This window comes from Lissotriton helveticus, chromosome 4_1 (genome assembly GCF_964261635.1).
Source record: "Lissotriton helveticus chromosome 4_1, aLisHel1.1, whole genome shotgun sequence".
Taxonomy (NCBI): Eukaryota; Metazoa; Chordata; class Amphibia; order Caudata; family Salamandridae; genus Lissotriton; species Lissotriton helveticus.
Genome location: NC_136063.1, coordinates 806,351,543 through 806,423,631, shown reverse-complemented (window position 1 = coordinate 806,423,631; position 72,089 = coordinate 806,351,543).

Sequence of the window (72,089 nt, the reverse complement as noted above, 5' to 3'; positions counted from 1 at the left end):
GGATCAAGCCCTGATCTTTTGACTGGGTATGAGTGTTCTGTTTAACTCAGATGCTCTGTCCATCACCACCCCCTTTTCTGAATCGTTTTGGCCACTATAGGAGTGGCAGGGTATGCTCAGACATGAGTCCCTTGCTCACTGCACCATCAGGATTCAAGCAAGCCGGGCCGAAGACGGCTGCAATGCCAGAAACCGATCCCCGGAAGCTTGTTTCCTTTCCAGTAAAGAATTGGCTTGGTAGTTTGGTCTGCCCTGTTCCCATGATGCACTGGGCTAGGGACAGACTAATTTGCATGTAGCCAGGTTCTGAACTGTGATGGTGCAGTGAGCTAAAAAACGGTGATGGATCAAGCCCTGATCTTTTGGCTGGGTATGAGTGTTCTGTTTAACTCAGATGCTCTGTCCATCACAACCCCCTTTTCTGAATCGTGTTGGCCACTATAGGAGTGGCAGGGTATGCTCAGACATGAGTCCCTTGCTCACTGCACCTTCAGGATTCAAGCAAGCCGGGCCGAAGACGGCTGCAATGCCAGAAACCGGTCCCCGGAAGCTTGTTTCCTTTCAAGTAAAGAATTGGCTTGGTAGTTTGGTCTGCCCTGTTCCCATGATGCACTGAGCCAGGGACAGACTAATTTGCATGTAGCCAGGTTCTGAACTGGGATGGTGCAGTGAGCTAAAAAATGGTGATGGATCAAGCCCTGATCTTTTGACTGGGTATGAGTGTTCTGTTTAACTCAGATGCTCTGTCCATCACCACCCCCTTTTCTCAATCATGAAGTGTGATAGACATTTATAGAGTGGAGTTATAAAGAGTGTTATACAAAGGAAAGGTGTAGAGTGGAGTGGCATAAACTGTAGCAATGCAGAGTGGATTACCGTATAGTGGAGTGGCAGGCAGTGGAATAGTGTAGAGTAGAATACTGTACAGTTGAGTGTAGAAGAGTGCAGTGGCATAGAGTGAAATAGTGTAGAGTGGAGTGGTGTATAGTAAAGAGGCATATAGTGGAGTAGGGTACAATGGATTAGTGTAGTGTGAGGTGGCATACATAGAAGTGGTGTAGTATAGAGCAAAGGAAACTGTTATAAATTGGAGTGGTATCTCATACAGAAGAGTTGAGTATCGTGTTGAAAACTGTCATTGAGTGGAGTATAGTATTGTATAATAGAGCGTAAGGGCATAGAGTTGAGAGTCAATTTGTACAGTGGAGTGTCCGGGGATAGAGTGAAGTAGAGTCTAGTAGAATGATATGGAATGTACTAGAGTTTTGTAGAGTGAAGTTATATATAGTGGAGGGAAGTATACTGGAGAGGTGTAGAGTGGAGTAGAGTGGCATAACGTGGACTAGTATAGTGTAGAGTAGCATATACTGGAGTGGCGTACAGTGAAGTGGCATAGAGTATGATATCCTATAGTGTAGTAGTTTATAGTGGGGTGGTGTAATAGCCTAATGTGTAGAACTGTACAGTGGAGAGGAGTACAGAGAAGTTGTTTAGACTGGAGTGGTGTATTGTGGGTTGGGGTAGCGCTTAATAGTATACAGTGGATTGGTGTAGAGTAGGATAGAGTGGCATACTTTACAGTAGAGGGGCAAAGATTTAAGTTGCATTTAGTGTAATAGCATAGAATGGAGTAGCTTACAGCGGAATAGCATAGAGTGGAGCACAGTTGAGGGGTGTAGAGTACAATAGCATAGAGTGGAATAGTGTAGAGTAGAATACTAAAGAGTGGAGAGGTGTACATTGGAGTGGTGTAGACTGGAGTAGTGCACAGTGGAGTGGGGTAGAGTAAATTAGCAGGTAATAGAGTAGTGTAAAGTGGAGTGGTGTCCAATGGACTAGTATAGCATGGAGTGACATAGAGTGGAATGTTGTACACTGGACTGGAATAGCATATAGTGGAGTAGCATACAGTGCAGTGGCGCACAGTGTAGTGGTGTAGACTGGAGTGGCATACACTGGAATGGGGAAGAGTGTAATAGCATACAGGAGAGTGGCGTACAGTGGAGTGGCGTACAGTGGAGTGGCGTCCAATAGAATAGCATAGGATGGAGTGGGGTAGAGTGGAGTGGCATACACTGGAGTGGCATAGAGAGTGGAGTAGCGTAGAGTGGAGGGGAATACAATGGAATAGTATAGAATGCAATGGCATACAGTGGAATGGCGCAGAGTGAAACAACAAATACTGGAGTAGCGTACAGTGGAGTGGCATATAGTGGTGTGGCATACACTAAAGAGGCATGGAGCGGGGTTGCATACAGAGTAATAGTGTAGAGTTGACTGACATAGTGGCATAGAGCGGAGTGTTGTACAGTGGAGTGGCAGAGAGTGTAATATAGTTTAGTGGAGTAGTGTTCAATAGAGTGGCGTATAAACGAGCGGGATAGACTAGAGGGGTGGTGTATAGTGGTGGCATAGGGCAGGGTGAAATAACACACAGTGGAGTGGCTAACATTGGGGTGGGGTCAAATCGAGTAGCATAGAATGAAGCAATGTAGAGTGGAGTACTATAACCTGGAGTAGCTTAGAGTATGGTAGCCTACAGTGAAGTGGCATACAGTGGAAGAGCATATAGTGGAGTGTTGTTAATTGGAGTGGCATACAGTGGAACTGAGCAGAGTGTAGTGACAAACAGTAGAATGTCTTAGAGTAGAGCAGTTTACAGTGGAGCAGTGTCAAGGGAGTGGCATACAGTGGAGTGAAATAGACTGGAGTGACGTACAGTGGCATTGCATGCAGTGTGATAGCGTAGAGTGGAGTGGCGTAGAGTGGAAAGGCATATGGTGGATTAGCTACACTGACGTAGCATATGGATGTATGTGAAATTTAGCAGCAATGTAGATTATGGTGTGCAGTGTAATGCAAAGCAGCAAATTGTGCTGCCTTGAGTTTCTCCAGATTTACAAATCAACGCAGGTCCATCCATGGTGGGAAGAGTTGTTTTGTAAATATGACTTAAGTATTGCATTGCCCATGTGACACAATAAAATACTCAACGTACTGCAATCCAATAATATAGCTAGGCCTTAGTTATAGTTTGGGCCAAGGAATACTGTGATAACTTTGTAGTATACTGTGTTGCATGGTGATGACAAGCCAGTATATAATTGGGTAATGTTTTTCTTACTACACTTGGCTGTGTTCAGTGTTAGGGCCTTAGGCATCGGTAAGTAGTGGTTGCCTACCTAGTATCACTTCATTAAAGTGGTAATAGGTAGGGAAATGTATTTATATATTTTTAAATAAGTTTATGGCCATGTACTATGGTAATTTCTCAAAAGTTTGTGTAATTCTGTGAAAGTACCACGGTGACAGATATGAGTACGTTTAAATGCCTTATAACTAAAAAATATACTTACCCTACTTAACTCAAGCACCCAAAAAGCATTGTCTCTGAACCATAATGTATAATCCTGCCAAATTGTATGTAAATCATTCAGCTCTTTTCGAGCTACATCAAATGCAATAGTTTATATAAAATGCATTGTTGGAAAAACTCGTTATGAGACCCCCTTTTATCTTTTCACCCCCTTAATGATTCACGACAAAAATGGACATCATCTCAACATTTAGAAAATGCTACAGGTCTGGAAAGTTTGTGGTGATGTGTCAAACTGCTTGAAAGTTATTACTATCTGAGTCATTCCTATCTTTGGGAATACTAATTATAATTACAGAGCGGCAATCATTTCAATGTGAATACTTTCTTTTTATCTATTGTGTTTTTCATCTATTTTGTTTATTAGTTTAAATAATCATGTGATGTCTTTTAAATGTTCATGTAGTAATTCTGAAACTTTGCATATGCAGTCTAGATAATGTTTTGGGCGTCCTTGGTCCTTTTTGTTGGATTCTACTACATAAGAATGAAAGCAAATAATTATTGATATAACACTTAAGAAAATTGTCCTTTTTTTCGAAAGGCCAATTATCATGTCCTCTTTATAGTAGTTTGTGTAGTTCTCTGGTAGGTCACTTTTTTTTATTTTGTTTCACATGAGTACATAAGGAAGATGGTTTTTGTTTGGCTTTTGGGGCACAGTTGTCTTTTGTGAGCCAGAAATTATGCAAAGAAAACATATGTAGATTAAGAAGTATTCTATTCTTTCTGAATTTACTTATACGTTTTCATGAGCATGTGAGCATACATAGGTCTTTCAGTAGTAAATCTGAAACTTTACATAAGCAGTTTAGTTTATTTTGTGTGCTTCCTTGCTACTTTCAAGTGAATTGTGCTACATACGAAGGCCAAAGCGAATGAAAGGCAAACAATGTTATTGTTATAAAAATTGAGATTATTATTTATTTCCAAGCAGAAAATGATCATGTCCTCTAAATAGTAGTTAGTGTGGCACACTGATAGGTCAATTTTTCATTTTGTGGAGCAGTGGTGCATAAGAAAGATGTTTTTTGTTTCTCTTGTTGGACCAGTTTTATTTTGGGAGCCAGGGAGCCTGCAAACAAAACTTATGTAGATTAATATGTACTCTATTTGTTGTGTATTTGTTTATAGGTTTCCAATAGCATGAGACTATAAGCAGGCCTTTCAGTTGTTCATGTTGTACATTTGAAACTTTCCATTTTCAGTCTAGTTTATTTTTTGCCATCCTTGCATTTTTTGTAATATTGTGCTACAAGATATCTGTAGGAAGCTGGCTCTCTATACAGTTTTCTAAAATAAAGTATACTATGCAGCTCGTCCAGTGGATGACCAATAGGTGTGCAAAGGTAAAAGCAGATCATATTAATGCTTTTTTTGTGGTAGTGTGAGTGGGTAGTTAGACGTATCAGAAGGTAATGCTAAGCATTTGTTGTCAAACACAGAGTGGCAATAAATGGGACACACACTCAAGAATAAATTCGAGACCATTTAGGAAAAATAAATTGTATCTTCAAATATATATTCAGAAACCATGAACTTCATTCAACAGCTAATAAATGCTTTATATGTTGATTTTATCAAATGCAGTTCAAAACACAAATGCTTACATGTTTTAAGCAATAGTGGTCGCTGCTGTCAGGCTATGACCGTCGTGGGTTAGATAGCTGAGTATCGCCAACACATTTACCCTTGTGATCCATGGAAGCAACATTCCGCCATGGAGTTTTGGGGAATAACCGTCTCTCAGAGTGCAGGGGAAGTTCAACTTTAGGGGAATCAGACTTTTGGAAGTCTCAGGGATTGGGCACAGCAGGCAGCTCTGGGTTAGCTGGTTTGGAGGTGCTGGATGTCTTGGGATGCAGAATTTGTTCATCACTGGTGGCGTTCTGCTTCAGGTGTTTTGAGGGTAGTCCGTCAGGGTGGTCATGACCAAGTTGCTGCTTTAGCGCTGTTGATGCCAACCGAAAGCGGGTACAGGCTCACAGGAGTGGGACTATTTCCAGTATCGGTCGCAGGTACTGTGAGGATCCCTCTGGCTAGTGGATGTGTTGAAGGGGTTGGTTACAAGATTGGCTATCAATACACCACAACTTTTGGTTAACAAGGTGAATTGCGTCAACACACTCTGTGCCGGTCTTCACCTTGTAGCAGTCTTTGCCAGAGGCGTGCCTGGAAGTAGTACCTCAAGTGCGAAGGGAGGTGCCAGGCAATTGGCCAAGGCTGGTAGGGCTCCGGGATTCTTAGAGGCTACACAGGTTTCAGGTAGGGTCGGCAGACCACATTTGTTGAGTCCTTTCACAGTTGGCAGTGTTTGGTGCCGGTTTCCTCTGAAGCTGGGCTCAGTTCCTGGATCAGCAGCATGCCTTCTTCCTTTGCCTTCTTTAGGTCCATGGAATCTGGAGTCAAGGTCTTGGGAGCCATCTAAATACTGAATTTAGGGCGTTTCAAAGGGGGACAGGTAGTAGCCAATGGGCTACTTACCTTTAGGGTGTCTACCCTCTCTAGTGACTACATCCTACAGAAAGAGGCACTACACTAGCCCTGATTGGAGAGTTTTTTCCTAGACTTCAAGATAGTGGAAAGTGAAAAGTGGGGTCCACCTTGCCTGCCCCGCCTTAGGGGTGGTGCAGGTTGAAGGTAGACACACCTCCTAATCTCACTAGTTTTCTTCCCTTTCCTCATGCCAAAAGTGGAGCAGGAAAGGTTTTTTTAGCCTCCCCACTATTTGGAGGTTCCTGGGTTAGGTTTCAAAGGTGGCATGGCCTTTGAAGCTTCCCGCCCAGGAAGGCTATCCTGTTCTGGAGGAGGTGTGCAACACCTCCAGCCAGGGACAGACTTTGTCTCTGTCCTCTTGAGAGCAAAGCCTCTATAGGTGGTAATAGTATATTTAATTTTCTTAGACTCCAATGGTATTCATAAAATTGGTTAAATAGATTTGATATCAATAATTGTTTACATTTTTTTTTTTAAATGATTTGCTATGTCCCGGGGAGTCCAACCCCAGGACATAGCGGTTACCGTGCCTGCACCAGCAGGGTCTGGGAAACCTGTGTTTGTTCCATCCTGGCGGTAGCATTTTTGAATCTCTGGCCATGCTGGAGCAAACACAAAATGTTTTCCCAGCAGGAGGGAGCTTTAAAAACTCTCCCGCCTGCTGGGAGCAGACTTTTGATCTGTTTGCCTGTCCGCAGTGTTGGAGGCAGGGAAACAGATGAAAATATTGCTTCTACTTGGAGGGAGCAGCATAGGTAACTGCTGCCTGCCGGGGAGAGCAATGCTGCCTCCTGCTGCATGCAAGGAGCCAGATGGCCAAGGGGGCCTGGGGCTCCCCACAGCCTCTAATGAGTGAAGGAGTGGTGGGTGCCCAGGCTGGACACCAGGGTACCCACCTATAAAAATGCAGACCCTGGGATGTGGGGCATCTGGGCATGAAAAGGCTCTCGGAAGGGTTGCACTGTCCTGCTACCATTTATTTTAAGTAGTGGTCAGGGGGAGGGGGCCCTTTTAATGGAAAAACGTCCCTGAGGCATAGGGTCCCCAGGGCCTAATGGGGTTTGTGAAGGGGGGCGCAGACCCCCTCCCTTTTAATGCAAAGTAAAGCCCTTGGAGGATGGGGTTCCAAGGGCCTAATAAGACTCTGGAAAGGAGCTGCAAGGCCCCCTCCCCTTTAATACAAACAAAAGTCCTTAGGAGGTGATCCCCAGGGAATAATAAGGCTCAAGGAGGGGGCCACAAAGACCCTTCATCTTTAAAAGCCCTTAGGAATGAAGTCCCCAGGGCCTAAAGAGACTGTGGAAGGGGGCCTTGTGGCCCCTCTCCTTTTTTGTAGTTTCAGCCCAGATTACACTGCTGCTACAGGCCCTCCATTTCTTACATGAGAAGAATCTTTTTGTACTGGGATGCCAGTTAGTGTAATTAGTTCTTATCATGTGACTGCGCACTAATTGATCTTTCTAATTGATGAAACCAGAGTACAAATGTTTTTTTCTATGTCTAGTCAACATTTCTGTAATTCTATTCTGTTATTATGATTAAGTTTTATAACATATAAGGGTCGTAGCAAGTTCTGTTTGCGAATGAAATACATTACTATCATCATAAAGCTGAAGGTGGCAGCTCAAAAAAGAAATGCCAGGAACGATCAGAAAGAGTCAAAATAAAGGTCAGGAACAAGAAGAAAGAGGGAAATTAACAGGCAGAGCGAGCAGAAAGAGGTAGGATTGAGGGCAGGAGCGAGGAGAGAAGAGGCAGAAAAGCAATCGGAAAACAAGTGGAGGAGGCACAAAACCAAAGGCAGCAGAGGGTAGCGGACTGCAGGTAAGCTGGACTGGAGGACCATCAAAGGGGAAGCTGGCATGAGGACCTGCTCCCATGTAACCCCCTCTGGTTTTTTACCATTCACCCACTGGCAGACTCACTCATACACTCACGCACCCACTCACAGACCCACTCAAAGACTCTTGCTTGCTCTCACAGACCCAATCATCCACCCACTCACAGACCCACTCAGACACTCTTGTTCCCATTCACAGACCCATAGTTTTATGCTCCCACTCACAGATGTACACAGAGAGTCACACACTTACTCACTAACAGACTCACTCAAAAAACCCACTCAGAGACTTACAGACCCACTCAGACACTCACTCGCCCACTCAGAGGTTCATCTACCCACTCACGTATGCACCGTTAAAGACACCCATGCACCTACTCAGAGACCCAATTAGAGACTCACACACCTATTCACAGGCCCACCCAGACACTCATGCACACCCTCACAGACCCACTCAGACACTCATGCATCCAGTCACGGACCCACTCAAAGAGCTCATGCACTCACTCATAGACATACTCAGAGACTCAACTACTCAAAGACCCACTTACTCACCCACTCACTGATCCACTTAGATAGTCACACACCCACTCACAGACCTACACAGGCATTCCCACACCCACTGACTGACCCACTCAGGCACTCTAATACTCGGTCACAGACTTACTGAGACAGTTAGAAGATAAAAACATTTTAAAAACCTTACAACTTCACTTAAATTTACTTAAAAAAGCCAAATGTTACAGGGACATTATAGTTACAAAATAACATTAAAACAAACTTTGAAATTTGCTTAAAAAATCCAAAGGTTATATATACGCTATAGTTTAGGAAATAAATTTTTTCTAAAACTTAGAACTTCAATGAAAAAACCAAAGGTTACAGGAATGTTATAGTTAGGCTCAGATTTCACTGATACAAAATCAGCAAAAATTCAGCAGTTACCAAACCAAAATATTGGAACTCAACACCAATGTGGTAAATTTGTCTGACTTTGTCTGACTTTCCCCTCACCCAAACCCAGGCTGATGTGCTTTGCCTTGGTCTTTCTTTTTCTCCGACCTATTAATTTAACTATAAGCAACGCCAAGTTGTTTTGTTTAATTTCTCCAAAAAATAAACACATAAAAATGGTTTGAGTTGAAAAACAACATGAGGTCCCACGTAAGTGACCCCTTCTATTAGCAATCTTCACTATGTATTGATGTTATTGATCAATTGCAGATGTGTTGTGATCGTGACGAATTCCCTGAGCACCATGATAATGCTATTCTCACTTTGAATAATTTACAAATCCCATTAGATTTGAATTGGCCCCAAATTTGTGTTCAAGCCTACCATTCCCTTTGACAGTATCAATCTCTTTGAGAAGGGAGTCATTAGGGGATTTTAAGAAATTTAGTTTTAGGCACAGCAGCCAAGATTTTAACCTGACACCTACACAAAGGAGGTCTCTTACAGGATTGCAGACCAGGGAAGACATTGCAATTCTTAACTCTGACAATGGAGGCAACATTGTTGATTCATCAAAAGACAAATCCTTAGCGGAATTATAAAGACAGCTATTCGATGATGCCTGCTACACATTATGTAGAAAATCAAACATTAGTGCCACCAAGAGGACATACTGGGACAGAATAGTGTATGTCAAGAGCAAAGGTTGCTTGAATAGGAGGAATATCAATTTCTTCTTAATAAGCATCCAAAAATCCTGCTACTAAACTTACTTCCCAAAATGCATAAGAATCCCACCAATCCACCAGGGCGCCCTATTGTGTCTTCCATGAACTGCCTTTTAGAAAACACTTCAAGGTATGTAGACTACTTCTTGCAGCCCCTAGTCAAAACGTCCTTTATATGTAAGAGGCAGTGGGGACTGTCTTAGAATCATTGAGGGCATTGCCTGGGAGAAGGAATTTCTCTTGATGGGCCTGGATTTTATCTTTTTCTACACTTGCATCCCTCATGATTTGGGTATTCAGGCATGTCGCTATTTTTCTAAAGGAAGGTCACTAGCCTTCTTATTTTATAACAAGATGATTCTCAATATGATCCGTTTTTGCCAGTGGAACAACTTTTTCATCTTTGATGGGTAATTTTACCTTCAAACGCAGGCACTGCGATGGGGACCTGTTTCCCCTGCAGTTACACGTGTTTGTAAATGGGCTGGTAGGAGGAACGGGTCATGTCTAGTCTCCATTTGTATGATCACCATATGGTGCTCTGGGCATGTGATATTGATGACATTTTTGTCATCTGGTGGGGATTAGAACAACTGGCCATGGAATGTGTTGAGAATCTCAATAATAATGATTTGAACATGAGATTCACAAGTCAGATTGACAAAGTATCTTTTGAGTTTCTAGATTTGAAATTAGAAATTGGCAAGTCACACATTAATGCCAAGTTGTTCCAGAAGGAAACCACAGGCAAAAGTGTTTTGCATTCCACCAATAGCCATGCGAAATGCATGATCCATAGTATCCCCTATGGAGAGCTTATCAGGGCTCAAAGGAATTGCAGCAGTGATGTAGCCTTTGAAGAATAAAAGAGTATGCTGTTACATAGATGTCGACAGAGGGGTTATGGTTCCAAAACACTCAGTACAGGAGTGAACAAGGTAGATGGGTTCAAGAGGGAAAACCATTTAGTGGCCCAGAGAAGGGTATCTGATGCTAGTTAACAAGCCAATTTTATTACCACCTACAGCAGACAGGCTAACAACATAAGGGATATTTTGAACAAACCTTGGCATGTGCTACATACTGAAGACACCATAATGAAGTATGTGCCAACACAACGCAGTATCGCCTTCCGAAGAAATCTGAAGGACAGGCTTTGCAGAAACATGGTTACCAAAACCTATGATGCAAGTGGCTGGATACGTACACCAGGTTTTGTGCCATGTTTTAACTGTAAAGCTTGAAAATCCAGCAAAAGTGTACAAATTTCATCATGTCAGATACCAGGAAAAGGGTCAAATTCAGAAGCGCCTGTCATGCAATTCTGATTTCTGTGTATATTCCCTGAGGTGCCCATGCTATCTGTTTGGTTTACATTGGCAGCACTATACACGTGGCCAAGAAGTGTGCACTCGAGCATATGAGGGCCATTACACATTGGTGACAGTGGGGAAACATCCTATTGACCAGTTTTAACGTACTCCCCCTGTACGGATCTCCATAAAAATGCCAAGCGGACCTAAGTTGGATAAGCTAGCGATTTGCCATATTTCGGGCAAATTCATGGGGTCAAAACTTATAGACATATCAAAAAATGCCTTTTCAACGGAAAGTGCACTAAATCATAACTTCACAGTGACGATCGACAATCAGTTAAAGACCCAGTTAAAGCAACGTTATGTTAACAATGAAAACCCCAAACCCACTGAATGGAGTATTTTGTGCTAATGTAAAGGATTCACTTTGAATAGCTACACAAGGCAAGTTTAAATTTATTCGGTTATCAGATAAAAACAACCATAAAAGTACAAATAGAATAAATCATCACATTTCAATATGTCCAAAAAATTAAGAAATAGCATGATTAAGTTAAGAGAAGTATAACATATGCCCATCTTGATACAATTCATTTAGATGATCGTTTTTCTGAATCTAAAAGCAAATTTAAAATATGCAGGCAAAGATGCAATAGCTAAAATATTATCCAATTTTTGAAGTTCTAAAACTGCAGGGTGACACTGATTGCATTCCATAATCTTCAACAGGGGCACGATCCATCTTTTCCTGGGATTTGCATAAAATCTACAGAAAAAGAGGATATGAATGTCTGACTGCTCAGACAAATCATCACTGGGGCATTTAATTAGTTGTTTGGACCACATATTCATAACAGGGCAGCTAAGGGATCTATATAACAAATTTAATCTGAAACGCGTCAATAAAAACCTTTCAAAATAACTCATTTTTAATCTGATGTAAGGTTGCATGTAATCAGATGTCAATATTAATTGATGTGCGACCACGGTTTTCCTTGACATTTCTATATTAGTTCTAAGGTCGCACAGATACCTCATGCAAACATCTTTGAAGATTTTTCTAGATATGTCACACACAGTTGTCGGATCATCATAGTATTCCCTATGGCCTATTTTTGTAAGAAACATCCTTACATAGGTTAACCATGCCACCTTACCAACATTTTCTAGGGTCATAACGTCCCTTAAAATAGAACGATTAAACGCGCATTCCTCACTTGTCCAGATCCTGTGCCACAAAAGAACCGGAGCAGCTTTGATAATATCTTCTATATAGGGCAGCCCCAACTCAGCGTGACTAACATAAGTTGAAACACTATATGGTACTGCTAAGAGGGATTTTAAGAAGTTGTTCTCCACCACCTGTAGGGGTTTTGTATTTACACACCCCAATACCACTGCACCATATGTAGCAACTGCCACGCAGGTTGCTCTACACATGGATAAAAGCTCCCCAATTGGTTTTTTGCCCATCCTTCTACTAAAGGTTTTCAAGGAGATGATAGATTTACAGAACAGTAGTCTTCTAGTTTGTGTTACATCATTCCATCGACCTGTTTGGTCAAACAGTACGCCTAGGTATGGGAAAGTGGGGGTTTGTTCAAGAGGTCTAGAGCCAACATATAATGTTTTATCCTTTTTGTGTTGGCCAAGGCCATATGTCATGCTAAAAGTTTTCGTGCAGTTGGTTTTCAGGTCTAAGTTATTCATGAAGCCTGTAAAAGTGTTAACCACTGTTTGCATGGCCAGCGGTGTCCTGGCCATCAGTACCGCATCATCAGCATATAGGAGCGCAGGAACAGACCTTTTCCCAATAAGCGGCATGTCCCTACACTCCTCTAGCAATGTTTTTTCAAGAGCATTGATATATATCGTGAACAAAAAAGGGGCGAGTACGCACCCTTGTCGCACTCCTCTCGCAATGGTGAATAAATCAGTACATTCACCATTTTTTCCATACCTAACCCGAGCTGTGGCCCCTGAGTAGAGTTCCCTAAGAAAATTGATTATATCATCCTCTACTCCTAGCTTCCGGAGGACCAGCCATAATTTAGAATGGGTGACGCAGTCAAAAGCTGACGTTAAGTCAATAAATGTTAAAAACATGTGACCACCCTTGGCTTTGGCGTATTTTTCTAAAAGTATGTGCAAATTAAGACACTGGTCAATGGTGCCAAGGCCTTTCCCAAAACCATATTGAAGATCGCTGATTATTGATCGTTCATCAGCCCAAGATTGCAATCTATTTAAAATTACTCCGCCGAAGATCTTAATGGTAGAGTCCAAAAGAGAAATGGGGCGATAGCATTGGCAGCTCGATCTATCGCCCTTTTTAAATATTGGAACAATTATTGACTCACACCATGAGGATAATAAACCATGGGAGCAGGATGCGTTGAAGAGTTGGGTAAGCAGCGGGCCCCAAAGATCCATGTTGCTCTTATAAAGATCAACTGGAACGCAGTCAGGGCCTGGGGCTTTGCCTCCAGCACTATTACTTATGCTCACAATTACTTCACTCAGAGCAATACCCAATTCCAATTTGATCCTGTTCTGAACTGTATCAGTCCTCACGGTGTCATGAGTAGCGGCTTGGTCCTGGTCACTTTTGGCACGATACAGTTCTTCATAGTGTTTAACCCACTCTGTATCGGAAATAGCTATCTCTGCCCTGGTCTTTGTTTTATCGAAAAAAAGAGGCGCATTTACTACTTTCCAAAAGACCGCCGAGTCTTTACTCTGGGATGCCTCACACAATGCCTCCCATGCTTCCTTTTTGATAGTGTCTTTCCTCGCCTTAAGATTTTTCTTATACTCCTTCCTTAACTCCTTTACGAGGTTAATATCTCTATTAGGGGCATTTAAGGCGAGCTTAAGTTTGGTATAGCTCTTAGTACAAGCTGTATCAAACCAGCTCGAAGGATTCACCTTGGAGTTTTTTGTCTCTACCCAGAGGCTGTTTTTCATATGTTCAGTTATCATTTTAAAATTTGTTACGACAACCGAATCATCCGCATTATCATCAAGGTAGGTTTTAATACTAAAATTACACTTTTTAATTAATGTAGTCAAAAAATCTTCAGGTACTATTTTGCTCCATTTCAGAGCATAGCCGTTCTGCTGACTAAGGCTATATTCCGTACATGCCTACTTGGCGCACTTATCTTGGGGAGATCTTTACTTAGGTTTACAATCTCCAGGCTTAAGGGGAAGTGATCACTTAAAGGGTTATCTAGAGTTTTTAACGCTAGAACCTCCCCGCCATATCTAGCTGAAATCAATACAAAATCTATGGTGGTATATGCACCTCTACCATTAAACGTAGAGCGAAAAGGGACATTGCTGCAACCAATTCTGTTCGCGAAACCCAGATCGCAGGTAAAGATAATCTCATTTAAGTGGTTCCTACAGGTAGCATGTTCAAAATGGCTTAAGCTGGTCGCTTTGTTCAGCATTAGGCCACAAGTACCCTTTTCCCCATGTTTGCACAAGGAGCAGTTGAAATCCCCACCCCAGATAACACAGACTGCTTTCACTCTCCCTTCCATCAGACATTTGATCTCTTGGCCCAGGCTTATAAGTGTTTGTTCCAAAGCGTCCGCCAGTACATTATTATAAAAATTAACGATGATCATATGTAGGTCTTGATCGATAACAATTCTAATAATGTGATAATATCGATTTTTAAAGACCATCTCAATCTTACGACACTTAAGCAAATTAGAGACATAGGTACACTGCCCCCCTTTGGCCCTGGCATAAAGGGAGCCAATTGCCGGGGAGTGAAAGGTCTTAAAATCACACAAATGGGAAGCTTCTATCATCCATGTTTCTTGGAGGCTTACAATGTCATAGTCTTTGATCGAATTCAGCCAGTTACAGTTTGAAAGTTTTGATTTGAGGCCCGCAATGTTCCAAAATATAATTGACCAGGTTCCCCTTATGTTTGTATCATCCTCCGCGACAGTGGATTCGGGATTACCAGCTTTGTCATCTACCAGTGCTTTCAAATTGCTATCACTGTTAACCATGCTTCCAACGGTAACCTTATCAGACATTTTAGAGTCTATTCCTAGTTCCACCCAGCTGTTTCCTCCTCCTTCAACTACCTTATCCTGTGTTAGGCTTTCATTTACTGTAACAGAATCCAGAATGGCACTATTATATCTGCACCCCAGTCAATCCACCCCTTCCAGTCCCTGAAGCAAGTCAAAGCGATTGGACAAGGGAAGGCGAAACTCTTTACTATACGCAGTATTTGGTCTTCTATATTCTCTCATATTTAAAGGGAAAATAGATGGACCAAAAGCAGTGTAAGGGTAAAAATAACTCATATCAGCGGTTTGAATTCCACCGTCCCCTCCATGCCCGGGCCAATCACAGATGTACCTTACCACCCTGAGGTCTCTGAAATTCACAATAATACAATCTCCCCCAAGCTCCTTCATTCTACGGCCTATCCAGCTCACCCTTATACCATGTAGTATTTCAGCATTATTATAACCAGGGAGTGATCTATTATTGTTGAGCCAAAAAATAACCTTATTTTTCAGTTGGCTATGGGTTTCCAATTTATCAATATGAATCTCAGGAACCCCTGTCAGTATCACCGTATAAGGTGCTGAGTCCGGCGGTAAATCAATGCGTGGGTGCTTCAATTTCCCATCCTCTGTGCCTATTCTTTCTTTCCCTTTATTAGTGATATCTCCAACCAGCTCAGAGGTTGTAATCTCCTTTCCGCCATCCCTCCCAATCTCTTTTGCTCCTTCTCTGTTATTTTGCTTTGTCGTTCCTGTCTCTGTCCTACTATTAATACAAGTTGGCTTTTGTCGCCTATTCGGTCTATTTACTCTTTCTTGAGAGGTGTCTATTATGCGAATTATCCATTACAACTCTTTCAAGCTTCCCCAGATTCTCATTTATTAGTTTTATCCTTTCAAGTAAAGGTAGCATCAATGATTTAATTAACTGCTCTACTTGTTCTAATAGGCCTTCAGGAATCTGAGTTACTAAAGAGGGGCGCTGAAATGGCTGAGTTATCGCAATATTTGTGTCGTTAGTGGGCAGTCGAGGAGGTACACTAGTAGATAACGATTGGGTTGATGTTATCGTATTTCCCCTATATTCGTAGTTTTAATAACTTTCGGTCATCTCCCCTTTTGCGGGCCTCCCCCACGCTTTCTTTTACAAGTCGTCGCCTGGCCAGTTATTCGTTTTTTAGGTCTTAAATCGGTGGGTGCAATAGGAGTAATGGGAGTACTTATTTCTACTGACCTATTTCCTGTAGGTAATGTGCTATCTTCAGTAGTGTTAGCCGAAGCACAAACAATAAGCCCATCAGACCCAACAGACTCTATACTTGCTCCTAACAGATTATCGCCATTGGATGGATGGATGGATGGATAGCTGCTCTGGTGTTACAGCCGTCATAATGGTGCCCAGTGACGAGCGCTTAGAAAATAAAGGTTCTAGTGATAATCTCTTTTCTGTTAGGGTTATTTCATGTTCTAGTACTACTGCAGCTCTAGTTATGAACTGGTCCAAAGTCCCAGTAATTGTCCCCCCTATAGTGTCTGACACTGAATAGCTACACACTTATTTGATACATGTACTGAAACTACGGCCATTGAAAAATATAAAGTGACAAGTAACAAAGAAATCCTAGAAAAACGGCTGTGCACTGAGACATCCTAGAAGAAAGAGAGCGTGCCCACTGAGAGCCATACATTCTCACTGACTTACACGTGGGGCATTTGCTGTGATGTCCACTATCCATTTCTTCATGAAAAAGCTAAAAACCTGCAAAAACAAGTGAAGAGAGAACACTGTTTAGGTTCAATGGTTTACTGTTGATGACATGCACATCAAACATTGAAAGAGGCCAATGTCTACAGCTCACAGGAGTGTCAGCATTTCTTTCGCATTTTCCATGTTTTGTGCTTCTATACAGCACAGTGTCTAGAGAAACACCCATTTATCGCTTTTAGCAGATAGTTTGTAGTAATTAAACCCGCTTACCTGATGTCAAACATGATCAATAGTCACAACCTAATAGTTTCCCTCTATCTTTCTACATCCATTCAGATAAAATTACTTATCATGTTTTAATGTCGCAAAAAGTAATTTGCAAAAATGAGTCTCCTGAAAAGATGATATTGATTTGAATCAGCAGTTAGTCTCTACTTAGCAAGGAAATAAAATAGAAAACAGTAGAAATGTTCTGAAACAGCTCGTTGTGAATAAACTGCTGCGAAATCCGTCGTAAAAGTGGCTGCTGTGAGAGAATCACAGTAGTTGCCAGCGTTTCTTTTCTAAAATCCCTAGTGTGTTCTTTCCCAAGGATGTATGATATTAATATTTTCAATGAAGATCATTCTTTTAGCCCCAAGGATGCACTCATAAGAAGAATCCATTTACACAATGCATCTTAGTGACATAATGGAGCTGCCCAGCGGCTGGAGACATGCACCTTGAGGAAAGAACAAAAGCAAAGTGGGACCAGAAAAACAACATGTTGCCCTTTCTAAGTAGCCCTAGTACATGTCAGGCTGTCTCTGAAAACCTCAAACATTTGTTAAAAATGTTTTTTTTCTATTTATAAGCCAGCATTATTCCGCTAAGTACAGCCTTCGGTTTACAAAAACAGTGAAAATGCTTCAGCATATACAGCATGCTGAATTTAAAGATTTAGGTGAAGCACAAGTATATTGATATTTTTAAGTGCAGTATTTCTACTGTCCACCCGCATGATTACCACTGCATAGAAGTAAAGTCATTATGCTTATGCCTGGTAATAATTTTAGTTATGCCTCAGTAATCAGAGTCATTTCCCTAATTCTTCATTATTCTTGGACACAGAATTACTGATAATAATATGATTACCCCTGCTCGCATACTTAAGAGTAATCTGTTGCGAAAAACTCCTGCCACAAGAGTACATTTAGAAAGTACTTGTGGATGCAAGGGTGCATTTTGTGCTCAGAAAGTAGCAATAAATGCCAAAAGGTACGTTGTGGGAAAATTCTACCCAAGTTCAAATTTAGCAAGCATGAGCGGCTGCTCGTGCCGCTATTCATATTCTGTTGCATTTAGCTTTATTTCTTAACGTAAAATGCATACTTGCATACATGTTGGAAGCGAGGGGGCACTTTTGCTTTAAGAAAATAGCTTTAAATGCAGAATTGCTCTTCTCGTTTAATTCCGCAAAACCTTGGGGAATATTTGGGCAATTCCACGAATGTTAATCTACAGGGAATTGCGTAAATTACACCTATACCTTATGCTTAGGTTTTATAATATAGCCACACAGAGGCACACAAAGTACAGGAACAGATGAACATACAGACAAAGCAAGACAGTCCCAGGCTGTGAGGGGCATGTAGACCTACTGAGTGCAGGCACCGTTGCATATAGACATGCCAGACACAAGCGTTTATGAACACAGGCAATACAGATGCACTCAAACGCACACAGGCAAGGCACAGGGACAAATGTATATTCATACCAAATCACACTCAAGTACAAGTACACACTTGAATATTTACGAACTAGCTCCATGTCATAAGTGCCACTTCAGGCAGTTATAGGGTGTTGATCAGAAGCTTTTTGTAGGCGGATATTTTTAGTCCAATACTCATAATGACTAAAGCAAAATAACAGTTCTCCCAAGACACCATAATAACAGCTACAAAGGCTTAACTGAATGAAGGTCCTTACTACTAGAAATACATTCCATCAACCTATGGGACTAAACTTACTATATTCCACATTCTGCAGAGCCATCAACAAAGTAGCTCAATTGCATTCCCTCATTGAAGACACGCATAAACTAACCTCATGGTCACATGCCTGGATGGTAGTCCAATCCTACATTCGTTTAAAACCGGCAGAATACCTCAGCACAATATATCCAACATATCTAAAGAGAAAGCGGATGGCTCTTAGATTCGGAGTTCTGCCATCCTTGGCTGACCAACCAGCATGTCGATACAAAGGCTTAGGATCGTGCATACTTTGTGATGCTCCAAAGAAAGACATATTCCACCTAGTCTGCCTTTGTCCGGCCTTGAAGCAACCCTCAACTCTATTACTGAAACATGCATTCAATAAACAGGGTATTCTAACATGCCGGATGGCAATCACTAAGAGCCTCGTTCCCCCTACTTCCTGAAATATAAAACCAACAGTGGCACAAATAGGTTATTTTAGCCAAAGGATCACTACTTGAAATTTAGGGGTATATTCACAAGGAGCCATCACTGAATTAACGGCACAATATCCCAGCCAAAGTTGTGATAAAATTACCCCACAATTCACAAGCTGGTGCTAACAGCCCACAGCACCAGTTTACCCGCTATAGCATCCGCAAAAAACATCGCCACAGAGGACCCTCACAGCTATTGCTAATGAGATGCAGAGTAGGCATTCCGGTTGCCAAAACCCGCAACAACATCACACCTCAACATTCACAACGACCAGCCAGATCGGTGATAAGAGCACAAAACACGCGATAAGGCATGTTTGCAGCAGGAATTTTACACCTGCTCTGTCCTGGTGCAAAGTCGGACCACAGCCTGCACCACAAAAGGGAGTGCAGCCCACAGCCACAATTGAGGACAAACAGATGCCATGGAGCAACTGAACATGCAGCACAGACACCAAAGAGGGCCACAACACCCACCGACACCACACCCAGGCCCGCATACCCCCCTCCTGGCTCACCCCCAACCCAGGACCAAGAAACCGCACACCTACACTATGAATCCCAAAACAAATATTCTGCCTGATGTCACACAAGCAGGAACATCAACATACATGCGTGGCCAGAAAATGGAGATTCAGTCATACAGCAATGCAATCACCAACACAAAACACCATACAAACAAATGCCAAAACAACCATTTGGATGAGACCTAGCGGATCCTCACTGGACGATCTGTAGGACACAGCCTGATCACTAAAGCCAAGAGAAGAAGGTGTGCCATACGCCCAACAAAGGAAAGAGAGGGAGAGAGCGAGGGAGAGAGACGGAGTGAAATTGCACAAGCAGCGCAAGGCCTTGTAGGGCACCTCGCTCCTCATGCCAACATGTGTGTGTGCATCGCCATTCGTACACCATGGGCCCAAGGCCGTGTCCCAATCTCAGCGCCAAAGCTACATCACATTCCGAAAACGCAAGTAGAAGACAGACAAACATCAGGGATGAAAGCTCCATTGTCCCAATGCAGAAGGCCGGGAGGACATCTGCACCTCTGACCTTGGTCCTTAACGTGCCTGGAACACCCTGAGAGTGATGCCCTGGCAGATGTGGACGAGTCCCACACCACGCGTAGCACAAATAAACTATCCCACTCATCCACACCCTACACACAGAAGCCCCTGCCGGAGGTACCCCCGCATGGGATGCCCTTGACACTCACAGAAACAGCAACCCATTCAGCCCAACGTTGCACACACATTCGAATCATTGCCCAGAGTTGTGGCATATCCTCCACACAACTGCCACAGTTCTGAAGAGTTCTGGTTCCACGAGACGCATCAAGGCAATGGCAGGCCATACCGGGCACATGCACAACCCCCCTCACGTGGAACACTACCATGCACATATGCTGCATTTACTGGGCGCAGTGCCACTGGCAGTGCTGCGGGTCATTTAGTGGCTCAGCTTCCGCATTGCCTACATCACCTGCGTCTAGCCCTGGTTCCACTGCCAATAATGCTCATTCGAGGGCTCCATGGATGAATGCCTATCCAACACAACCATAGATGAATTGGACTATGACATGAGTGTGTGTCGCCTACTGGAAAACTAACAAGAGTGTAACCGAGACAGCCGTGCATGGGATGCCTTGACGTACTGCATATGTATTGGCAGTTGTGCATGGGAGATTGCACATGTCCTCGTGTGCAGTGACCACATAGAGGCACTCCCCTATTGGGCTGTATTGCGGATTGGTGAAAAGTTGTTGGTTGAGCACACCTGCCCGGACCAGTTAATGGATTGGCTCACCCTGGGGTTCCTTGAACAGGACAACAAAGTACTATTGGAACACATTGCACATAAAGCAGCACGGGCATTCATGGTTGAGTAACTACGTCCCTGCAGCCACATCTGAACGTTACCCACAGCACATGTCCCAACAACTTGTTGCATCATGGGCATTGCTCACATATCAGACCAAAACAGGGAACGCGTCTGCCATCGTCCAGACTCTGGATGCATGTACGTGGCACAACACGCGCAAAGTTCTGCAGTTCCATGGTCAAAGCAACACATCGTCCTTTGGCAACATTTCCAATTCAGACACACTGCTGGGGGAGAGAATACACATGGCAATGTAGCATGGCATGTGAACCTGTTGGACCCTTTCCCCTGAACACTGTCAGCAGAGCAGACGATCAGAGCACTCCAGTGGCAGAGCAATATGCAGATCCCATGGGAAGTGATTCGTGCCTCCTCACACGAGGCAATGGGCAGACCCCACACAACACATGACACATCTAGCAAGGCAAAGGTGGGCTAGGAGCATTGCCATCCGTGATGATTGTTGTACATTTTTGCACCACAATTTCCTGAACCTCAACATGTACCCAAGCTGTGTGTATGTGTCTTAAGTATGTCCCTACCTGTTGTGGCCGTTGCCTCGTTCACACTGACACGCACATCCCAATAAAGTCTATGCCACACCACTGGTGTCTAACTGTGAGGTGTGTTGATTTGATTGTCCACTCGTGTGCCACAATGAGCATCGTCCCTACACAGGGAGGAACTGACTGAAGCATGTGCAATGGGGGTGGGTCCCTTTTGCAAGCTCAACCTCTGTGAGCCAGACATTGTATTGGGATCGGTGCTGGCCGACATGTGTAGTGACGTGACTTCAGCAATGTGAGTATGGTGTCCAACCTCTGACCATGTGGAGCAATGTCATACATCATAACAGAATGTGTCCACACAGATGTGTGTAAGTAGGTATGCGTCGTGAAGTTCTGTTGTCACATGTGAAGTAGACACCATTCCTGGCCTGCTACCAATTTGGAAACTTCTACACATAGCCCAATTCAACAAATGGACGTGTGCCTATGTTGGGGGTTCGTGAGATTGCTGTTGATGTGCAATAGGGCCACAGCTAGTACTCACCTTCACAGTCATCCAATTTGCCATGTGTCTCAGGGATACACATGCGCATAGATGTCAGTTACCATGGTGTACCTTCATGTGCAATCATTGTCCCTACATCCAGCCATACATCCATACGTTAGTGAACATAGTAATGACATATCCGTGTGATTCTAAATGTTTAATTCACATACAGGTGTTTAACGGAGCTGGAGCTGTACATGGCCATCCAAGCCCACATCACATGGAAGCCCAGTGGTGGGCGAACCACAGTCCTTTGGGGATTGAGAAGTGATTAGGAAGTGGGAGGGTGTAGTCGGCAGCAGGATTGCTGTGTAATTGGCCAGCAGTGATGAAATTGGTGTGCGTGTTGGGGTCCGGGTGGATGTCGCTGAGTGTCTGGGGGTCAGTAGAAGGCGATTCCCAGGGCATGATGCATAGGTCATCACCAGGCAAGGATAGGGCATATGGTGGTGATGGATGGTACTGCCTCCTTCCTCACACAGCAATTCCATCCCCTTCTTGCTCCCCTGATACAGGTTCTGTGTCCGGTGTGCCCAATGTGTGTAGCGGGGTGATGGCTGCATCACTGTGTGCAACTAACACAACAAACTGCGAGGGTGATGCAGCAGCATCACTGTGTGCCAAGCACACATGAGGGGTCAGAGCTGTGTGTGTCGATGCTCCCGCTGCAGTCTTCTGGGAGTGGCTCAGTGGCAGCAATGGCAAGATGAAGCACTGCAGGGCCATGAGTTTAAAACCCACCCACAGATGTTCAGCCAAATCCAGCTGCCAAATCCACACATGTTGTTGGAACTCCATGTATTGGTCGGGGGATGCTGGGAGACAGTCGTGATGGTATGTGTTTCCTGCTGTGTGGTCTGTGCAGGTGGTGGAGGGTGTATTGACATATGTGCAGGTTGTCCTCTTCATCATCAATGATGTAAAGTGTGGTGTGCCCTGCATGAGGTGTTGTATGTCCCTCTGCAATGTGAAAGGTGAGATGCTGGTTAACAGAGTCGCACATGTATTTTGGACTTTTGCAGGTGTTTACATTAAGACTGCATGCCAATGTACATTGTCACAGTTTTGGTGGAGCTGGCTGTTTAATGGCAGTCAGTGTGTTTTTCGACTACATGATGGATGTGTGGTAGTACACATGCATTTTCATCACACAGTGCCAGACAAACCAGAGTGAGTTGACAGTTACTACACACGTGCGGGACCTGTTGTGGGCCGTGGCTTATGCTGTTGGTGTTCTACTTTGTACCACATTTCAGTCATTGCTGATGTTCTGTGATTGCTATGTGTGTGTGCTGCATTGTGGGGGAGTTGCCCCTGCAGCTCTGATTTCATGTAGCCTTCTCCCTTTGAGACTGTGTGCCTTTGAATTGTGTGCTTTTCTGGCCCTGATTTGTTTTTGACTTGGGTCATATGTGCTCTTGGTTAGATTTTGTGGCCTGGTGCATTGCTCGTCTGCTGCGTGTATTGTACGGCATGGGTTGTGTGTTCGTGGACATGTCAGAGTGTGACGTGCTCCTTTACGGATGTGATCCACACTGGGCTACCTCCATGTCGATCCGTGGGCCATCTCATGTTTTTGGGCTTCTGCCATCCTATCGGGCATGCAGTGTTACTTGCATAGTCAGTGTGGGTCACAGAGCCGCTGTTTTGCTGGATTCAGCACATGTGCATGGGTCGGTTGTGATATTGGTGATCTGGAGGGGGCCCCTTTGTGCACATTGTGGATGTGGGTCTGCTTGACATTTCTTTTTTTGAGTTTAAAGATCTTTATTGCAATTTATCAACTTAGTAAAACATCATTACAAGGTCAATAGTTTACAGTGAAAAATTGGATGTTAATATATTATTATACTTTCAAGATTAGTCCCAAAATTGGGAAATAAAACTATGCAAAGGAAAATGAACTTTTTAGGATGTTTTTTAAAAAAGGAAAGGAATGAAAGAAAGAAAGAAAGAAAGAAAGAAAGAAAGAAATAAAGAAAGAAAGAAAGAAAGAAAGAAAGAAAAAGAAAATAAAATATAGAAGGGGAAGAGGGAGGGAAAAATATAAAGCAAAAATGTCAATATAGTAGCTCTAGCATCTGTAAGATTTAAAAATAAACAATTATTAAAGAAAAAGAAAGGTACTTTAAATGAAAACATAAATAGTCAAGTAACATGCTTAGAAAGATAAGCTGTAAAGGGTGAGCATAACAAATCCTTTTTGATTAATAAAGGCATTGAAGTGACGAAAGCACGATCAAGCCAGTGGTGATGACATAACAAGTTCCACCAAGCCTGATATGAAATTTTGGAGGTGTCTTTCCAATTAGTTGTTATAATTTGGAGGGAAATAGCTATAAATAAGTCAATGAATCTTCGTATATTACAATGGTGAGGAGTCTCCTAAGAATATAGGTGTAACACCAAAAGTGAAATTTGTGGATAAGATATGCTTTAATTTGCACTAAATACGAAACCATAGGGATTTAACCAATGGACAGTGAAAAAACATATGGAGAAGGTCACTGTCCTCACATGGTCACATGGTCATGACCAGCACTTTTTAGATTCAAGTTATTTAAATTTATAAAAGTCAGACGGGGTAAAAAAAAGACGATTATAGAAAAAAAAGAGTTTGTGTAGTGCTTGCGGAACGGGATGAGGTATGTATTTTGGACTAAACAGATTCCCAAAGCTGAATTTAAAATTCCTGTAAAAAGTCTTTCTCTCATAATAGTTCTATATATGACTTTGATCTATCTGGAGAGCAATTTATAGATAGCGGCAGCTCTAAGAGGGATAGAAATATCAATTGTAAAGGATGAGGCCTGACCAGGAATGGCTGGAGAGCAAAACTGAGAACAAATTTGAGTGAGAGAGGCTGTCGAGGGAGGATATTAGAGAGAATGCGTGTCAGAGATGCAAAATTATTGTTGAGTAGCTGAGAATTCCCTCGGCAAATTATCCTTCATTAAATGATCGAAAATAATGACGCCTTTGTCTAGACATTCCTTCCAAAAGAGCGTTCTATTATTTGTCTTTAAAAAATTGTTATACCATATTGGGGTTTGAGAGAGAAAGTCCTCAGGAGAAAGATGGGATTGAAGTAGAGAAAGAGCGGGTGCTTTGGAATGTTTAAAAATAGGAGTGGAAAGACGTTTCGGTGGTTGAGTTAAATGAATAGCAGTAAGGAATGTAAATGTTAGGAGTTGAGCGAGTTCAATTGAACTCTAAGATGTTACTGGAGGATAAGAAGAATTAGAAGAATTAGATAAAAAAGGCCAAATTTGCTTTAATGTAAAGGCAGAATGATATTGGTTAATGTTCAGGAAATTGACTCCACCTAAGACTTTGTGTTTCTGAAGACGGGAGAGAGAAATCCTAGCTTTGCGATTATTCCACAAAACTTTAGTTAAGGAACGATTAATAGTACTAAAAAAGTAAAGCGGGAGGGAAATAGGCAGCATTGAGAGATAAATATTAATAATGGGGAGAAGCATAATTTTAATAGTGGCTAATCTACCTCACCAAGATAAGAAAAGAGGATTCCATTCAAAACCAGAGCCATGAAACATGTGGGATTGACAACATTTGTTTAAGGGTAGAACTTCAGATTTATCAATATTCAGTTTATAGCCAGAAACTGATGAGTATTCTTGTAATAAAGAGAGGAGAAGTAGAAGGATTGGAGATGTAAGGAAGAATATCATCTGCATATGCAGTAAACTTAATGTCAATATTCCAAAATTGGAAGCCTGTATATGAGGGAGAGCACCTGATTTTCTCCAGAAAAGGCTCTAAAGCTAGAAAATAAGAAGTGGGGAAAGGGGGCACCCTTGTCTTGTTCCTCTATGTAGAGAAAAATATTTAGATTGACAACCGTTAACCCATATGGAAGTAGAAGGGTCAGAATAAAGCAGTTGAATGTATCGAATAAAAGGGGGACTAAAACCATGCCATCTCAATGCTCCAAACATAAAGTCCCCTGCTTGGCATTTCTATGTGTGCTGCAGTGTGCCAAGGCTATCAGTGACATGTTCCACGATCATTGAGGGTGTGCAGTGTGCTACACATAATTATGGATGTGTGCCATTGTGTCCATCTCCCCTCCCCTGTCCCTGGTCGTTACTCACCTTGTTGCTGTTGGGTCAGGTCGTATTGTGCTGTGTCCAGGCCCTCAATTCTTTCTACCAACTCCACACTGCTGACTGTGGCCACCATTTCCTCCAGCTCATCCAGCTCCTCCTGTGTAGCAGGACTCCCACCTCCAGTCGCCCTTGCTGCCCTCCTGTTGGCGGAGTGTTTCTTCTTGGTCTGGCTGTGCACTTCATGCTAGTGCCTCTCAACCTCCTCCAGTGACCTCCTCGACACTCCGACTGCATTGACATTGGTGACGATGGTCTGCCTTATTTCCGTTTGGGTTGCCAGTGTTGCAGTGGAGGTGCCGAACAGTTGTTGGTGTCCTATGACCTCCGTGACCATGATCCAGTCTTCCTCTTCTCCTTGCTCTTCCCCTAACACGGGGTTCCTTGGTTGTCCTCCATTGGGCTTGTGGGGTTTGGCTTGTCCTCTGCACTCTGTCCAGGAATCCATGGTGCTACACTATTAGAATTGGTTCTTTTTGTTTTTTCTTTCTTTTATAGTGCATTTTCCTGCATGACGCGTGGTATTTACAGGCCTGTGGCAGGTTTTCTCTGATTTGTGTCCTACGGTTGGCCTCATTGCATGTTTTTTTGTATTCGTATATTGCATTTTTGCAGCGTGGCGTTGATTATCACGCGGACATTTGCCGCGTTTTCTGGTGTCTGTTGCATGCTACCGCCACGTTGTGAATTCCACGTTGCCACTGGGTTATTTTTCCGCGATAGGCTGCGATGTTGAAAGTTGCATTACGCTATTCTTCTGGTAGCTATCACACGTTCTTGTGAATATACCCCATAGTGTTCATTTTATTAATTGTTTTATATGTTTAACGAAATTACCACATGTAATTTTATTGTGATTGTTTTTATTAACTTATAACAATAAAAAGATTGATTGACTGAACCTGTCCCACATAATTTAGGCAATTTTTCAGTGGTGCACCTGCACCAATTATAGGTGGGCGAAGTCGTTATTTCTATAAAATGCTGAGACATTGCGTGAACTTACACCAAATTTATTTTCATGTGTCTTGAGTGAAAACTGATCACCAGGACATGCCAGAGTGCCATTAGGAGACTAATTAATTAGAACATTTCTCCCGTTTTACTGTCGCCGTGACACCCCGACCTGTTGGTAAAAATCACGTAAAATGTAGCATCTGTGGATGCTTGCGAAATTCACATAAAAGAAATGTTGTACACATAAAAAAATTCTGGTCCTAGCACAAAAGCTCACATGGACTGATTATGCTACTGATCAGTTGAAATGTTTTGCACTTGAATTGTTAAGGTGCTTCAATTGGATTTCATGTAATGATTATGCTGACAATGTTTGGTGAACGCAGACATAAAGCACAGTTCTCTCAGAATATTCAATGCATCACATTGTGAATAGAATGTGTCTTAAACATCAAAACAGTGTTTTAATGTGAACTACCAGGATTATCTAGCTCGCAGCCCAGCGTAGAAAAAAACAATCCTACTACATATATTCCCTACAACTCTTTTGCTTAGCTGCCTATAAAAGGCCTGTATTTTAACACATCTCTGTATAAGGGCCTGAGAGTTTCTTGTTTACAACTGAACGTGTGAAGCAATAGTACTGAAACATGCCCAGTTCATTACAGGAAATGTCTACCTCAATAGTTGTCTGTGAAGGTGGGCTTTCAGGCAGATGATACAGGCAGTGCCGTCTTAACACATGGGCATGCTGGGCAGTTACCCGGGAGCCCCACAAGCATAGGGGCCCCAGCTAATCTATGCATAGACCAGAATCCAACAATCGCCCACCTCTACATTCATATCTCCCGCTAACTCAGTATTTTATCGATAATTTACATTTTTATTCCTTTGAGTGGTTGTGTAGGCAGGGCCCAGTGAACTGCTTTGCCTAAGGGCTTATTTTGCTTTTAAGATGGCCATGGATAGAAGATGCTGCATCAGCACAATGAAACTGCTATGCCTTATTTCCAAAGCATGATGCTGTTCTGTACTTCACATTCTAAACAAATAAATGTGGTTCAAGAATCACAAGCATGGTTTAATGACAACTAGTAGGATTATGTAACTTTATGATACTGCCAATTTCATATATATTTTTTCCGGCTTTAAAAGAAAATCATGGTACATTTGTTAATGTCTTTCTAGTAGTGCCACCAATTAATATTTAGCTCCCACATTGTGCAGAAGCTAAAATCTATTCGTGAAGCATAAAGCATTGATACCTCCCTTATTCAACCAATTAGAAACTGTCATTTTTTGGTAGCGAAAAGCCTGTCTTTTTCTAAAATCTCCGAAAACCTTGACAAGGAAAAAGTGACACTCATTAATCCAAACATTGGAGGGGCCAATTAATTATGCCTTTTATACCTTATAATTACAGTACATGGCTTGTGATTCTTGGGTGCCCCCAGCTTAAGACAGTCAACAACATTTTGTTATCAAGTACACACACTCGCCTCATATCACCAGCACATATCAGTTGCTTCAGAGAACCATCTTTGGATTTCATTTGGAATCAGATAAAGCCTAAATAAAGTGAAATAGGTAGTGTGTTTTAAATTGGAGCATCAAAAATTATGTGCAATTTGTCTCATAATTGTACACGTTCCTCCTATTTAACCTATAGGCAGGTATTACCCCATAAATGGAGGCGATTAACTATATGTCTGAATGTGTTCTGTTTTTTTCGTGGCAGCTTGTCCTTTAGTAACAGTTCTTTGAGGCTCCACACACTGCCAATCTGCAGACTTCATCTATTATAGCGTAGGCCCAGCCTCACAATGAATATTCTTAAAGAAATCTCTGAAGGCCAGCCAAAACTGTTGCTGAAGTTGGATATATTTCTTCACCTGGCCATCAGCAATGAACCACCCTCGCTATGCCACCCCTGTAATTTTCACTTCCTTAACTGTGCAGCTTCCACAACAACAAGTTGTCTCCATGGAATACATGAAGCTTAAGATTCCGACTAACTAAAAATAATAATGTGACCATTTGGCCCCTAGTATGAGACCTTTTTTTTGTTTTGTTTTTTATAACTTAGGAAGGTTCAAGTTTATACACAAGTCCTTTTAGGCCAAAGGTAAATATGGCCTAGCCAAACGTAAAAAGATGGAGCCAAAACTATGCAACTCCAGGCCCAACCTTGGCCCCCTGCATCTTTACAGAGCAACTCTGCCTGTTCCACTGAAGTTCTCATGCCTTAACCAATGCAATTACAACCCCTCATTTGGGACTCCCTCACAATGTCTCTAACTTAATTACCAGCCCATCCTTGTTTTATACTTGCATCCTTTTTAATTTCTCTATTTTGTGCCTGCTTTCAGATTTCACTCTCAGGCTCTGACAGATTCAAGTCCTGATGATCATCCGTTGGTATTTGATTGTGGACCCGTTCTGATATTAATTCATGACATATGGGCTGTATTTATGAAAAATAATTATGATACACAGACACATTTTTCTTTTACCACATGTGTATCACACCTGGTTGAGCACAGAGTATGTTTTTTATCTCACTGGCACTTCTAGTTAACATTGTTTGCTACAAGTTATCTAATTCTCATTTTTGATTACACTTGTTATATTTGTATTACCTATCATTTTCTTGCTATGGAGACCATTTTTTTGTGAAACTTTAATGAGACCCCAGATCTTTAAGAGATTTCCTTGCATCTTAACCGTAGATTGTTGCTGTGACACAAGTGTGAGAAGAGTATACATCTGGTGTTACATTAAGTGGGTGTGTGAGACAGTTACGTTCAGATGCGTGGTCCATATATTCTCATTGTGGCTTGATATGAAGATTGGTGGGTATATTTATCAACTGTTCATGCAACACAGTGCAGCAAGCCACCTTGCTGCGCTGCATGAAAGGGAGACGGCAGGAATACGCCATATTTAACATTGTATGGCATATTACTGCTCTCTGGCTGCGCTGACACACAAAATGCTGCCAAGCGCCAATGCACAAACCGGTGGTCCATGGTGCAAAGGTGCCTGCATTGTAGGCAGGATTGTTTTTTGCAGGAAAGGGTACCTTCCTGCACAAAAGCAACCTTCAGAGGTATTTTCCTTCTTCTAAGTGAGCTGAAGAATGCAGCACACTTAGAAAGAGAAAACAAGAAGGAAAAATAAAGATATTTCTCCTTGCTTCACCTCTGGTGGGGAGGCATTCAATTCTGGTAGATTTTCATGTCTACTGGCGTTGGTAAAACACCCATGCTCCACCAATGGCACACCTCCCTGCTGCAGAATAATAATGCAGGGCAGTGATATGAGCTGCCTTGCGGTAATCTAGATTTATAAAGCCACGCAGGGCCACAATAAGTGGGCTTCCATTGCTTCATAAATCTCATTTAGGTTTTGCGCCGTCTTTGCATCCTCTTGTGTGACTTAAGGGCAATGCAAAACCTTGATAAAATGGGCCTCAATTTACATGAAAGAACAGGTGCAGACATGCACACTGAAATGAGATTGCTGACTACGAGATGAGTGATGCCAAATAATTCTCTGATTTGACCAGTACTGGTAAAACCTACCGGAGGACAATTTGTTGTGGAGAATCCTCTGGAAGAATTACTTCCAATACTCCATAACTATGGTAGGTGTATATCCGTCTCAACCAATGAAGTTCCATTCTAGGTCAGGATTTACACTTCATCCACAAATCAGAAGTGTTCCCGCACTCCCCAACTCTACATCAGGCCCTAGAAACACAACACAGACATCTCTAGGATTTCAAAGAAACATATTTGCAATAAGTAAAAATATAGAAATCACCAGTGGATTAAACACTCTGATCAATCTACAGACCATATGAAAATGTTGAAAGATATCATATATTGGTTAACTTTACCGAGCTTGGTGCAAGCTTGGGAATTGTATAGATTATCACCTATAAAAAAATGGATGTTTTTTGTAAACATATTGGTAGCATATAGACCCCCTAAAGACATCAAGGGCCTCATTTATGAGGCTGTGCGTCACTTTTACGCCGCCGGTGCGTCACTTTTCGTGACGCACCAGCAGCGTAAAAAATGTGCCTTGTTGCACCATATTTATAAAGTGACGTATCTAGGTGGCAACCGCCCTTCCAACCGCACTTCCAACCCCCACCCTTCCAACAAAACCAATTCCGTCCTCCTTTTTTAGGCAGAGGCAGGCGGGGAAAAGGGAGGAGAAGACAATTGAATCAAGTACATTGGGAAGAGGACGAGCCAGTGAGCGGCCAGACCAGGAGCAAGGCAGGAACAAGCAATGCGAGGACCTAGTTACCAACTTATCTTCTAGGGAACTATCACAAACAGAAATGAATATGTTAAATAAAGGCCTGGGTTTTGTACCAACAGCACGTCTTGACAAATTCCAACTGCATTGCGAACTGGCAAACTTTTTTAGAAAGCTAAGACTTAAGGCTTTCTTTGAGAAGAAAGGAACCAACACAAACACTGAGAATAAAAATGAGAGTGGACTAAAGAAAAAATCGTCCTTCATGCCACCTACGCATGCAGTCCCGGTCGAAGTTATCGCCTTTGAACAGGCCGTCTACAATGATGTAGAAGGAATGAGTAATGCCTCACTGTTCCAGAATTTGAGCCGAGCTGAGTGCAATGCATTGAATGACCTCCGCACCTGCGACAACATCATAATTAAACCCGCCGACAAGGGGGGTGGGCTGGTAGTAATGGACACTAGTGCATACCGTGAAGAATGCCAACGCCTATTGAGTGACACAAAAAACTATCAGATCCTGGATTCGGATCCCACTAGGGATCTTCAATCTGAAATCAAGGAACTAGTTGAATCTGCAGAGATGATGGGAAAGATTTCTAAACAAGAGGCTGATTATCTGTGTGACACTGAATGCAAGATACCATACTTTTACACCTTGCCCAAAATGCATAAGGGGAGACTACCACCACCAGGACGCCCCATTGTTTCAGGCATCGGCTCCTTACTGGAACCACTATCCAGGTTCTGTGATTTCTTTCTTAAAACCATTGTGCAATCCACATCGACCTACCTACAGGACACAAAAAGCCTTTTGAGTCTCCTACAGGAAATCAACGTGGATGAAAATACGATCTTGTTGAGCTTCGACATAGAGAGTCTCTACACGAGCATACCTCAAGATGACACACTATCAGTTCTGGAGAAAACCTTAGGAGACATGGACTGGACATTCAACACACCAAGAGCTTTCATCATTGAATGTGCTAGATTAGCACTAAAACGTAACTTTTTTGAATTTGAAGGGTCTCTTTACCTCCAGACGGGGGGCACATCAATGGGGAGTGTCTTTGCTCCTAGTGGGACTCTATGTCCATGATTTTGAACTGAAGTTCATTTTAAACAATGACAACCCCTTGGAATAACTTGAAATTCTGAAAACGCTATATTGACGATGTCCTTGCCATCTGGCAAGGACCAGTTGACCAGCTGAATGAGTTCACCAACTGGATCAATACATGCGATCAAAACCTGAGATTCACCCACTGCTTCAACGACAAAGAAATATTGTTCCTCGATGTAGTCATCACGAAGGATAATGAACGACTAGAAACCAGAACGCACTATAAGCCCACTGCTAAGAACAACCTCCTTAAGTTTGAGAGCTTTCATCCACGTCCACTGAGGGAAAATCTCCCTTACGGACAATTTCTGAGACTGAGACGTAACTGCAGCAAGCTCAATGACTATAAGAAACAAGCATCTGACCTGACGGAAAATCTACAGGTCCGTGGATACCCAACAAGGATCATAAACAAATGTCAAAAACGTGCAAGGAACCAGCCAAGAGAAGCCCTCCTTGAGAAGAAACCACCAAAAGGAGAGATAATACCACTCACTTGTGTGACCACATTTAATGCCATTTCTAACCAAGTGTCTAAGAGCATCAACAGACATTGGTCTATTCTCCTAACTGGCAATCTCAGCTGGGAAAAAGCCTTTGTTTTCCTACAAAAAAACACCCAGCCTAAAAGATAGCTTAGTAAACACCAGACCAAAGACAACAAAAAAACAAACTGACAACAACTCCCTAACAAAGATCTGGGGCCTACCCGATGTCACAGGACATTTCCGCTGCGGCAACTGCAGCGTGTGCCACCTCACGAGTGACACCAAAACTTTGAATATTGAGATTGGCAAAGTATGGAGACGACAATCCCACAGCAATTGCAACAGCTGTAATGTTGTGTATTTGATAGAATGCACATGCAATAAACGTTACGTTGGAATGACGACAAGAAAGGTCAAACTGAGAATCTGTGAGCATCGTAGCACCATCCGTTGCAAGAAAAATGCAACAAGACTAACAGACCATTTTCTTGAAAACAATCATACGCCTAACGACATGAAATGGACAGTGATTGAGCAAATCACCCCTGGTCCAAACTTGCAAAAACGCCTGTTTGAGAAAGAACAGAGATGGATATACAGACTATCCACCCACGTCACAGGACTGAACGATAACATCCCGTGGGCCACTGTAATGTAACCTGCTGTGCAAGAATCATGTGCACAATATGAGCTTGCAGTAACTTCCCGCCCTGTTTATTACCCATGTCTTAATTACATGTGCCCCTAGTAATATTAAGTGAGCTTGTATTAACATTCTGCTCTTTTTCCCATGTTCTACCAGGGCACCTCTTATCCAATTTACCATTGTGCCCCTAGTAATATTCAGATCGCCCTACAACGATAATTTTGATGCCCAGGAAGATAACTAACTGATTTTATTCTTCTGCCCCCCCTTTTTTCTTAGTACATCTAACCACTCTGCACTTTAAGTAGTTCCTTTGCTTTAACTCTTAATGTTATCCTCCGTTATTTCTGTATTCACAGAGCACCGTGTTGCCTGGCAACGCCAGCCTCAAAGCAACGCTTAGTCCTATCACCATTTCGTTGCACGCAGCAATGCATCATCATGCTTACGTGCAACCCCGCCCATCCCGGAAACGGGTCCGACTCTATTAATCCCTGACGGGCGTATTACAACGTTAGCGGGGAGACACGAGTAGGTACCTGGCAATTGAACCACGCAATAACTGTAAGTTATTTTATCCTCCGATGGCCCTAACATCGATCGATCTCCACTCGACAACTTGTGAGCCCCTTTTGTGAGACGATTGTTTTTTCTTCCTCTTCCTCGACAGAATACGTTACCCTACGAGGTTTTTTCCTTCCCTCTACCCCGTGAAGCCCAAAAGACCCATAGCAGGAGTAAGCCCTGATCGCTCTGTGGTCTTTACTTGTGTGGTGTGTGTATGTTTGTCTAGTGTGAATGTATGCATAAGTGGTAAACGATTTCACGTCGTTGTTTATTCACGCTAATTTTGCAGTGAGGAGTCGAGCCAAGCACAACAAAACGCTGAGTGCTGTCGACTGTTGAAATAACGACTTATCAATCACAGAGCACGCCAATATTGATACAATGTGCGTGTTCCAGCCTCAGGCAGGCTCAGTCTTAATTTCACAATAATTGTGGGCACCGTCATTAGATATGCAATGATGAGTAGTCCTACATAACACAACCGTCAATAATGAGTTCTGAGTGGGATGCACAGTAAGTAAGCAGACACGTGAGAGTCAGCACGGCACGACGTTACAGGCTTGTAACATGTATATTCGTGACCTTTTTCCTTTTCCTCCACAGGTCTTTTTTTGCTTTTCTCCCGCCCATTTGGGTGTGAGTATTTGACTACGACAGATTTTTGTCTGTAGTCGTAAAGGGTTTTAGGACTGGCAAGTCGTTAGTGTGTCCTGACCACCCACCTTCCTTTTTTGGTCCTGATGAAAACTCGGTACTTCCATCCAACGGGTTGAAACATGTAGACCCTACACATAGTGATACACATGGTCATAATATACCTTTCTGTATCCACACACTTGATTTTAATATTGTCCAGTAACTTGCAAATAACATTCTTTTTCACACAAGTATACCAGGACAATTTTTAACATTTTTTTGTTCACTTCACACACACAAATACCAGCTCCACTGTAATTCAGGTGTCGTAGCACACCCTGATGGCACTCGGCTATCAGGGTGGACCCCGATGATGAAGCATGTCACCAACTAGGTTGGTGAGTGAGGGGTTTTTAAACAAAAGAAGGACTCTCTTCCTTTTGTAGTCATTCCACTCAGACTGTTTCTTCTAAGCAGTCTCTGATGGTACTCCTCCTATGTTTTTGTAAAATTTGGATCTAGGGGACCAGGAGTACACTCCGTTCGCTTTTGTGAATTGATCCCTTACTCTCTCTTTGTTTAACTGTATATCCGTCTCAACCAATGAAGTTCCATTCTAGGTCAGGATTTACACTTCATCCACAAATCAGAAGTGTTCCCGCACTCCCCAACTCTACATCAGGCCCTAGAAACACAACACAGACATCTCTAGGATTTCAAAGAAACATATTTGCAATAAGTAAAAATATAGAAATCACCAGTGGATTAAACACTCTGATCAATCTACAGACCATATGAAAATGTTGAAAGATATCATATATTGGTTTACTTTACCGAGCTTGGTGCAAGCTTGGGAATTGTATAGATTATCACCTATAAAAAAATGGATGTTTTTTGTAAACATATTGGTAGCATATAGACCCCCTAAAGACATCAAGGGCCTCATTTATGAGGCCGTGCGTCACTTTTACGCCGCCGGTGCGTCACTTTTCGTGACGCACCAGCAGCGTAAAAAATGTGCCTTGTTGCACCATATTTATAAAGTGACTGTTAGACCTGGCATCATTGGCATGAGTCTCTCCTCCATTTTTTCTGTTTGCCTCCTCTGTTTACGATGTTTTTGATGGTAAATGCTTTGGGCACTGTGCCACTGCTGATCAGTGCCACAGTGCAAGTGCTCCCTATGTGAAATTGCTGTATTGATTGAATTCCATGTTTGGCTTATTTGGTTTACTGTCAGTCCCTAGTAGAGTGCACCAGGAGTGCCAGGGCTTGTAAATACAAATGCTGCTAGTGGGCTTGCAACACGTGTTGTGCCACCCACAAGAGCGGCCTAGTAAAAGTATGTCTGAAGGTCTACCATTGCTAGACCACGTGCAGTCTGACTGTCACGAGGACTGCGCCAGTACACCTACTTGCCAGTCCCTAAACCTTCCCTTAACTTCATGTTAGTCACCCCTATGGTAGGCCCACCAGCAGGGTGCATTGTAAGCATAAGGTAGGACAAGCCTGACAAGGTTGGCATGTCCTAATAGTGAATTACAGCCATATTCGTTTTTCACTATTGTAAGGTAACCTGCTCTCCATCAGTTAGAATAGGCTGCCAGGATTATTAATGTTATAATCCTAGCGGGCTCGGGGAGCATGGTGCAATGTCGAGTTTGGTATCCCTGAACTCAGGATTTAATAACGCATCCGTTTGGGTGGATGGTTTTTGGACTCTGTGTTTGAAAATAGCACTTTTAGAAAGTAGCTATTTTCTTGTCTAACTGTCTACCGGTCTCTGCTGGTTCTGGTGTGCGTGTGACAGGAGCTGGGTGGCTCCGGAGGTCTGAATGAGTCAGTGTGGGATGAGTGGGGCATTTGCTTTGAGAGTAGGGGAAGAGTAGCTCCTGATAGCCTGCCCTGCCTGATACAATGCTGGCTCCGCCCCCCTGCCAGGCGACTGATGACTCTGTGCCTGCCTGGGACTTTCCTGGCCCACCTCCTGCCGGGCAACTGATGGCCCTGCCCCTGCCAGTGACAATGCTGGCTCCGCTCCTGCTGGGCGGCTGAAGACTCTGCCCTGCACAGTGAATAGGCCAGGTGCTTCAGCCTGGCAACACCCACAACAAACCCAAGATGGGGGGAAATTCCCCTGCATGGACAAAGGGATCAAAGCCAAAAAGGGGTATAAGAGAAGGACCCCTGAACCAAGAATTTAGATCACTTCTGACAAGGAAACCTGAACCAAGGACAAGAAGCCTGCTGATCCAAGGACTGCCTACCCCTTCTGCCAGAGTGCTGTTTGTTGGGGGAATCCTGCATTGCTTCTTTATTTTTGCCAAGAAACCAGGAGAGAGGAACTGTGTGTGTACTCTCAATCTTTGCTAAGAAAATCTCCAAGGGCTGGAAGAGTGCCAGTCTCCTGTTGAAGTCAAAGGGCTAAAGGACTTCATCTGCTTAAAGTGCTGTTTGCTGGAACTTGTGAATCCAGCACCTCTGAAAGAATCCAGCAATCTCGACGCCGACGGACGCCGCCGAATCCAGCTCGACATCGTGAGTAACGGCTCCAGTGTCCCGCTTCCTCGACGCCGGCCGCCGGGCCCGATCGACGCCAGCAACAACGCCAGTGAGTCGTGAGTTCGGCTCCAGCTCCAAGTGACCTCGTGTCGGCACCGCTGCTGATCGCATCGACTTCGAGCCCTCTCGACGCCGTGAGCGCTGCTCACTCTTGCAACATCCACTTTTTAACAACAAGGGACCCCAATTCAGTCAGGCAGGGACCTCGGGGAACAATTTTATGGAAACAACAGTGGTCCCATGCATATGTAATAAAACACAACCAATAAATATAGACGAAATCGCTTCTATATTTTCAGAAGGACATGTCCAGCCGGACAGAGGTCTTTCAGGTTTACTTAATAAACAAGATTCTTCAGACAATAGAAGTGAGTAATACCTTCCACAGTGCCCCTATGTGGTACACAAGCCTGTGCCCAACACTCACGGGGTGATTACAGTTGAAGAAAATAGGAAAGGTTCAAGGCAAAACAAACGTTTTTCTGTTTACATACAAATTGCACAGAAAATATCAAGCTGCACCATTACATAAAATCAATCAATCAGATTTGTATCGGGTGCATAAGCAAGTCGACGGCGTTTCGGTTCCATTAAGGAATCATAGGAACCATCATCAGGACAATTAAATACTTTGCCTTTACACTAAACCTCAATTTTGCCTATAAGAAGAGATAAAAAGTATACTTTAGGTACAAAATACATAAGAAAAAACGTAAAGTGACTCTTTGTGCACAGTGCACATGCTCATTCGTCAGGAAGTGAGATACTAGTCATAACAAAGTTGTCGCGGTAGTGACCTTAATCTCAGCTATAAAGCATGCGTCCAGAGTTGCTATAATGTGCCTAAGGGACATTAGTGGTTGCGTAAGAATTTTGAGCGCAGTGTCCGTGAACTAAAACTGTGGTAATGTGTACTTAACACTCGCCGATAAGTGGGACTATTTCAGAATAGGTGGGAGGCCCGCTCTGCTTACCGAGGCAAAGCGCGTTATGGCACAGATAGAGAAATAATTCTTGATGCCCGGACCAGTCGCCCTGAAAAACGAATATCGCATGTTAAAACACCCAGGGATTTAAGACAACCGGTGGTCGGTAGGGAAGACCAAACAAACAATCTTACCACAATGTGGCGTCAGGTTAGCCAGTTTACGCGATCGTAACCGGACGACGCCAGGGCAAGCCTAGGTGAAAATAAGGTCCATTTTAGAACCGGAACAGTGGGCTAAAAACAGGGTTACTCCTCAGTCGCGATAATAAACTTACCGATTGCTTCGGTCATGGAGTGTATCCCTGGCGTGCTCGTGTACTGAGACCAGGAAGTGAAAAGGGGTTGGGTGCGCTGTGATTGGGCAGTGCACGGGAATTGGGGGCATAAGAATAAAGGAAGGACTAAGCTCCAGGGGCCATCTTGAGGTGAAACCTTACGTGAATAACATGCAAAGTGACTTTAAAATAAAGATTCATTTCAAGGAAATATTAACAGTTAATCGCTCGTTTTTGAACAGCGTCAAGAAAAGATTAAGTCAATTCAGATTAATGATGTCCAGTCCTCTTGCAGGTTCAAGCCGGAATTCAGGCTATCCGTCTTCAGTATCCACTTTAATTCCTCTTTGTTGAGCAACCGACTCAGGTCACCACCTCTAGGTGGTACAATGATCTGTGTGATGACAGTCCAGCGGATCTCATTCTCAGTGTGTCCCTTGTCCAAAAAATGTTCAACCAAGGGAGCGTTGGGGGTTTTGCACCTAATGCGACTGCGGTGCTGGGAAATCCGTAATTTAATTTTTTGTTTTGTCTGTCCAACATAGATGCAATCGCAAGGGCATAAAATCGCATACACAAGATTACAACTGTTACAGTTAGTAAAGGTGCATAAATCATTCTTTACATCCCTGTACAAAAATTCTTTTCCCTCTATTGTAAAATCACAAACTACACATGAGCCACATTTAAAATGACCCCTTACGGGTGGTAATGACCAATGGTCATGCAGTGTAACATTCTTCCCCGGTGTAGCTGGTAATGCTGCCCTCACTAGTTGATCCTTCAAACTTTTGTTTTTCTTGAAGGCAAAGAGAGGAACTTCCCAGTTAAGGGGGCCTGAATTCAGAATATGCCAGTTTTTCCTTATGCACTGCGTTACCCGATGAGAAATGGCAGAGAAAGTGGTTACACATACTGTTTTCACATCAGTAATTTTTGGTTTAGGTTCTAGCAAAGTGTCACGAGGACAGTACCAGGCCCTTTTCATAGAGTTCTTGATCAGGCGTTTGGGGTAACCTCTGAACCTAAGTTTCTCTGACAGGGTGTTCGCCTCTAGGAAATAGTCCTCTTTCTTATAACAGTTCCTTCTAAGCCTTAGGAACTGTGAGTAGGGAAGGCTATCCCTTAGAGCTCTTGGATGACAGCTCCTATAACTAAGCAGGGTATTCCTCTCTGTGGGTTTACGAAATAGGGATGTGTATAAAGCCCCCTCCTGATGTTGAATGTTCAAATCCAGAAAAGGGATACAATTTTTATCAGAGGTTAAGGTAAATGTCAGCCCATTGCAATTGTTGTTAAGCCAGTGCGTCAGTCCTGAAAGATCTTCAATAGACCCACCCCAAATTAAAAAGATGTCGTCTATATATCGTTTCCAGAGTAGTAACCCTTGATGGAATGGGTTACTGCTAGGAAGAATAATGTGAGTTTCCAACCAATCCATATAAAGAATTGCCAGAGTCGGTGCAAAAATGGCTCCCATGGAGCAGCCCCGTACCTGCTGGTAAAATTCTGAGTCATAGAGAAAGAAGTTTTGAGTCAAACAAATTTCCAGAAGCTGTATAATGAATAAGGTGGGCACCCTATGGGGACGTGCCCTGGTATCCAGAATGTTTTTCATTACAAATAATGAGTCTTTTTGGGGGATATTCGTGTACAGAGACTCTACGTCTAATGTACATAGAGTCTCGTGTATAGGATCAAAGGGGTAGTTCTCAATCAAGCTGATCACATGCATGCTGTCCCTCACATAGCAAACAGTGGTCGGCACAAAATCCCTCAAAAAGTAGTTTACATAGTGGCCCAGTGGTTCCAGAACCGACCCGCATCCAGAAAGTATTGGCCTCCCTGGAGGATTATCAACCCTCTTGTGGATTTTGGGTAGTGTGTACAGGACAGGGGTTCTGGGATTAGAGATGTTGAGGAAATTGTACTCATGCTTGCTTATAATACCATTCTCCAACCCCTCCATGGTAATGGTTTTAATAAGCTTTTGAATATCCCTAGTGGGATTGCAAGGCAGTCTAGTGTAATGATCAGTGTTGGATATCTGCCTGTGAAGTTCATTCCTATAGTTACCAATATCCTGGAGGACTATTCCACCCCCTTTATCTGCCGATTTGATAATCAGTTTGTCATTATTCCTGAGGGAATTGATCGCACATCTCTCCTCAAGGGAAATATTGTACGGTATAAAGACATGGGATTTCTCTATCTTAGATATTTCCTTCAAAATGACCTTTTCAAAAGTTACAATCTCTTTCGGGGTCATGTTAGCAGTAGGGGAGAAAGTAGAAGGAGGTCGAAATGGTGTAGTGACACTCTTAGTTTCAGATGGGTTAAGCTCAAAATATGAGCGTAGTCTCAACTTTCTGAAAAAGCCAAATAATTCAGACTGAAGGTTCAAGAAGTTAGGATAGGTAGTAGGAACAAAGGAAAGCCCCTTACTAAGAATGGATAGTTCAGGGGTGGTTAGAGTATGGTTGGAAATGTTGAAGATGGGAACAGTATTAAAATTAGCATTATCTGTTACCACTGGTAAAACTTTTGTCTGGTCTGGCGTTCTCCTGGTGGATTGTGCCATCGTTTCTGCTGTTTGACTCTCCCTCTCTTCTGGGGTTCTGGATTGCCCCGGGATAAAAAAGGAATCTGATTGCGTGTTGGTCCACTGCCCCCCTCACCTGGATCTGAGCTATCGGATGAGTCAGCTGAGGAGTCAGTAAAGCCAACTACAGTATTTCTGTTATTGAAACGTCCCCAGGGTCTGGGTGTTGGTTGATGGTGCTGAAAATTACGGTTTGTATAAAAATCTTTATTTAAATAAGGGTATGCTCGTTCAGGGGTAAAGAGTTTGATGTCTTTTTTTACTTTATTAGTTTTTTTATTTTGCTCTATACGGTGGAATTCAGAGACCGTCTTCTCAATTTTCTCTAACAAGGCCTTAGTATCCTTGATTTCTTTATCATCAACTATTTGTTTCTCCAAATCTTTGATGATAACCTCAAGCTTTTTTAGTTCTTCACCTGCAGTTTCTATACCCAAGACCAACCAATGCTTAGAACAGGTGGTTCCTATACTGCTAAAGCCTGATATATATTTAGGGTTGTCAGTGAAAACTCCTGGGATATTTCTGACTTGGAGGCCGAGCGGTATAGTATTAGATTTGAGATATTGAGTTAACATCAAAGTCATCAACTCCAACCTGACATATTTCTTCCTTTGTTTCTCTAGCTCAGCAGAAACGTTAGTACTATTTGTAGTGGTGTTTTCTTCCTGATCGGAAAACAAAGAGGGACCTGCACAGATTTTGTTAATGTATTCCAGTGAATATAGAGGAGCTGTATCAGACATCACAACGAAAACTGGGAAAGAAAGTGTAGAACAGTCTAGTCCGTTCGTGCACAGGTAGGAAAGCTAATGACCACCTAGGAGAAGTGGGAGGAAGGGAGAAAACCCTTGCAATCAGTCGATTGCGCACGATTCACTTTTTAACAACAAGGGACCCCAATTCAGTCAGGCAGGGACCTCGGGGAACAATTTTATGGAAACAACAGTGGTCCCATGCATATGTAATAAAACACAACCAATAAATATAGACGAAATCGCTTCTATATTTTCAGAAGGACATGTCCAGCCGGACACAGGTCTTTCAGGTTTACTTAATAAACAAGATTCTTCAGACAATAGAAGTGAGGAATACCTTCCACAGTGCCCCTATGTGGTACACAAGCCTGTGCCCAACACTCACGGGGTGATTACAGTTGAAGAAAATAGGAAAGGTTCAAGGCAAAACAAACGTTTTTCTGTTTACATACAAATTGCACAGAAAATATCAAGCTGCACCATTACATAAAATCAATCAATCAGATTTGTATCGGGTGCATAAGCAAGTCGACGGCGTTTCGGTTCCATTAAGGAATCATAGGAACCATCATCAGGACAATTAAATACTTTGCCTTTACACTAAACCTCAATTTTGCCTATAAGAAGAGATAAAAAGTATACTTTAGGTACAAAATACATAAGAAAAAACGTAAAGTGACTCTTTGTGCACAGTGCACATGCTCATTCGTCAAGAAGTGAGATACTAGTCATAACAAAGTTGTCGCGGTAGTGACCTTAATTTCAGCTATAAAGCATGCGTCCAGAGTTGCTATAATGTGCCTAAGGGACATTAGTGGTTGCGTAAGAATTTTGAGCGCAGTGTCCGTGAACTAAAACTGTGGTAATGTGTACTTAACACTCGCCGATAAGTGGGACTATTTCAGAATAGGTGGGAGGCCCGCTCTGCTTACCGAGGCAAAGCGCGTTATGGCACAGATAGAGAAATAATTCTTGATGCCCGGACCAGTCGCCCTGAAAAACGAATATCGCATGTTAAAACACCCAGGGATTTAAGACAACCGGTGGTCGGTAGGGAAGACCAAACAAACAATCTTACCACAATGTGGCGTCAGGTTAGCCAGTTTACGCGATCGTAACCGGACGACGCCAGGGCAAGCCTAGGTGAAAATAAGGTCCATTTTAGAACCGGAACAGTGGGCTAAAAACAGGGTTACTCCTCAGTCGCGATAATAAACTTACCGATTGCTTCGGTCATGGAGTGTATCCCTGGCGTGCTCGTGTACTGAGACCAGGAAGTGAAAAGGGGTTGGGTGCGCTGTGATTGGGCAGTGCACGGGAATTGGGGGCATAAGAATAAAGGAAGGACTAAGCTCCAGGGGCCATCTTGAGGTGAAACCTTACGTGAATAACATGCAAAGTGACTTTAAAATAAAGATTCATTTCAAGGAAATATTAACAGTTAATCGCTCGTTTTTGAACAGCGTCAAGAAAAGATTAAGTCAATTCAGATTAATGATGTCCAGTCCTCTTGCAGGTTCAAGCCGGAATTCAGGCTATCCGTCTTCAGTATCCACTTTAATTCCTCTTTGTTGAGCAACCGACTCAGGTCACCACCTCTAGGTGGTACAATGATCTGTGTGATGACAGTCCAGCGGATCTCATTCTCAGTGTGTCCCTTGTCCAAAAAATGTTCAACCAAGGGAGCGTTGGGGGTTTTGCACCTAATGCGACTGCGGTGCTGGGAAATCCGTAATTTAATTTTTTGTTTTGTCTGTCCAACATAGATGCAATCGCAAGGGCATAAAATCGCATACACAAGATTACAACTGTTACAGTTAGTAAAGGTGCATAAATCATTCTTTACATCCCTGTACAAAAATTCTTTTCCCTCTATTGTAAAATCACAAACTACACATGAGCCACATTTAAAATGACCCCTTACGGGTGGTAATGACCAATGGTCATGCAGTGTAACATTCTTCCCCGGTGTAGCTGGTAATGCTGCCCTCACTAGTTGATCCTTCAAACTTTTGTTTTTCTTGAAGGCAAAGAGAGGAACTTCCCAGTTAAGGGGGCCTGAATTCAGAATATGCCAGTTTTTCCTTATGCACTGCGTTACCCGATGAGAAATGGCAGAGAAAGTGGTTACACATACTGTTTTCACATCAGTAATTTTTGGTTTAGGTTCTAGCAAAGTGTCACGAGGACAGTACCAGGCCCTTTTCATAGAGTTCTTGATCAGGCGTTTGGGGTAACCTCTGAACCTAAGTTTCTCTGACAGGGTGTTCGCCTCTAGGAAATAGTCCTCTTTCTTATAACAGTTCCTTCTAAGCCTTAGGAACTGTGAGTAGGGAAGGCTATCCCTTAGAGCTCTTGGATGACAGCTCCTATAACTAAGCAGGGTATTCCTCTCTGTGGGTTTACGAAATAGGGATGTGTATAAAGCCCCCTCCTGATGTTGAATGTTCAAATCCAGAAAAGGGATACAATTTTTATCAGAGGTTAAGGTAAATGTCAGCCCATTGCAATTGTTGTTAAGCCAGTGCATCAGTCCTGAAAGATCTTCAATAGACCCACCCCAAATTAAAAAGATGTCGTCTATATAATGTTTCCAGAGTAGTAACCCTTGATGGAATGGGTTACTGCTAGGAAGAATAATGTGAGTTTCCAACCAATCCATATAAAGAATTGCCAGAGTCGGTGCAAAAATGGCTCCCATGGAGCAGCCCCGTACCTGCTGGTAAAATTCTGAGTCATAGAGAAAGAAGTTTTGAGTCAAACACATTTCCAGAAGCTGTATAATGAATAAGGTGGGCACCCTATGGGGACGTGCCCTGGTATCCAGAATGTTTTTCATTACAAATAATGAGTCTTTTTGGGGGATATTCGTGTACAGAGACTCTACGTCTAATGTACATAGAGTCTCGTGTATAGGATCAAAGGGGTAGTTCTCAATCAAGCTGATCACATGCATGCTGTCCCTCACATAGCAAACAGTGGTCGGCACAAAATCCCTCAAAAAGTAGTTTACATAGTGGCCCAGTGGTTCCAGAACCGACCCGCATCCAGAAAGTATTGGCCTCCCTGGAGGATTATCAACCCTCTTGTGGATTTTGGGTAGTGTGTACAGGACAGGGGTTCTGGGATTAGAGATGTTGAGGAAATTGTACTCATGCTTGCTTATAATACCATTCTCCAACCCCTCCATGGTAATGGTTTTAATAAGCTTTTGAATATCCCTAGTGGGATTGCAAGGCAGTCTAGTGTAATGATCAGTGTTGGATATCTGCCTGTGAAGTTCATTCCTATAGTTACCAATATCCTGGAGGACTGTTCCACCCCCTTTATCTGCCGATTTGATAATCAGTTTGTCATTATTCCTGAGGGAATTGATCGCACATCTCTCCTCAAGGGAAATATTGTACGGTATAAAGACATGGGATTTCTCTATCTTAGATATTTCCTTCAAAATGACCTTTTCAAAAGTTACAATCTCTTTCGGGATCATGTTAGCAGTAGGGGAGAAAGTAGAAGGAGGTCGAAATGGTGTAGTGACACTCTTAGTTTCAGATGGGTTAAGCTCAAAATATGAGCGTAGTCTCAACTTTCTGAAAAAGCCAAATAATTCAGACTGAAGGTTCAAGAAGTTAGGATAGGTAGTAGGAACAAAGGAAAGCCCCTTACTAAGAATGGATAGTTCAGGGGTGGTTAGAGTATGGTTGGAAATGTTGAAGATGGGAACAGTATTAAAATTAGCATTATCTGTTACCACTGGTAAAACTTTTGTCTGGTCTGGCGTTCTCCTGGTGGATTGTGCCATCGTTTCTGCTGTTTGACTCTCCCTCTCTTCTGGGGTTCTGGATTGCCCCGGGATAAAAAAGGAATCTGATTGCGTGTTGGTCCACTGCCCCCCTCACCTGGATCCGAGCTATCGGATGAGTCAGCTGAGGAGTCAGTAAAGCCAACTACAGTATTTCTGTTATTGAAACGTCCCCAGGGTCTGGGTGTTGGTTGATGGTGCTGAAAATTACGGTTTGTATAACAATCTTTATTTAAATAAGGGTATGCTCGTTCAGGGGGAAAGAGTTTGATGTCTTTTTTTACTTTATTAGTTTGCTATGTGAGCTATGTGTTGTTTCCATAAAATTGTTCCCCGAGGTCCCTGCCTGACTGAATTGGGGTCCCTTGTTGTTAAAAAGTGAATTGTGCGCAATCGACTGATTGCAAGGGTTTTCTCCCTTCCTCCCACTTCTCCTAGGTGGTCATTAGCTTTCCTACCTGTGCACGAACGGACTAGACTGTTCTACACTTTCTTTCCCAGTTTTCGTTGTGATGTCTGATACAGCTCCTCTATATTCACTGGAATACATTAACAAAATCTGTGCAGGTCCCTCTTTGTTTTCCGATCAGGAAGAAAACACCACTACAAATAGTACTAACGTTTCTGCTGAGCTAGAGAAACAAAGGAAGAAATATGTCAGGTTGGAGTTGATGACTTTGATGTTAACTCAATATCTCAAATCTAATACTATACCGCTCGGCCTCCAAGTCAGAAATATCCCAGGAGTTTTCACTGACAACCCTAAATATATATCAGGCTTTAGCAGTATAGGAACCACCTGTTCTAAGCATTGGTTGGTCTTGGGTATAGAAACTGCAGGTGAAGAACTAAAAAAGCTTGAGGTTATCATCAAAGATTTGGAGAAACAAATAGTTGATGATAAAGAAATCAAGGATACTAAGGCCTTGTTAGAGAAAATTTAGAAGACGGTCTCTGAATTCCACCGTATAGAGCAAAATAAAAAAACGAATAAAGTAAAAAAAGACATCAAACTCTTTACCCCTGAACGAGCATACCCTTATTTAAATAAAGATTTTTATACAAACCGTAATTTTCAGCACCATCAACCAACACCCAGACCCTGGGGACGTTTCAATAACAGAAATACTGTAGTTGGCTTTACTGACTCCTCAGCTGACTCATCCGATAGCTCGGATCCAGGTGAGGGGGGCAGTGGACCAACACGCAATCAGATTCCTTTTTTATCCCGGGGCAATCCAGAACCCCAGAAGAGAGGGAGAGTCAAACAGCAGAAACGATGGCACAATCCACCAGGAGAACGCCAGACCAGACAAAAGTTTTACCAGTGGTAACAGATAATGCTAATTTTAATACTGTTCCCATCTTCAACATTTCCAACCATACTCTAACCACCCCTGAACTATCCATTCTTAGTAAGGGGCTTTCCTTTGTTCCTACTACCTATCCTAACTTCTTGAACCTTCAGTCTGCATTATTTGGCTTTTTCAGAAAGTTGAGACTACGCTCATATTTTGAGCTTAACCCATCTGAAACTAAGAGTGTCACTACACCATTTCGACCTCCTTCTACTTTCTCCCCTACTGCTAACATGATCCCGAAAGAGATTGTAACTTTTGAAAAGGTCATTTTGAAGGAAATATCTAAGATAGAGAAATCCCATGTCTTTATACCGTACAATATTTCCCTTGAGGAGAGATGTGCGATCAATTCCCTCAGGAATAATGACAAACTGATTATCAAATCGGCAGATAAAGGGGGTGGAATAGTCCTCCAGGATATTGGTAACTATAGGAATGAACTTCACAGGCAGATATCCAACACTGATCATTACAATAGACTGCCTTGCAATCCCACTAGGGATATTCAAAAGCTTATTAAAACCATTACCATGGAGGGGTTGGAGAATGGTATTATAAGCAAGCATGAGTACAATTTCCTCAACATCTCTAATCCCAGAACCCCTGTCCTGTACACACTACCCAAAATCCACAAGAGGGTTGATAATCCTCCAGGGAGGCCAATACTTTCTGGATGCGGGTCGGTTCTGGAACCACTGGGCCACTATGTAAACTACTTTTTGAGGGATTTTGTGCCGACCACTGTTTGCTATGTGAGGGACAGCATGCATGTGATCAGCTTGATTGAGAACTACCCCTTTGATCCTATACACGAGACTCTATGTACATTAGACGTAGAGTCTCTGTACACGAATATCCCCCAAAAAGACTCATTATTTGTAATGAAAAACATTCTGGATACCAGGGCACGTCCCCATAGGGTGCCCACCTTATTCATTATACAGCTTCTGGAAATTTGTTTGACTCAAAACTTCTTTCTCTATGACTCAGAATTTTACCAGCAGGTACGGGGCTGCTCCATGGGAGCCATTTTTGCACCGACTCTGGCAATTCTTTATATGGATTGGTTGGAAACTCACATTATTCTTCCTAGCAGTAACCCATTCCATCAAGGGTTACTACTCTGGAAACGTTATATAGACGACATCTTTTTAATTTGGGGTGGGTCTATTGAAGATCTTTCAGGACTGACGCACTGGCTTAACAACAATTGCAATGGGCTGACATTTACCTTAACCTCTGATAAAAATTGTATCCCTTTTCTGGATTTGAACATTCAACATCAGGAGGGGGCTTTATACACATCCCTATTTCGTAAACCCACAGAGAGGAATACCCTGCTTAGTTATAGGAGCTGTCATCCAAGAGCTCTAAGGGATAGCCTTCCCTACTCACAGTTCCTAAGGCTTAGAAGGAACTGTTATAAGAAAGAGGACTATTTCCTAGAGGCGAACACCCTGTCAGAGAAACTTAGGTTCAGAGGTTACCCCAAACGCCTGATCCAGAACTCTATGAAAAGGGCCTGGTACTGTCCTCGTGACACTTTGCTAGAACCTAAACCAAAAATTACTGATGTGAAAACAGTATGTGTAACCACTTTCTCTGCCATTTCTCATCGGGTAACGCAGTGCATAAGGAAAAACTGGCATATTCTGAATTCAGGCCCCCTTAACTGGGAAGTTCCTCTCTTTGCCTTCAAGAAAAACAAAAGTTTGAAGGATCAACTAGTGAGGGCAGCATTACCAGCTACACCGGGGAAGAATGTTACACTGCATGACCATTGGTCATTACCACCCGTAAGGGGTCATTTTAAATGTGGCTCATGTGTAGTTTGTGATTTTACAATAGAGGGAAAATAATTTTTGTACAGGGATGTAAAGAATGATTTATGCACCTTTACTAACTGTAACAGTTGTAATCTTGTGTATGCGATTTTATGCCCTTGCGATTGCATCTATGTTGGACAGACAAAACAAAAAATTAAATTACGGATTTCCCAGCACCGCAGTCGCATTAGGTGCAAAACCCCCAACGCTCCCTTGGTTGAACATTTTTTGGACAAGGGACACACTGAGAATGAGATCCGCTGGACTGTCATCACACAGATCATTGTACCACCTAGAGGTGGTGACCTGAGTCGGTTGCTCAACAAAGAGGAATTAAAGTGGATACTGAAGACGGATAGCCTGAATTCCGGCTTGAACCTGCAAGAGGACTGGACATCATTAATCTGAATTGACTTAATCTTTTCTTGACGCTGTTCAAAAACGAGCGATTAACTGTTAATATTTCCTTGAAATGAATCTTTATTTTAAAGTCACTTTGCATGTTATTCACGTAAGGTTTCACCTCAAGATGGCCCCTGGAGCTTAGTCCTTCCTTTATTCTTATGCCCCCAATTCCCGTGCACTGCCCAATCACAGCGCACCCAACCCCTTTTCACTTCCTGGTCTCAGTACACGAGCACGCCAGGGATACACTCCATGACCGAAGCAATCGGTAAGTTTATTATCGCGACTGAGGAGTAACCCTGTTTTTAGCCCACTGTTCCGGTTCTAAAATGGACCTTATTTTCACCTAGGCTTGCCCTGGCGTCGTCCGGTTACGATTGCGTAAACTGGCTAACCTGACGCCACATTGTGGTAAGATTGTTTGTTTGGTCTTCCCTACCGACCACCGGTTGTCTTAAATCCCTGGGTGTTTTAACATGCGATATTCGTTTTTCAGGGCGACTGGTCCGGGCATCAAGAATTATTTCTCTATCTGTGCCATAACGCGCTTTGCCTCGGTAAGCAGAGTGGGCCTCCCACCTATTCTGAAATAGTCCCACTTATCGGCGAGTGTTAAGTACACATTACCACAGTTTTAGTTCACGGACACTGCGCTCAAAATTCTTACGCAACCACTAATGTCCCTTAGGCACATTATAGCAACTCTGGACGCATGCTTTATAGCTGAGATTAAGGTCACTACCGCGACAACTTTGTTATGACTAGTATCTCACTTCCTGACGAATGAGCATGTGCACTGTGCACAAAGAGTCACTTTACGTTTTTTCTTATGTATTTTGTACCTAAAGTATACTTTTTATCTCTTCTTATAGGCAAAATTGAGGTTTAGTGTAAAGGCAAAGTATTTAATTGTCCTGATGATGGTTCCTATGATTCCTTAATGGAACCGAAACGCCGTCGACTTGCTTATGCACCCGATACAAATCTGATTGATTGATTTTATGTAATGGTGCAGCTTGATATTTTCTGTGCAATTTGTATGTAAACAGAAAAACGTTTGTTTTGCCTTGAACCTTTCCTATTTTCTTCAACTGTAATCACCCCGTGAGTGTTGGGCACAGGCTTGTGTACCACATAGGGGCACTGTGGAAGGTATTCCTCACTTCTATTGTCTGAAGAATCTTGTTTATTAAGTAAACCTGAAAGACCTCTGTCCGGCTGGACATGTCCTTCTGAAAATATAGAAGCGATTTCGTCTATATTTATTGGTTGTGTTTTATTACATATGCATGGGACCACTGTTGTTTCCATAAAATTGTTCCCCGAGGTCCCTGCCTGACTGAATTGGGGTCCCTTGTTGTTAAAAAGTGAATCGTGCGCAATCGACTGATTGCAAGGGTTTTCTCCCTTCCTCCCACTTCTCCTAGGTGGTCATTAGCTTTCCTACCTGTGCACGAACGGACTAGACTGTTCTACACTTTCTTTCCCAGTTTTCGTTGTGATGTCTGATACAGCTCCTCTATGTTCACTGGAATACATTAACAAAATCTGTGCAGGTCCCTCTTTGTTTTCCGATCAGGAAGAAAACACCACTACAAATAGTACTAACGTTTCTGCTGAGCTAGAGAAACAAAGGAAGAAATATGTCAGGTTGGAGTTGATGACTTTGATGTTAACTCAATATCTCAAATCTAATACTATACCGCTCGGCCTCCAAGTCAGAAATATCCCAGGAGTTTTCACTGACAACCCTAAATATATTTTTTTTTCAAAAAGAGGGAGGAAGGAGAAGTGATCACTTGATCAACGGACACCGTTTACCACTCAGGTGAATGGAAGGTCCAGTCGCAGCGCGTGCCCGTTTCAATGATTACAACAAGGAGGGGTTGCTGGACTGTTCCTATGCGTGACTAAGGGAAGAACTAACTGGCGTGACCAAAGGTGTAAGTGTAACACCCTAGGGCATCCATTTTGTTGGATGGATTTGCCTCACACACCCAGAAGGGTGTCATGCTTCATCATCGGCGGTTGCTCCTCGTCGGGGAGGCGGTGCAATCCCCGACGGGCTAACCTCAAAGAGGGGCTCTTTGGCGGAGATCTTTTTTCCAACAGCCTTATGGTGAGGTGTGGGTGTGTGGGCAGGGTGGTATGTGATAGTGAAAAGGGATATTAAAATGTAGCTAAGGGTACCGGAATGAACTTTATTCTGGGGGTCCCCTGGCTGCAATTAAAAACAGGGTGCTAGCTCACTAGGAGTCAACGAGTAAGGTCAGGTGAACCTAGATGGGGCTAGTGGTGAAGACGGTCGACATGTTTCTCGCAGTGGGCAGTAGTTACCCGCGATTCATCAGGACCTATAAAAAGGTGATTTACAACATGCTGGTGTCATGTGTGAGTTGGTGTGTGTATTACCTCTGTGGGGGTTGTCCTATGCCTAACAGTCAAGAACTACCAGCCACCTGAGGGGTCGGCGGGATAAGGCATCAAGGATGTGTCCATGGGTCAAAACTCCAATCTCTTGTGCCTTGGCTGCATGACCTACCCTTCTCCGCCGAGCTCGGTTCACCTGACCTTACTCGTTGACTCCTAGTGAGCTAGCACCCCGTCGGGGATTGCACCGCCTCCCCGACGAGGAGCAACCGCCGATGATGAAGCATGACACCCTTCTGGGTGTGTGAGGCAAATCCATCCAACAAAATGGATGCCCTAGGGTGTTACACTTACACCTTTGGTCACGCCAGTTAGTTCTTCCCTTAGTCACGCATAGGAACAGTCCAGCAACCCCTCCTTGTTGTAACCCTAAATATATATCAGGCTTTAGCAGTATAGGAACCACCTGTTCTAAGCATTGGTTGGTCTTGGGTATAGAAACTGCAGGTGAAGAACTAAAAAAGCTTGAGGTTATCATCAAAGATTTGGAGAAACAAATAGTTGATGATAAAGAAATCAAGGATACTAAGGCCTTGTTAGAGAAAATTGAGAAGACGGTCTCTGAATTCCACCGTATAGAGCAAAATAAAAAAACTAATAAAGTAAAAAAAGACATCAAACTCTTTACCCCTGAACGAGCATACCCTTATTTAAATAAAGATTTTTATACAAACCGTAATTTTCAGCACCATCAACCAACACCCAGACCCTGGGGACGTTTCAATAACAGAAATACTGTAGTTGGCTTTACTGACTCCTCAGCTGACTCATCCGATAGCTCGGATCCAGGTGAGGGGGGCAGTGGACCAACACGCAATCAGATTCCTTTTTTATCCCGGGGCAATCCAGAACCCCAGAAGAGAGGGAGAGTCAAACAGCAGAAACGATGGCACAATCCACCAGGAGAACGCCAGACCAGACAAAAGTTTTACCAGTGGTAACAGATAATGCTAATTTTAATACTGTTCCCATCTTCAACATTTCCAACCATACTCTAACCACCCCTGAACTATCCATTCTTAGTAAGGGGCTTTCCTTTGTTCCTACTACCTATCCTAACTTCTTGAACCTTCAGTCTGAATTATTTGGCTTTTTCAGAAAGTTGAGACTACGCTCATATTTTGAGCTTAACCCATCTGAAACTAAGAGTGTCACTACACCATTTCGACCTCCTTCTACTTTCTCCCCTACTGCTAACATGATCCCGAAAGAGATTGTAACTTTTGAAAAGGTCATTTTGAAGGAAATATCTAAGATAGAGAAATCCCATGTCTTTATACCGTACAATATTTCCCTTGAGGAGAGATGTGCGATCAATTCCCTCAGGAATAATGACAAACTGATTATCAAATCGGCAGATAAAGGGGGTGGAATAGTCCTCCAGGATATTGGTAACTATAGGAATGAACTTCACAGGCAGATATCCAACACTGATCATTACACTAGACTGCCTTGCAATCCCACTAGGGATATTCAAAAGCTTATTAAAACCATTACCATGGAGGGGTTGGAGAATGGTATTATAAGCAAGCATGAGTACAATTTCCTCAACATCTCTAATCCCAGAACCCCTGTCCTGTACACACTACCCAAAATCCACAAGAGGGTTGATAATCCTCCAGGTAGGCCAATACTTTCTGGATGCGGGTCGGTTCTGGAACCACTGCGCCACTATGTAAACTACTTTTTGAGGGATTTTGTGCCGACCACTGTTTGCTATGTGAGGGACAGCATGCATGTGATCAGCTTGATTGAGAACTACCCCTTTGATCCTATACACGAGACTCTATGTACATTAGACGTAGAGTCTCTGTACACGAATATCCCCCAAAAAGACTCATTATTTGTAATGAAAAACATTCTGGATACCAGGGCACGTCCCCATAGGGTGCCCACCTTATTCATTATACAGCTTCTGGAAATTTGTTTGACTCAAAACTTCTTTCTCTACGACTCAGAATTTCACCAGCAGGTACGGGGCTGCTCCATGGGAGCCATTTTTGCACCGACTCTGGCAATTCTTTATATGGATTGGTTGGAAACTCACATTATTCTTCCTAGCAGTAACCCATTCCATCAAGGGTTACTACTCTGGAAACGTTATATAGACGACATCTTTTTAATTTGGGGTGGGTCTATTGAAGATCTTTCAGGACTGACGCACTGGCTTAACAACAATTGCAATGGGCTGACATTTACCTTAACCTCTGATAAAAATTGTATCCCTTTTCTGGATTTGAACATTCAACATCAGGAGGGGGCTTTATACACATCCCTACTTCGTAAACCCACAGAGAGGAATACCCTGCTTAGTTATAGGAGCTGTCATCCAAGAGCTCTAAGGGATAGCCTTCCCTACTCACAGTTCCTAAGGCTTAGAAGGAACTGTTATAAGAAAGAGGACTATTTCCTAGAGGCGAACACCCTGTCAGAGAAACTTAGGTTCAGAGGTTACCCCAAACGCCTGATCAAGAACTCTATGAAAAGGGCCTGGTACTGTCCTCGTGACACTTTGCTAGAACCTAAACCAAAAATTACTGATGTGAAAACAGTATGTGTAACCACTTTCTCTGCCATTTCTCATCGGGTAACGCAGTGCATAAGGAAAAACTGGCATATTCTGAATTCAGGCCCCCTTAACTGGGAAGTTCCTCTCTTTGCCTTCAAGAAAAACAAAAGTTTGAAGGATCAACTAGTGAGGGCAGCATTACCAGCTACACCGGGGAAGAATGTTACACTGCATGACCATTGGTCATTACCACCCGTAAGGGGTCATTTTAAATATGGCTCATGTGTAGTTTGTGATTTTACAATAGAGGGAAAATAATTTTTGTACAGGGATGTAAAGAATGATTTATGCACCTTTACTAACTGTAACAGTTGTAATCTTGTGTATGCGATTTTATGCCCTTGCGATTGCATCTATGTTGGACAGACAAAACAAAAAATTAAATTACGGATTTCCCAGCACCGCAGTCGCATTAGGTGCAAAACCCCCAACGCTCCCTTGGTTGAACATTTTTTGGACAAGGGACACACTGAGAATGAGATCCGCTGGACTGTCATCACACAGATCATTGTACCACCTAGAGGTGGTGACCTGAGTCGGTTGCTCAACAAAGAGGAATTAAAGTGGATACTGAAGACGGATAGCCTGAATTCCGGCTTGAACCTGCAAGAGGACTGGACATCATTAATCTGAATTGACTTAATCTTTTCTTGACGCTGTTCAAAAACGAGCGATTAACTGTTAATATTTCCTTGAAATGAATCTTTATTTTAAAGTCACTTTGCATGTTATTCACGTAAGGTTTCACCTCAAGATGGCCCCTGGAGCTTAGTCCTTCCTTTATTCTTATGCCCCCAATTCCCATGCACTGCCCAATCACAGCGCACCCAACCCCTTTTCACTTCCTGGTCTCAGTACACGAGCACGCCAGGGATACACTCCATGACCGAAGCAATCGGTAAGTTTATTATCGCGACTGAGGAGTAACCCTGTTTTTAGCCCACTGTTCCGGTTCTAAAATGGACCTTATTTTCACCTAGGCTTGCCCTGGCGTCGTCCGGTTACGATTGCGTAAACTGGCTAACCTGACGCCACATTGTGGTAAGATTGTTTGTTTGGTCTTCCCTACCGACCACCGGTTGTCTTAAATCCCTGGGTGTTTTAACATGCGATATTCGTTTTTCAGGGCGACTGGTCCGGGCATCAAGAATTATTTCTCTATCTGTGCCATAACGCGCTTTGCCTCGGTAAGCAGAGCGGGCCTCCCACCTATTCTGAAATAGTCCCACTTATCGGCGAGTGTTAAGTACACATTACCACAGTTTTAGTTCACGGACACTGCGCTCAAAATTCTTACGCAACCACTAATGTCCCTTAGGCACATTATAGCAACTCTGGACGCATGCTTTATAGCTGAGATTAAGGTCACTACCGCGACAACTTTGTTATGACTAGTATCTCACTTCCTGACGAATGAGCATGTGCACTGTGCACAAAGAGTCACTTTACGTTTTTTCTTATGTATTTTGTACCTAAAGTATACTTTTTATCTCTTCTTATAGGCAAAATTGAGGTTTAGTGTAAAGGCAAAGTATTTAATTGTCCTGATGATGGTTCCTATGATTCCTTAATGGAACCGAAACGCCGTCGACTTGCTTATGCACCCGATACAAATCTGATTGATTGATTTTATGTAATGGTGCAGCTTGATATTTTCTGTGCAATTTGTATGTAAACAGAAAAACGTTTGTTTTGCCTTGAACCTTTCCTATTTTCTTCAACTGTAATCACCCCGTGAGTGTTGGGCACAGGCTTGTGTACCACATAGGGGCACTGTGGAAGGTATTCCTCACTTCTATTGTCTGAAGAATCTTGTTTATTAAGTAAACCTGAAAGACCTCTGTCCGGCTGGACATGTCCTTCTGAAAATATAGAAGCGATTTCGTCTATATTTATTGGTTGTGTTTTATTACATATGCATGGGACCACTGTTGTTTCCATAAAATTGTTCCCCGAGGTCCCTGACTGACTGAATTGGGGTCCCTTGTTGTTAAAAAGTGAATCGTGCGCAATCGACTGATTGCAAGGGTTTTCTCCCTTCCTCCCACTTCTCCTAGGTGGTCATTAGCTTTCCTACCTGTGCACGAACGGACTAGACTGTTCTACACTTTCTTTCCCAGTTTTCGTTGTGATTTCTGATACAGCTCCTCTATATTCACTGGAATACATTAACAAAATCTGTGCAGGTCCCTCTTTGTTTCCCGATCAGGAAGAAAACACCACTACAAATAGTACTAACGTTTCTGCTGAGCTAGAGAAACAAAGGAAGAAATATGTCAGGTTGGAGTTGATGACTTTGATGTTAACTCAATATCTCAAATCTAATACTATACCGCTCGGCCTCCAAGTCAGAAATATCCCAGGAGTTTTCACTGACAACCCTAAATATATATCAGGCTTTAGCAGTATAGGAACCACCTGTTCTAAGCATTGGTTGGTCTTGGGTATAGAAACTGCAGGTGAAGAACTAAAAAAGCTTGAGGTTATCATCAAAGATTTGGAGAAACAAATAGTTGATGATAAAGAAATCAAGGATACTAAGGCCTTGTTAGAGAAAATTGAGAAGACGGTCTCTGAATTCCACCGTATAGAGCAAAATAAAAAAACTAATAAAGTAAAAAAAGACATCAAACTCTTTACCCCTGAACGAGCATACCCTTATTTAAATAAAGATTTTTATACAAACCGTAATTTTCAGCACCATCAACCAACACCCAGACCCTGGGGACGTTTCAATAACAGAAATACTGTAGTTGGCTTTACTGACTCCTCAGCTGACTCATCCGATAGCTCGGATCCAGGTGAGGGGGGCAGTGGACCAACACGCAATCAGATTCCTTTTTTATCCCGGGGCAATCCAGAACCCCAGAAGAGAGGGAGAGTCAAACAGCAGAAACGATGGCACAATCCACCAGGAGAACGCCAGACCAGACAAAAGTTTTACCAGTGGTAACAGATAATGCTAATTTTAATACTGTTCCCATCTTCAACATTTCCAACCATACTCTAACCACCCCTGAACTATCCATTCTTAGTAAGGGGCTTTCCTTTGTTCCTACTACCTATCCTAACTTCTTGAACCTTCAGTCTGAATTATTTGGCTTTTTCAGAAAGTTGAGACTACGCTCATATTTTGAGCTTAACCCATCTGAAACTAAGAGTGTCACTACACCATTTCGACCTCCTTCTACTTTCTCCCCTACTGCTAACATGATCCCGAAAGAGATTGTAACTTTTGAAAAGGTCATTTTGAAGGAAATATCTAAGATAGAGAAATCCCATGTCTTTATACCGTACAATATTTCCCTTGAGGAGAGATGTGTGATCAATTCCCTCAGGAATAATGACAAACTGATTATCAAATCGGCAGATAAAGGGGGTGGAATAGTCCTCCAGGATATTGGTAACTATAGGAATGAACTTCACAGGCAAATATCCAACACTGATCATTACACTAGACTGCCTTGCAATCCCACTAGGGATATTCAAAAGCTTATTAAAACCATTACCATGGAGGGGTTGGAGAATGGTATTATAAGCAAGCATGAGTACAATTTCCTCAACATCTCTAATCCCAGAACCCCTGTCCTGTACACACTACCCAAAATCCACAAGAGGGTTGATAATCCTCCAGGGAGGCCAATACTTTCTGGATGCGGGTCGGTTCTGGAACCACTGGGCCACTATGTAAACTACTTTTTGAGGGATTTTGTGCCGACCACTGTTTGCTATGTGAGGGACAGCATGCATGTGATCAGCTTGATTGAGAACTACCCCTTTGATCCTATACACGAGACTCTATGTACATTAGACGTAGAGTCTCTGTACACGAATATCCCCCAAAAAGTCTCATTATTTGTAATGAAAAACATTCTGGATACCAGGGCACGTCCCCATAGGGTGCCCACCTTATTCATTATACAGCTTCTGGAAATTTGTTTGACTCAAAACTTCTTTCTCTATGACTCAGAATTTTACCAGCAGGTACGGGGCTGCTCCATGGGAGCCATTTTTGCACCGACTCTGGCAATTCTTTATATGGATTGGTTGGAAACTCACATTATTCTTCCTAGCAGTAACCCATTCCATCAAGGGTTACTACTCTGGAAACGTTATATAGACGACATCTTTTTAATTTGGGGTGGGTCTATTGAAGATCTTTCAGGACTGACGCACTGGCTTAACAACAATTGCAATGGGCTGACATTTACCTTAACCTCTGATAAAAATTGTATCCCTTTTCTGGATTTGAACATTCAACATCAGGAGGGGGCTTTATACACATCCCTATTTCGTAAACCCACAGAGAGGAATACCCTGCTTAGTTATAGGAGCTGTCATCCAAGAGCTCTAAGGGATAGCCTTCCCTACTCACAGTTCCTAAGGCTTAGAAGGAACTGTTATAAGAAAGAGGACTATTTCCTAGAGGCGAACACCCTGTCAGAGAAACTTAGGTTCAGAGGTTACCCCAAACGCCTGATCAAGAACTCTATGAAAAGGGCCTGGTACTGTCCTCGTGACACTTTGCTAGAACCTAAACCAAAAATTACTGATGTGAAAACAGTATGTGTAACCACTTTCTCTGCCATTTCTCATCGGGTAACGCAGTGCATAAGGAAAAACTGGCATATTCTGAATTCAGGCCCCCTTAACTGGGAAGTTCCTCTCTTTGCCTTCAAGAAAAACAAAAGTTTGAAGGATCAACTAGTGAGGGCAGCATTACCAGCTACACCGGGGAAGAATGTTACACTGCATGACCATTGGTCATTACCACCCGTAAGGGGTCATTTTAAATGTGGCTCATGTGTAATTTGTGATTTTACAATAGAGGGAAAAGAATTTTTGTACAGGGATGTAAAGAATGATTTATGCACCTTTACTAACTGTAACAGTTGTAATCTTGTGTATGCGATTTTATGCCCTTGCGATTGCATCTAGGTTGGACAGACAAAACAAAAAATTAAATTACGGATTTCCCAGCACCGCAGTCGCATTAGGTGCAAAAACCCCAACGCTCCCTTGGTTGAACATTTTTTGGACAAGGGACACACTGAGAATGAGATCCGCTGGACTGTCATCACACAGATCATTGTACCACCTAGAGGTGGTGACCTGAGTCGGTTGCTCAACAAAGAGGAATTAAAGTGGATACTGAAGACGGATAGCCTGAATTCCGGCTTGAACCTGCAAGAGGACTGGACATCATTAATCTGAATTGACTTAATCTTTTCTTGACGCTGTTCAAAAACGAGCGATTAACTGTTAATATTTCCTTGAAATGAATCTTTATTTTAAAGTCACTTTGCATGTTATTCACGTAAGGTTTCACCTCAAGATGGCCCCTGGAGCTTAGTCCTTCCTTTATTCTTATGCCCCCAATTCCCGTGCACTGCCCAATCACAGCGCACCCAACCCCTTTTCACTTCCTGGTCTCAGTACACGAGCACGCCAGGGATACACTCCATGACCGAAGCAATCGGTAAGTTTATTATCGCGACTGAGGAGTAACCCTGTTTTTAGCCCACTGTTCCGGTTCTAAAATGGACCTTATTTTCACCTAGGCTTGCCCTGGCGTCGTCCGGTTACGATCGCGTACACTGGCTAACCTGACGCCACATTGTGGTAAGATTGTTTGTTTGGTCTTCCCTACCGACCACCGGTTGTCTTAAATCCCTGGGTGTTTTAACATGCGATATTCGTTTTTCAGGGCGACTGGTCCGGGCATCAAGAATTATTTCTCTATCTGTGCCATAACGCGCTTTGCCTCGGTAAGCAGAGCGGGCCTCCCACCTATTCTGAAATAGTCCCACTTATCGGCGAGTGTTAAGTACACATTACCACAGTTTTAGTTCACGGACACTGCGCTCAAAATTCTTACGCAACCACTAATGTCCCTTAGGCACATTATAGCAACTCTGGACGCATGCTTTATAGCTGAGATTAAGGTCACTACCGCGACAACTTTGTTATGACTAGTATCTCACTTCCTGACGAATGAGCATGTGCACTGTGCACAAAGAGTCACTTTACGTTTTTTCTTATGTATTTTGTACCTAAAGTATACTTTTTATCTCTTCTTATAGGCAAAATTGAGGTTTAGTGTAAAGGCAAAGTATTTAATTGTCCTGATGATGGTTCCTATGATTCCTTAATGGAACCGAAACGCCGTCGACTTGCTTATGCACCCGATACAAATCTGATTGATTGATTTTATGTAATGGTGCAGCTTGATATTTTCTGTGCAATTTGTATGTAAACAGAAAAACGTTTGTTTTGCCTTGAACCTTTCCTATTTTCTTCAACTGTAATCACCCCGTGAGTGTTGGGCACAGGCTTGTGTACCACATAGGGGCACTGTGGAAGGTATTCCTCACTTCTATTGTCTGAAGAATCTTGTTTATTAAGTAAACCTGAAAGACCTCTGTCCGGCTGGACATGTCCTTCTGAAAATATAGAAGCGATTTCGTCTATATTTATTGGTTGTGTTTTATTACATATGCATGGGACCACTGTTGTTTCCATAACACTCTTGCAACATCGACATCGACGACGCCGTATCCTGCTTCATCTCGTGAGCGCTGCTCCCGCCTGACTTCGGTCGACGCCGCTGCAGATCGCCCCGACTCCGAGGCCCGATCGACGCTGAAGACGCGACGCCGGACATCTCGACGCCGCTGATCATCGAGTGCTTCACTTTTCCAAGGTACTGTGTTGTGGGGGTCTGTGCGACTCCGGGCTCGACGTAGCGCTCCTCGCGGTCGACGCCGAACCTTTGGATTAACTTTGCCTCGACGTCGTGTGACTCCCGTGTGGGTTACATTGTTGCCAAGAACTGTGTTTTAGAGAAGAAGAGTTGCTTTTGATACTAAAGACTGTGTGCTAAGAAGAAACTACGCTTGAACTATTATTTTTCCTTCCAAAAGTATTTATTAAGATTGTGGTATATTTTTGTCGTTATTTGGTCTTGTGCTAAGCCTTATATAAAAATCCTTATTTTTATAATACTACTGTGTCGTGTCCATTTGTAGTGTATTCACTTTATTACTGTATGTGGTCATAAATGCTTAACGCACTGCCTCTGAGATAAGCCTGTCTGCTTTGCCAAGCTACCAAGGGGGTGAGCAGGGGTTATCTAAGTGTGTGATCCCCTGGCCCTGTCTAGAAAAGGTGTGTCCCTATTTGTCAGAAGTGTATACCTCTGCCAACTAGAGACAGCCGCTTCTAACAGTGACGTATCTAGGTAGATGTGTCACTTTGTAAACCCCTGCGCCTCATTATACCTACGCCAGGTATAATGTATGCAGGGGGGCATTCTGACGCAAGAAAGGTTCATTGAAGTGACGCAGTGAAATCTATAAGATTTCACTGCGCCACTTCTAGGACACAAATGTGTCAATTTCTTACGCCTGCCTCACAACAGGCGTAAGACTGATGCAGGTCCTTTCACATGGGGCTTGCCCAATGTGAAAGGACACATTGCTGGAGTTGCGTCACTTTTGTGACACACTCCAGCAATGCGTCACATTTGCGCCATACAGATACGTCAGAAATACTGACGTATCTGTAACTCCTTGCGCCATGATGCGTCATACTGTAAATATGACGCATCATTGGTGTCGCAAGGAGTGCGCAGTGAAAAGTGACGCATCGCTGTTTTCACGCAGCGATGCGTCACTTTTCATAAATGAGGCCCCAAGAGAACTGCTCTAATTTTAGAGGGCAGGACAATGAATAGTGGTTTGAGAGTACGTTTTCACACAGAGTTGCATAAAAAATTATAAACGTGCAGAAAACGTGTATTTCTAAAGAGTAGAACATTATAAGCTATGAGCAGCACCTCAGGGGTGGGAGGTAAGTCATTTTATGAAGTGGAGACCATAAGAATATAACACTCATAGTTTCACTCGTTGTACATTGTAGGAACTGAAATAAGTTAGTCATATTTACCCTATATCATTGTAATAGGATGACCACACAGATTGACTAAATCCATAAAAATTAAAGCTTAATTTAGAGTTGAATAAACTGTGACAGAACCATAAGGCCTGAGTCATAGAACTTAAGTTGAACGGTTGAAATGTAACAAGGGCACATGTCAGCATTGCGACTGGGGCATTTCCAGACCTAAATCACAAAGGCGACTTTCATGTTGTGGGAGGGCTGGGAAGTGAGCACAAGAGCTTTGCCAATTCAGCGGTCATATACCGTACAGAAAAACTATATATCAGGCATACAAGTGGCAGTTATTAATTGGATCCTGTCACTTATGAGATTTGCAGTTCATGGCTGGCATTTGTCAGATGTTTCCACGCCTCCAGGTAATGAGAAAAGATGTACGTGGGTGGGCCTTTAAGGTGTTTTCCTAAAAAAAAAACTTTTCTTTTGCCCTACTATTTAAGCATGGGAAGAGATCTGCATATCTCTATACCGATGCAATGCCTGATCACAGCCATATAGTATTTAATCATGGAGACAGAGGTCAAATGTGGTTCCGGTCTACTTTGCACATTACCAGGCACACAGAAGGAAGGGTCAAGGTATGGGCATCTTTCATAGTAATATTTTGTGAATCAGCTATGCACTGCCAAATATCCACTTGCCAATCCAAAAATCAAAGCAAAGCAATGGTGTAGCAGAGCAAGGGTGAAAGGGGTCCCCAGATCTGCTGTTGGGTAGTAAAAGGCAGCCATAAAGGGAGTGAGGTGGTCCATTACACTTCCAGACCCAGGTGCCATTATCACTGCTCCACTATTGGCAGCTTTGCCACGTGCACAAATATGAATTCAATTGTGTAGAAAGTTACACAGTTTCTCCTTGTGTGTTATAAAGCACAAGCTACTTTTGTTAATCAGAGTCCTTAAGTAAAGTGGCTCTTAAAAGTCACAAGGCTCCCACCTGAAGGAGATGACGCAGTTTGATATTAGTGATTTCAGATAATTGAAAGCTTTTATGAATCAGATTCGAAACAAAAAGAGAATAGACATCAACCAAATAGAGACATTGCAGACAGTTTACGTACATTGGACAAAAAGATAATTTTACTAAAAGCTAAAAGAAAGCTTGATCTTTAATTAAAGTGCAACCAGAAAGCGGAAACGTCTATACATCAAAAACCCATAATTAGATTCCAAATCACAGCATCCTGAAATGTGCGCTGAAAGATGACGCTGGTGACAGAAAATTCTTGGAGGTCACGTCAAAGGAAGTTCATTGTAGAATGATGAGTGCTTCTACAATCAGTATTTGTAAAGACAAAAATGTAAAATGGTCTCCATTCCGCCCTACCACTATGGTCAAAATCACAGATGTAGGATATCTGAGTCAGAAATACCAAAGAATCCACAATGTATGCAAACAAATTCTTATAAATACAATAAACCAATGATGTGTGTGTGTGTCATGAAGTTATTTTGAATTAAAAGCAAAACATATGTAGAAAAATATCAGACATTTTTTACAAATTCACTGTAGTAATTCTGGGGCATATTATCAACAAATAGCGATGGATATCGCTAAATAGGCTTAGCGGCAATTTTTTTATCGCCGCGCATCACCCGATTTTATCGCTGAAATAATGTGCTATTAGCAACGTTTATCTCAAAAGCGATAAAATTCCCGGCGATAGCGGCAAAATCCGTGAATATTGCTGAGATTACAGAGATATTCACGCATTATCGCTTACAGGGTCTTAGCCATAATATCCACCTCCCATTGGCTATAATGGCTAAGAACTGGTCTGAGCAGGCGTTAATGTTTGGAGATATTCGTACTTAGCGCGAATATTTCCATCGCTACGCCTGTGTTGGTAATGGGCGATAGCGATGTTAGCGACTGCTTTCAGTCGCTAACAGGTTGGGTACGCCCACTTTGCATGTCATTAGCGATAAATATCGCTGACATGCAAAGCGGGCCCCAAACCGCTCGCTATCACCTACAAGCTGTCGCTAACTGCTGTTAGCGACAGCTTGCTAATAGGGCAATAGAATTATCGCGCTTAGCGGCCAAAAATGGCCCCTAAAGCGGCGATAATTTACTATCGCCCCCCCTTGATAATATGCCCCCCTATTTTTATCAGCGACTAACGCACATTAATTTTAAGGTTACTAAAAAGCAATATTAAACAGCAATGCCTTTTATTACCCTACAAAATCAACAGTGTAGAACATGCTGGCCAAACTGAGGTTAAATATTTTGCAACCAACAAACTAAAGCCCGCTTTACCCGTTGAAAAAAAGAAGTAGAGTTTCAGTTACATGCACGACTTTAAACACCTGAAGAGAGAAAGTTAGCCGATGAATAGAGTGACCAAAAAACATAGGACATAAACTGTTGTTCCCAGCTGATTATAGTTACATAAGCAAACACCCGAGGTTGTTTGATTAAAGTTCCATTTTCATGTCAGTTCTCCCGGAGGAAAGATAATATAGCCCTCTCTTAGTTGAAAGGATCTGGTGCAGGTCGTTGCACTCTGGTCAATAAGGCTTGCTTTCTTCTGCACTGACTGTAGAACACTTATCTTCCTACAAGAAGAGTTAGTTGAAAGGATCTGGTACAGGTCGTTGCACTCTGGTCAATAAGGCTTGCTTTCTTCTGCACTGACTGTAGAAGACTTATCTGTCTACAAGAAGAGTTAGTTGAAAGGATCTGGTGCAGGTCGTTGTCTCTGGTCAATAAGGCTTGATTTCTTCTGCACTGACTGTAGAAGACTTATCTGTCTACAAGAAGAGTTACTTGAAAGGATCTGCTGCAGGTCGTTGCACTCTGGTCAATAAGGCTTTCTTTCTTCTGCACTGAATGTAGAAGACTTATCTGTCTACAAGAAGAGTTAGTTGAAAGGATCTGCTGCAGGTCGTTGCACTCTGGTCAATAAGGCTTGCTTTCTTCTGCACTGACTGTAGAAGACTAAGCTGTCTAATGGAAGAATTAGTTGAAAGGATCTGCTGCAGGTCGTTGCACTCTGGTCAATAAGGCTTGCTTTCTTCTGCACTGACTGTAGAAGACTTATCTGGCTACAAGAAGAGTTAGTTGAAAGGATCTGCTGCAGGTCGTTGCACTCTGGTCAATAAGGCTTGCTTTCTTCTGCACTGACTGTAGAAGACTAAGCTGTCTAATGGAAGAATTAGTTAAAAGGATCTGGTGCAGGTCGTTGCACTCTGGTCAATAAGGCTTGCTTTCTTCTGCACTGACTGTAGAAGACTTATCTTCCTACAAGAAGAGTTAGTTGAAAGGATCTGTTGCAGGTCGTTGCACTCTAGTCAATAAGGCTTGCTTTCTTCTGCACTGACCGTAGAAGACTTATCTGGCTACAAGAAGAGTTAGTTGAAAGGATCTGCTGCAGGTCGTTGCACTCTGGTCAATAAGGCTTGCTTTCTTCTGCTCTGACTGTAGAAGACTTATCTGGCTACAAGTAGAGTGAGTTGAAAGGATCTGCTGCAGGTCGTTGCACTCTGGTCAATAAGGCTTGCTTTCTTCTGGACTGACTGTAGAAGACTTATCCGGCTACAAGAAGAGTAAGTTGAAAGGATATGCTGCCGGTCGTTGCACTCTGGTCAATAAGGCTTGCTTTCTTCTGGACTGACTGTAGAAGACTTATCCGGCTACAAGAAGAGTTAGTTGAAAGGATCTGCTGCCGGTCGTTGCACTCTGGTCAATAAGGCTTGCTTTCTTCTGGACTGACTGTAGAAGACTTATCCGGCTACAAGAAGAGTTAGTTGAAAGGATCTGCTGCAGGTCGTTGCACTCTGGTCAATAAGGCTTGCTTTCGTCTGCACTGACTGTAGAAGACTTATCTGTCTACAAGAAGAGTTAGTTGAAAGGATCTGCTGCAGGTCGTTGCACTCTGGTCAATAAGGCTTGCTTTCTTCTGCACTGACTGTAGAAGACTTATCTGTCTACAAGAAGAGTTAGTTGAAAGGATCTGCTGAAGGTCGTTGCACTCTGGTCAATAAGGCTTGCTTTCGTCTGCACTGACTGTAGAATACTTATCTGTCTACAAGAAGAGTTAGTTGAAAGGATCTGCTGCAGGTCGTTGCACTCTGGTCAATAAGGCTTGCTTTCTTCTGCACTGAATGTAGAAGACTTATCTGTCTACAAGAAGAGTTAGTTGAAAGGATCTGGTGCAGGTCGTTGCACTCTGGTCAATAAGGCTTTCTTTCTTCTGCACTGACTGTAAAAGACTTATCTGTCTACAAGAAGAGTTAGTTGAAAGGATCTGCTGCAGGTCGTTGCACTCTGGTAAATAAGGCTTGCTTTCTTCTGCACTGACTGTAGAAGACTTATCTGGCTACAAGAAGAGTTAGTTGAAAGGATCTGGTGCAGGTCGTTGCACTCTGGTCAATAAGGCTTGCTTTCTTCTGCACTGAATGTAGAAGACTTATCTGGCTACAAGAAGAGTTAGTTGAAAGGATCTGATGCAGGTTGTTGCACTCTGGTCAATAAGGCTTGCTTTCTTCTGCACTGACTGTAGAAGACTTATCTATCTACAAGAAGAGATAGTTAAAAGGATCTGCTGCAGGTCGTTGCACTCTGGTCAATAAGGCTTGCTTTCTTCTGCACTGACTGTAGAAGACTTATCTGACTACAAGAAGAGATAGTTAAAAGGATCTGCTGCAGGTCGTTGCACTCTGATCAATAAGGCTTGCTTTCTTCTGCACTGAATGTAGAAGACTTATCTGGCTACAAGAAGAGTTAGTTGAAAGGATCTGGTGCAGGGCGTTGCACTTTGGTCAATAAGGCTTGCTTTCTTCTGCACTGACTGTAGAAGACTTATCTGGCTACAAGAAACGTTAGTTGAAAGGATCTGGTGCAGGTCGTTGTCTCTGGTCAATAAGGCTTGATTTCGTCTGCACTGACTGTAGAAGACTTATCTGGCTACAAGAAGAGTTAGTTGAAAGGATCTGGTGCAGGTCGTTGCACTCTGGTCAATAAGGCTTGCTTTCTTCTGCACTGACTGTAGAAGACTTATCTGGCTACAAGAAGAGTTAGTTGAAAGGATCTGCTGCAGGTCGTTGCACTCTGGTCAATAAGGCTTGCTTTCGTCTGCACTGACTGTAGAATACTTATCTGTCTACAAGAAGAGTTAGTTGAAAGGATCTGCTGCAGGTCGTTGCACTCTGGTAATAAGGCTTGCTTTCTTCTGCACTGACTGTAGAAGACCTATCTGTCTACAAGCAGAGTTACTTGAAAGGATCTGGTGCAGGTCGTTGCACTCTGGTCAATAAGGCTTGCTTTCTTCTGCACTGACTGTAGAAGACTTATCTGTCTACAAGAAGAGTTAGGTGAAAGGATCTGGGGCAGGTCGTTGCACTCTGGTCAATATAGGCTTGCTTTCTTCTGCACTGACTGTAGAAGACTTATCCGGCTACAAGAAGAGTTAGTTGAAAGGATCTGCTGCCGGTCGTTGCACTCTGGTCAATAAGGCTTGCTTTCTTCTGGACTGACTGTAGAAGACTTATCTGACTACAAGAAGAGATAGTTAAAGATCTGGTGCAGGTTGTTGCACTCTGGTCAATAAGGCTTGCTTTCTTCTGCACTGACTGTAGAAGACTTATCTGTCTACAAGCAGAGTTACTTGAAAGGATCTGGTGCAGGTCGTTGCACTCTGGTCAATAAGGCTTGCTGTCTTCTGCACTGACTGTAGAAGACTTATCTGGCTACAAGAAACGTTAGTTGAAAGGATCTGCTGCAGGTCGTTGCACTCTGGTCAATAAGGCTTGCTTTCGTCTGCACTGACTGTAGAAGACTTATCCGGCTACAAGAAGAGTTAGTTGAAAGGATCTGCTGCCGGTCGTTGCACTCTGGTCAATAAGGCTTGCTTTCTTCTGGACTGACTGTAGAAGACTTATCTGACTACAAGAAGAGATAGTTAAAGATCTGGTGCAGGTTGTTGCACTCTGGTCAATAAGGCTTGCTTTCTTCTGCACTGACTGTAGAAGACTTATCTGTCTACAAGCAGAGTTACTTGAAAGGATCTGGTGCAGGTCGTTGCACTCTGGTCAATAAGGCTTGCTGTCTTCTGCACTGACTGTAGAAGACTTATCTATCTACAAGAAGAGATAGTTAAAAGGATCTGCTGCAGGTCGTTGCACTCTGGTCAATAAGGCTTGCTTTCTTCTGCACTGACTGTAGAAGACTTATCTGACTACAAGAAGAGATAGTTAAAAGGATCGGCTGCAGGTCGTTGCACTCTGGTCAATAAGGCTTGCTTTCTTCTGCACTGACTGTAGAAGACTTATCTGACTACAAGAAGAGATAGTTAAAGATCTGGTGCAGGTTGTTGCACTCTGGTCAATAAGGCTTGCTTTCTTCTGCACTGACCGTAGAAGACTTATCTGTCTACAAGAAGAGTTAGTTGAAAGGATCTGCTGAAGGTCGTTGCACTCTGGTCAATAAGACTTGCTTTCTTCTGCACTGACTGTAGAAGACTTATCTGGCTACAAGAAGAGTTACTTGAAAGGATCTGGGGCAGGTCGTTGCACTCTGGTCAATAAGGCTTGCTGTCTTCTGCACTGACTGTAGAAGACGTATCTATCTACAAGAAGAGATAGTTAAAAGGATCTGCTGCAGGTCGTTGCACTCTGGTCAATAAGGCTTGCTTTCTTCTGCACTGACTGTAGAAGACTTATCTGACTACAAGAAGAGATAGTTAAAAGGATCTGCTGCAGGTCGTTGCACTCTGGTCAATAAGACTTGCTTTCTTCTGCACTGAATGTAGAAGACTTATCTGGCTACAAGAAGAGTTAGTTGAAAGGATCTGGTGCAGGACGTTGCACTTTGGTCAATAAGGCTTACTTTCTTCTGCACTGACTGTAGAAGACTTATCTGTCTACAAGAATAGTTAGTTAAAAGGATCTGCTGCAGGTCGTTGCACTCTGGTCAATATAGGCTTGCTTTCTTCTGCACTGACTGTAGAAGACTTATCTGACTACAAGAAGAGTTATTTGAAAGGATCTGGTGCAGGTCATTGCACTCTGGTCAATAAGGCTTGCTTTCGTCTGCACTGACTGTAGAAGACTTATCTGGCTACAAGAAGAGTTAGTTGAAAGGATCTGGTGCAGGTCGTTGGACTCTGGTCAATAAGGCTTGCTTTCTTCTGCACTGAATGTAGAAGACTTATCTGTCTACAAGAATAGTTCGTTAAAAGAATCTGGTGCAGGTCGTTGCACTCTGGTCAATAAGCAATTCCTTTTATTATCCTACAAAATCAACAGTGTAGAACATGCTGGCCAAACTAAGGTTAAATATTTTGCAACCAACAAACTAAAGCTCGCTTTACCCGTTGAAAAAAGAAGTAAAGCTTCAGTTACGTGCACGACTTTAAACACCTGAAGAGAGAAAGTTAGCCGATGAATAGAGTGAGCAAAAAACATAGGACATAAACTGTTGTTCCCAGCTGATTATAGTTACATAAGCAAACACCCAAGGTTGTTTGATTAAAGTTCCATTTTCATGTCAGTTCTCCCGGAGGAAGGATAATATAGCCCTCTGTTAGTTGAAAGGATCTGGTGCAGGTCGTTGCACTCTGGTCAATAAGGCTTGCTTTCTTCTGCACTGACTGTAGAAGACTTATCTGTCTACAAGAAGAAGCCACAAACAGCGCACTAACATTTTGCAACCATTCTTTAATTCTGTTATGCAAAATATGTGATCATATATGGCAACGCAAATTCAATAGTTGCACGGGTCACAGACTGACTTGACTTTGTTGACGGCCCAGGCTGTGACTGAACCAATTTGCCACAATATTCCAGGCTGAAGGAGATAGAGTGGGCACACAGGAGTGCTACAAAGCTCAAGACTTCTTCCTGTACCGCAGGACACTTTGCTGACATCCAGGGCTGGTGCTGGATTCAATTGCCCACAATAGCTTTGCCTGATGTAGAAGTAACGGCTGCTTGGGAGCGCTAAAAGTGAATGTCCGCTTCCTGCGACATGGGACACTTTGTTGGCGGCTGGAGCTGGACTCCACAGGCCACAAAACTGCCACTGGAAGGACAAAGAGGGGCTCTACAAAGCGCAATGCTGCTTCCTGTGCCAAGGAACACTTCATTGATGGCAGGAGCTGGACTTAATTGCCCACAATACCATCGCCTGGAGGAGAAGGGGTTTCATGGGGGAGAGTTACAAAGCGCAAGGCTGATTCCCGTGCTGGGGGATGCGTGTGGGACATGCCTAGGCATGGCCCGGGCACAGACCAGGCCAATAGCAGGCCCCTCTGTACCAGTCAAAACCCAGAAGAGGCTGGACTGAAGCAATTATTTTCGCGCTAGTCTTCTCTTATTTCTAGTTTTACTGTGTCAATACAGTCTGCTGTGTTCGGAAACGGAAATCCACGTTTTCCCCTACAAAGCAATGTCCTATGACCAACACCATCACCAGCTTCCTAATGAATAAGATGGGGGTAATTGATCATAAGATTGATGTGGATGCAGAAAAGATAAGTAATGCTAAAGGGACAAATGAAGTGTCTATCGCCACAGTGGCGTAACGAAACTTGAGGGGGCCACCCTACAAAGAACATGGAGGGGGCCAGCCATGTTCCAGACTCAGTCAGGAGCTCTCAGGTCAGGGGTCAGATGCCCATGCACCAGTGGCGGCTGGTGGCTCCCAAAAGGGGTGAAGCGAAAAGCTGAGATCCAAGTTGAAGGAGCAAGTGAGTACAGCAGGCACACCAAAGTGAAAGAGGAGTGTTTGGGGTTGGCCTTCCCAAGTGGGCCCTCAACCAGCAAGAAATAACTCCCCCAGCAAGAAACAAATAAAAAGGTTCAAATGGTGCTTTGCATATACAACATAAACTACAGAAAACTTGGTGTAAAATTTTGAAGAACACATAGTGCAAGATGTGTATGAGAACATATAATGCAACATGTATCATCACCATGTATCACCCCAGAGGGCAGGCTCGTCCGAGGGGATAAATAAACTGGCGCATAACCGTTCGAGGTCTTGGCCAATACACCAATACTGTGTGTGTGTTAATGCAGCCTGACATTACCTGCAGTGGGCCTCGTAGTGTGCCAGCAGGTCACGCGCCACCATCCCTACCACAGGGGCGACATTTAAGCTAACGCTGCAGGAACACTGAGCCCAGGAGGGACACGTAACATTCCATTGCGGGTTCAGTAAGTGTCATATACTTTACGCAATTCTCACGCTGCAGCAACAGCGAGGATAGGTTACTTCACCTCACACTGCAGGGATACTTCACCTTGCACTACAGGAACAGCGAGGGAGATACTTCACCTCACACTGCAGTGAAGGTAAGGTGTATACTGCACCTCACACACACTGCAAGGAAAATAAGTGAGTTACTTCTAACACTGCAGGAACAGCAAGGAGAAGCTTCAGTTCGCAGGAACAGCATTGGATAGACATGTTGCAAAAACACTCTGGTCGGGCCACCTCACCATATACTACAAGAAAGAGGAGTGTTTCACCTCATAATTCAGAAACTGCAAGGGCATGATCCTGCCCTCCCATCCAAGGTGCAAGTTGAGAGGGGGAGTGAAGGGAAGGCACCATTGCACTATTCTTAGAGATTGGATTCTTCGCTTCAGGCCGAGGGTGGATTAGATGTGTAACCATTGATGTTAATAGGGTCTAGATGTCACGTTATGCCCTACCACAAAAGCTGTATATATAATAAAGACATACTGACTCGGACTATCGTACACTTTCAGTGTGACCTCACAAGAATGTTCTTAACTTGCCTCGGAGGTTCTTTATTACCACAAAGCCAATGTCTTTATAAAAATCACATTTAATTCAGTCCTGATTTATGAAGAGCCTCTGAGTCTGAGGCCCTCCCGGGGCCCGGGCGTGCGGCACAACACACCATGTAATT